Raw genomic sequence first — 71,328 nt, forward strand, 5'->3', positions numbered from 1 at the left:
CATGCTGATCATGAATTAATCCAACTCACTTCCATGAATGTCAATTCTCAAAATAACAATCACTTGGGGCAATTAATCCTATCTCACAATCACTACTATCAATCACACTGTAGTTACGTATGAAAAACATCTTCTGTTGCAAGCAAAAGCTTTTATATATTAAGAGAATATAAAACTTAAAATTACTAGCGAAAGGGATGGTCTACATGAGGGCCGACGTTTGACCAAGTTTAGTCATTATTAGGTATGATGATATGCATTTCCTTTTTTACTTTGAATATGCAATTTCTTCACTCATCATATCAGGCATGGAATCTTTACTTCTTTAGATTCTAATTAAAAAAGAAAGAATGTCAACGTACTATACCATCCTAGTGTGTAGGTTGCGAGAAGACTAACTTTGCTCAATTGCACGTATTAATTATGTTAATTAATAAGCAATATATTATTATTATTATTATTATTAACTTACAATATTATTTTGACCTAATTTATTTTGCCATAATTTAATATAAAAAAGAGTTATACATTAATAGTGTAAATTTTTTTATAATTTTATCCAATCATAACTAATAATATGTAATATATTTATTAATTTTTATGATAATTATTTAAAAGTAATATAAATAGTAAATTATAATTAAAAAATAATGTAAAAGTATTTTACACTTTATACTATTAGTCTATTTTCATTAAACTCTAATATTAATGGGTTAAGTTAAACCAAATGGATTTATATATACTCAAATTTATCAAACTTGTGAGTTGATATATACTCAAACTTATAATTTTTCATTTTTTTAAATTTAATTTAAATTTTAGTTTATTTATTTATGTTCAGGATCATACTAAGGAATAGAACTATTGTGTGATTTGAGTCGGCTTTAGCACGAACATGTACAGAACTTTTGCTCTATATGGGATGATACCAGTAAAGACTTAAACAATCGCAAATCAGTAAATGTAGAAGTATATTGAGTATAATGTATCATTGCGTATCTGATAGTAATTAACAAACAAGCTTATTTTAATTAAACTAGCTTATAAACTATTAGTCTTGGACTAACTTGTCAAACACAGAGCTAGCGTCAGTGATGACAATAATGAACATGCGTTAATTAATCAAATGAACCGTGCTGAAGAGGTATCAATGGTAGGCAGGCAAGTGATAAGCAACAAATTAGCTGGCTGCACAGTGACTGCCACTTACATTTGTCACCCAGCCGGTCATTTTGTTAATCGATTAACATATATAGCATTTCATAAGACAAAGTCGTTGATACCAATTAAGCTCAAGTCACTGCTCCACCCAGTTTTAGTGGGGATAATGAATCTTCCGAAAGGATGGCTCCTCGGATTGGGGAACTCGTAGTTTACCTATATATCTCGCAGACCGCATGCTCTGTTAATTAATTGGTTAGGGTTCAAGAAATTGTCAAAGAATATTATATTGTTTTTAAAAAGTACTATTTAAATCACATTAAGAATTCAATTTTTTTATCAATAAATATTAGTTGTTAATTTATTAATTTTTTCTAGTGATAGAAATTCAAACTCATGATCTATCTCTCCCTCATTTTTTCTTTATAACTTCAAGTTGATTATTTGATTTAAATAAGATTAGGTTACTTATATTGTTTTTCCATGCAATAAATACAAAGTCCCTTTATTTGTGCTTAAAAGAGTGATTTTAATTAAGAAGTTTAACTTAATTGATTAAATAATATTTATGAATTGTTATAAATTAATTGCATGACACATACTTGAGTTTTACTTTTAAACAAAAATTAATATTTTAACAAAACTAATATTTACCAATAAAAAAAACATCATGGACATTATTATGTTTGCATTAGAATTCCATGTTGGCATTTAATATTGGCATGTCATTTATTAATTTGTCACATCATCAATTAATTAATGATAATAAGTGTTGTTGAACTAATTAACAGTTGGATAAATTGAGTGAAAGTAGAAAATTAAAATGGTAAAATGTGAGAGAGAAAAGTCAATGACAAAATTTGTGAAATGATGAAATGTTAAATGATAAAATATATAATTAAGCTTAAAAAAAATGTTAGTCCAATGAACTGAAGCACCTATATGCCTTGCGGCAAAGCTTACTCAACGGGTCAAAACAAAATGAGTGAATTAAATAGTGAATTAAATATCCCAACCTAACTTAAGTAATAAAGTTTTTAAATAGACTTGTCCAAAAATGAACATCTTTAGATTTTGCTATTTACACCTCCTACTTTATTAAGTATAAAATTAAATAACAAAAATCCTATTTTTAGTGTATCTTTATTATTTTTTAAACTTTATTATTGCACTCTCCATCTTATTTTATTATTTTTTACCCTAATTTTATTCTCTATCTTCGTTATTCTTCAAATCCTAATTTTACACCACATTTATGGTATTCATAAAACCCTAATCATTTAATGAGTTAAAATAGAAAAATTAATAAAATAGTGTCTAACATTTTATTATCATAATATGGTTTATTTTATTGTTAATGAGTCAAAACTTTCTTATAAAAGAAACTATCATTTTTTAAAATTTTTTTTTTTTGAAAATCAACTAAACCAAACGTATGTACTAAATTAGACATTGGAAATTACTATTGCATTTGTCGGGTACATAATCCAAAACATTCATATATAATAAGCTGCGTGTGTCTGAAATCTAGAACCATGCTTCACAATCATAATCTCAAACTAATTAATCCACATACCCAGCAGAGATATTACGCACTACTGCCTTTTTTGTCTTGTATTTCCCTCCCTAGCTTTTCCTTGAATAAGAAGCGCATATACATATATATATATAGCGAAATTCCAACCTTAATTATCCAATAACTAAATTAATCTTGTAGCATTTATATTTAAATTTAGTTGTGAGCGGCATGTCCAACTCCGGGGCTGTGACCCGGTGCGGTGGGTCTAAAATTATCATTGTCACGACCTGGAACCGCCGCGGAGGGTGGCGTTGGTGGAGACACGTCAGCAACAAGCGCCGCTACATTTGTGGTTGAAATGCCACTATGCATTTGGTATTGATGTTTGATGATTTCATGATCAGACTTTAGATACCTGCCCTCAATGGAGTGCAACCCTTGGCAGAAAATGATCAATGCAAGCAAAATCAAACACAAGAGGAACTTGTGTTGAGCCATATTTGGGAGGCTAATAATTAAGAAGCTGAAACAGTGTTGAACTAGTAGTAATTTTCTAATTAGCAAGCAAGTGGAAAGTTGCTTTGACACAATCGAACCCAATGGAGGCCTTTTATAGAACTCGAGCTAAGGAATAGTGCGTGGAGGGTCTGTAGTGTCATTTCCTAAGTAGTGGGCAGCCTTTGGGCTTTTTTTAATTTTTTGAGTTAGACTCTGATGAAAAAAGAAAGAGGACATTTCTTTAATAAAGATTAGGGAAATGAGAGGCACCCTGTTTCTCTCTATAAAAAAATAAAAGGAGCTGAGATAGATTAGAGGTTGAATAGCAAATGGAAGGGTGCAGTTAACTCTACAGAGAAACACAGGATGTTAAATAGAAGAAAAAAATGTGGAAAAACATGATAGTTACTTAATAAAAATAAGGGTAAAAGTATTTAATAAAAAAAAAATGAAAACATTGTAATAGTTATAAGTTCATGTTTTTTGAACTAGATAATCAAGTCCAATCCATACAAATGATTGACCCTGACCTAAAATGTAATGCCAACCTAAAAGTTCATGACAAAAATTGGGCTGAAGTCATTATATATATATATATATATATATATATATATATATATATATATATATATATATATATATATATATATATAGGTGATCCCAGTTGCAAAGCGAATTAAATGTACCATGAAACAAGGGACTGTATCTCGATCAAGAGTAAATTGAGAGCATAATAATACTCTTAAACAAGTCAAAATTGTCTAACAAAGGCTTTGGACCTGCACAATCCACCTTAATTAGCTCCTATCATAATATCTTTATTATAAGGTCATTGTCAGCCATATTATGTACGCATTGTTACTCTACTAAAAATTTTATAGACTCTACTATTGTAGTCCACTAGTCCCTTTACAATTACACAAACCATTTACACGTGTGTTTGGACTTGCATCCACTTCTACCAAAATCATGTCCAAATTAGTTTTGACGTAGAAGCTTCCGTCAGTAGCTTCTAATATTCATGTTCAATATATGCAAGTTTATCCCACTGGAATATAGATCCAAATATGCTATATATCACTAGCATCTACTGAGAACCACTGCATAAAATATATTGTAGAATTGAACTCGATCGGAATCAATATCAGACATCATACTTAGACTAAAATATAGTATTTTTAATTATTTATCATATCAATAACTAAACTATATTCTCTATTTTCTTCTTCACAAAACTCCACTTAATTTCAAACATATTTTTATTCCATTAGACAAGTGCGCCTGTGGTCTATATTCTATTCGAATACATATATTCATAGAACTCGCCGCTTTGCCTGTCATATGCATGCATCGTGCTAATGAAATGGTGGTTATACACTTTTGCACCGTCTAATTTATGGGTCAACAGAAATTTACATCACATGACTGGAAAAGGCAATTCTTCTTGGGTAGAAGAAGCCATTTTGTGACGATTGTTCAAGATTGAGATCATTAATGTATAGGGGACAAAAGCTGGAACATTGTACTTCAAGCAATTATAAATTTATAATTCAATGTGCTCAGGTATGGATTTACGCTGTCAGCTTTGTTACCTATAATAAAGTAGTAATAAAATGGCAAGTTGGTATGCTAGTGCCTGGTTCACTTCGGTATTGCCGTAGTATGGGAGAGTGTGTATCCTTGGAAAGCTCCAGTAAAAGAAAAATAAACAAAAGTTTTTTAAATTATAAAAAAATTAGTTAACACACCTTAACCTTAGCTGCTTCGCAGCTTTTGTGTGTCTCTCTTGTATAGGAGCTTTTCAGTATTGGAGAAGATATACTCTCAACGTGCTTGGAGAAGATATCTGTATCAAAAATATCTGTATAAAACTTATTCCTTTTTTAATAGAGTTATTGTTTTATAAAAAGACAAAATGGAACGCAAATTAATGGCTTTATTATTCAATTTCACTCTTAGTCATGGGTTCAATATATAATAAAAGTGACTAAGTATATTCTTCCTGATTTAATTAATGAGTTTTTGTGACGGGGCAAATGACTTTTTATGACAAAAACTATAAAAGGGTATTTGGTTATGTCATAAGCAATGGTGTTGTGTCTTCCATTGTAACTTTGTGTTTTCAAATTTCTTTAGAGGTATCCTTTTATTCAAATATATGAAATTATCGTTGAAACTCGACTTTTTACTTTCATTATCGTTGCATTGGTAGGTGTTTCAGTTTTCTTATCATTTAAGCCCTTGTAATGACCCCCCCCCCCCCCCAATTATTGAAAAGGGTAAACTGACTTTAGAGGCACCTGAAAAGGCAATTGAACCTTACCTTATAATGCACTACTCATAATTTAAATACATTATTATATTACTACTTTCCAATTAAATACAGAATCCGGCCAATGAGATAACAAACTTTTAAAAAAAAATACTTCCTTTTACATAATTTTTTATTTAAATTTAAAAGAGGTTAGTGTTAATTTTGTATGTAAATTCATAACTAACTATGAAATTTACATCAATGTGTAATTTTTGTATCAATATATTTTGTATTTTGATTTAATTTTTTTTACCTGCATGAAGATTAATTTACCATTTCTCCCTTCCGAGGACAGTGGATCTCCGTTAGGATTTCACTAGAGTCAGCTTTCCAACTAGCTGGCAACTGAATATTAAGGTGAATATTTTCCAGTGTCATGGTTAAAAAGAATTTTGCTGTGGTTGGTTGCAACTTGCAAGTAGCCTTGGCTGTTGCTGTTAGTGCAACTTCTTTTTACTATCGGCACATGCAATACTAAAGTTGTGGAGGCTACTTCTTCGTGAGCACAAGAGACTGCTTTGGCCCATTAACCCAACCCAGCAAAAACTGTTTGAATTGGGTCTAAATGTCTAATCATGTTCATTCGAATTGGATCACAATTATGTCTTATATATACTTGTTTGAATCAGAAGGTTCCGAACCAACATTAGGGCATTTTCACATTTATGCCTTTATAAATGTCAAATCCTGTTCATTAGCAAGTGTCATTGGGTGTTTAATACAATGTGTCTTTAGATTTATTTATCTTAAAATAATTATTTATTAAACTTTGGCATTACCAAACATAGACATGGTTCCCGTCAATGTAGAACTTATCGGTCTCAAAGCTCGACACCGCCTGATCTATTGTTGTGTTTTGTCATTTCTTATTGCGAGTAAGTCTATATATAAGAAAATGTCATTAAATCAGTTAGGCATATTAGAGGTTGACTGAAATATTTTAGGTAATTAATTGGCAAGAATTTAGGCTTGATGTGACCAAATAATTCTTAGCTTATGGTTTGATTGATGTCTGAGATTAGGATTTAGCTTTGCTGTATTTAGGCTCGTGTTTTTGTCATTGTTGTTTTAATTTAAGCAATAAAGTTAACCAGTGATAGGAGAGTTTTTTTCTTCCTTTCTTTGTGTGATCAATTGTGTTGCAACAAATTTACTCGTTGTCTAAAAGCGCAACAGATCCATGTAACCGTGTCAATGAAAGAATGGTACCACGTCACCAAAGTCACTGATCAAGTAGCAAGCGTAGTCATTTTCAAATGCTGACATATGTTCGAATGTCATTACTCATTAGTGTCGCTGCCTAATGAACTTTAGACAATTAGATTTTCTGAACTTTTTCTAGTAAAAAATAGTATCACGTGACGTCAGTAAGTATATCGAACTATGACGATATTGTTAACACCAAAATTAATTAACTTTTATCAGCCAAGCATATAATGTTAAGAAATTATTCTACAAAAATGTTTCTCATCTAGCACAAACCCTGATTGCCATTGGTATTTGCTTGCTCACCCCATAGAGGAGCCACCAAGATCGATGCTGAACTGTCTTGGAGGCCCATCACAGTGTAAAAAAACAAATCATAAGTTAAAAAGTACTGGATGCCCGTGACTAAGAGAAGCTAAATGCCTAAAACAATTAATACTTTGCCAACTTGCCATTTCATATTTGCTCAAGTATTATCTATCTATTGGGTTAAAATTGAACAAACAAACAAATCATTGAACACCGGTTTGAACAAAACAATGCTCGTCTTTACTTAAATCAATTAGTGGCAAAGCCATATACATGTTCACTAAAGAAAGGTAAAAAAAAAAGAAGAAAAAACAAAAAAAAATACTACAAAGAAACAAGAAGCATTCATTTATCAACGGTGTTAATTGATCACGAGGTGGTGACAAAAAAAGGCATCAGAACACTGAGGTAATGTTCCAGAACCAAAACCAAAACTTTTGAACCCTGAGGCTTTCCTGAGGGGGCAAAAGATCAGCAAAGTTGGCATGGTATTTACACCTTTCTCCAGCAGTTAGAATAGAAGAGATAACGACTAATAGTCAGCTTCAAGAAAACTCTCATAAATGGTTCCTTTCAGTGTCTTGTTAACGTCATCCCAGTTCTGAATGTGGTCTGACAATGGTCCTCTATGTATCTTAACGTGACGGCTCGTTAACTCCATCTGTGGCAATCCTAAAAACTCTTGCACGTCTTTTAGCTTCTGCGTGAAACACACAGTGAATCCCATAATATAATGAAAAGTGATAACTAGGAAGAAATAAAAGTGAATGCAAGAAGACAGGGTTGGACTAGGTTAAAATGTCAGCATTAACTTCACTAAAGGGGGTGCGTATTAGAGAGTAAAAGGCAGTTATAAGCGGTGATTGAGACTAGATAAAATGTATGTGTATAACAAATTATGGAGTTGTTAAAATCTCAGCAACTGACATTTTTTAATCAACACTTATAACTATATTCTCTGAAGTGTTACCCTTCACTTTAGGAGAGCTAAATCCATTAATAAAATTGAAGTTTCTTCCTTTGTTATCATATTTCGGGACAAGTATTCAGCTAAACTCAAATTCAGTACCTGTGAATCATATAGAAGTTATTACTGGCAGATTGTGATGGTATTACATTCAAAAGGATTTTTCTTTTTTTGCAACTTTTGGTAGAAGATTTAGGTATTTATGATGAGGTCCTTACAGTGTGATTTCTCATAAGATCCTCATAGTACACAATTATATGCCGAGTGCTGTTGAAGTATTCTAAAGCCTTAGCAGATCTCATCTCCATATCTTTCAAGTCATCCAGCAATGATGTAGAATTTATGATAGGCTTGTACTTCGAAAGAATCTCAGCCTAAAAGAAACCAAATAGGCAAATGTGAGCTTCATTCCATGACTATAACAGGAATCAAAGGAAAGATGGATGAAGAGACCTCTTCTGCAGAGTGTACATGAGCCTTGTGCGTTCCATTCAATAGCTTGGCATAACGATCATATGAATTGGCTAGCATTGATACCATCCTGCGTAGCAAGTTTCTCCGGAAAAGAAATATAATTGAAACACGTCTATGATTGAAATATTCTGCTATTTCCTTATGGTGCTCCACCAATCCCTGCATAATCCAGATGTCTTGGTTCTTTTATTACTTCAAGTCAAATCAAACACCAACAGAAACTAGATGGAAGTAACAGAGTGGCTATTAAAACTTGTCACTGCTATCAGATGTAATACTTGCGCTGTGAGTTTAACAGCTCAGATTACATTCATGTGAAACTGTGTAGCTCGTTTCTATTCAATGCTCACAACTGGCAGTCAGCAAATAGGGGTTATCTTTAACTTAAATTCTCCACCGCAGAAATACATGGAAGGGTTACTGGGAGTAAAATTAGAATGCAACCTAAACCAGTAATATATAAAATGCAACTATGCCTACTAAAAGAAATGGCATAAGCCATGTTTTTCTTCTTGAAATTTCTATAACAAAACCATTAAGGTCAAGAGAACTTCAACATACTAAGAGTTCAATTTGCAACCAATGCGTCAGTAAACCATGACATATTTTATGATTAGCAAGTGATATTAGAGTATAGATTTGAGGTCAATTGGGAATTACTTTTGAAGGATATTATGAAAAATCTAGACAATCCTTCAGGCCAGTACACGTTCAACCACAGAAACTAACACAATACAGCAGTATAAACCACAATCCCGTGACAGATAATTAGGAAAAGTTTGATAGCAGTCTCTTTAGCAACAAAAAAATCACAACTTTCCTAAGCCATTGGACAAGCATTAATATTAATGAATGTGTTGGTTTGTTGACAACAGTACACTACTCAGAAAACTAACAAAAAGCATGTGTACCTGATTAAGCATCCACTTCAAACCAGTTGCAGCAGAGCACTCATTCTTGGAAGCACTATTGAACCAGTCCAAATTGTAAACTTTATCTAAAGTCAGCAAAATTGAAGAAACATTTTGCCTTCTCTCTCTAACAGAAAATATCTCCCCATAGGAGCTTACATTAACGTGGCTATTCAAAAGGGTCTCAAACCACCCACTACCAGATCTCTGATTGGACAATATGGCAAAGAATAATACAGGATTATGAGCGCACTCGTTCCTGGCGAAGAACAAGACAATTAATGAGCACCTAATTAAAGTCAACTGATGAAGTTGACAGAAACTTCCCATTACCTGCTAAAGGATGAAGGTTTGGGATAATGTAGTAGGTGAGTATTCATTAGCTTCAATATACTCTGAGAATGGTTGTCAATGACTTTGAAGTCCATAAATGTAGTCCTAGCTTGGGTGCTTATCTGCTTTAGACATACAGAGAAGATAAAAACGCCACAAACCATCGAAAATATTATGACTGCCGTCCTTAACAACATTGGTGATCTCTTTGGAGGCTTCATAACAAGAATTTCCTGCAACCACATACGAGCAGAAATTTACTAGAATGTGAATGATGGGATAACTTAAAAGACTGTGAAGGGTGTTGAATAGTTAAATTTATGGAGCCTCCCCCTTCCCCAAATCCCAGAAGAACATAAATGGTAAAAGAAGCCCAGGATATTATCAAATTGGTGCTTAATCTGATACCAACTATGTGGATTTTTCTCCAAAACGAAAGATATTATTCTCGGCTTTAATAGGATATTAGTAATTTAAAGAAAATGACTAAAAACACAACAAAAGCGAAAAAAATTAAAGGCATAAAGCATCAGTCTTGGTGAGGCATGTACAAAAAAATTCCAGCGAGGCAAGTCCTTAACACAACATATGCGCACATTTGATAATACACATCAATCAGCATATACGATATAGAATAATGAGCACCCGAATTCAGATAATAACCCAGAAACGTGCAAAGGAGCTTAAAGTGTTCCTCATTTTTCCTTGGGGGTGCTAAAGTGTTCCTCTTTAAACCCATATATCAGTGTCAATATCTCTTTTACCGAATTCAAACAATTTTTCATCGAACCCGCGCGACTATTTCTTCTTCCCCTTATTCACTCAGAGTTAAAGCACCAGAATTTGAGGATAAAGTACCAACAAACACTCAAAATTAAATTTTAAAAAGAGATAGAGAAACCCCCAAATATGGTAGAAAGTTAAAACGTTTCAGCAAAACAGTACACATAGAAGCAGTTTAGCATAATTGGCAAATAAGGGAAGCAAGAGAAGAAGCACATTGTCTAACAGAGCAAAAAGTACAATACAGCTGGGTTTAACAGTAGAAAGGAGCAATAAGGAGCTAGAAAGGAAATACCTTGTAGAGGAAACACATGTCTTCTACCATTGTAGTTCTAGAGAGAGAAAGTGAAGAATGGAACAAGGTATGTGAGTTAGAAGTGAGAGAAAGGGGTCAGCTTTGGAGCTTGATTGCCTGAGAGCAAAACCCCAGATGGCATTCAAAGCCCTAAAGCCAACCCAATCCAGACGAACAACAACAACAACAACAAAAACAAAGGTTCCTTCAGCTCTTCACAGTTCCCTATGCTTATTGTCCCTGTTTCTTCTTCCTCTCTCTTTCTCCCAGAATACTACACTTTTTTTTATTAATCTTCTTCTTTCTTTCTTTTCTTTTCTTTTCTTTTACTATTCCGATTATGATAACGACGACGATGATTATCACTATTAACAAGTTTAAAAATAAAACAAATTTGCCGTGTGTATCGGTGGTTTGGTAAGTGAGGCCCACATGCAAGAGCTGAGGCGTGTGATACTGTGATGGAGGGAGAAAAGAAAAAAAGCTACTTGGACCAGACCTTTTGACTTTTGCTTGGTGACAATGATTTCTGTGCGAAACTTAGTTTTTTTATTTATTTTGGTTTTAGTATTAATTTAGTATTGGATTCTAATTTTGATTAGGATTTTGATCGAAACACTATAGTCTATTAAAAAAGTAATGGTTTTTATTGAGTAAATTTTGACAAGGTCTTAAATGTGATGATTTTCATGTTATTCTTTATAGGGTGTTACGTGGATAAGTGTTATTCTTAATTTAAAAGAGAAAATATTATAAATATTGGCATGTTCTACTTTAATATGAATTTTTTTTTTTCACATAGAGTTTGTAAAAAGTCTTGTATGAAATAAAATCATTCGTACCAGACACAACACTAGTGATCATAAATCAAGTTAGATGAAAAATCGTTATTATATTTTTTTTATACATGACGTGAATGTTTTATTGGATAATTTTTTTGCATTTTCTCTCACACGATGAAATCATATTTCCCTACAAAAGATAATTTTAGAGAAAAATTAAAACACACGAGAGTAGTTTAAATAATAAATCTAATGGTGTTAGTAATTGTTGCCTTTGAGATTTTTTAGTCGTACCTAATTATGGTCCGATTTGTTGACCATGGTCCGATATGGGATTAGCCTCAAACAAATATACAAATTGGGTTTTTATCTGGCTTCCCACTAACCCAAGTCAAATTTGCTTGATAAAATGTAATTGGGCATGAAATAATTTGTATCGTTTTTATCATATTCTTCCACATTTTAACATCTTTTAATTAGTAAAGCTTAACCTCTCCTCATCCCAAATATAGCTCTAAAAAAAAGTTCATTTCCCTCTTTTTTTTATGATAGTTCATTTCCTTACAAATACACCTATAAAACAATAATATGAATCAAGAAAATTCATACTATGTTTAAATCATGTAGCAAAATAGGCTTGAGACTATAAAAGACGTACTTCAGATTTTAGAGTACTAGGGAATCAATTTTATTTTTTATTGGATTTCCTTAGTTTAGACCGTTTTGGCTGTTATTCAATTTAGACGTCAAGTTAATATTAGAAGAAGAAGAAGAAAAATCAAAGATGCAATGTGATTTTGTTTTATGTTTAACGAGGAATTGGGAATGTTTTGATTAACGGATACATGATGTGTTTGGGATAGATGAAAAAATTAAATTATTTCAATAATTGATTATAATAAATAAAAAATGTTTGAATAAGTTTGCTAAAAAATGATTTTAAGATAATCAACTTTTACACGGCAGAAGAGTATGAAAACGGTTTAAAAAAAGAAAAAAAAATTATTGACAAATAAACATAAGTTACAAATTTTTAGATTAAAAAAAACAGCTTATTTTTTAAGAAATTTTGTTTTTCTAAATTTAAACTGTTTCCAAACATCTAAATTATTTTGTAAACATCTTTTTTTATCATGAAAATAGGCAAAATGAGATATTATAATATTTCCTAAACATGTTTAGACTTACAAAGTTGGCATTAGATTTCAAGATAATTGTTGGATTGAAGACGTGTCGCATCAGGCTTTGGCTGTCTTATACTCTGATGTACAAGCTTTAGACTGACCATCTGAAGATGAATTTAAATATTTAATAGAAATAATTTATTAATTAATACCTTTCTAACTTTCCTTAAAAATACAAGAATAACTGTCAACAAAAAGAAAGTATCATGACCTTTTATAAATTAGTCGAGTGGCTAGATGACCAATACAAACAACAAATGTAAGGAGTTAAAGATACCATCTGTCAAATTCAAGAGAAGAAATATGAATACTTAAAGAAATAAATCACCAACAAAATTTATATTGGTGGTGTAGTTTTAAAAAAGAATTATATCATCCATAGTTCCATACAATAATTAACTTCTCTTTTATTCTCTATCTTTCTTTATAGTATTATTTTTTATATCTCATATTTTCTCTTTTTTTGTTTCATATAATACTAAATATGTAAAAATTTATCTAAAATCATGTTAATGTGATTTAAAAAATTCATCGTAACTTCTTTGATTTCATTTTCTGTGGCTCCCACCTATCATACCTATCTCGCCCAATTTGTGACATCAAAATTAATCATCATTTTTCTATGCCACAAAATAAGTAGCTCAACGTTATGACCCAAGAGGATGAAGCCCAAGTTAGTAGGTCCAAAAGAACCAGTTTTAAGCCTAATAAGTGTTCTGATTATGTTTATTACAAATAGAGAATTATAGTGATGATTTGTTAGTTTGATATGAGATTCTGTTAGAAATTGCTATGCTGAAATTCTGTTGGTGGTATTCGGTTGGACACTAGGCACATGGCTCATGAGACTACTATGTAGCTTTGTATTTGCTGCATGAATGAGTATGCTGAATTAAGTCCAATTCATTCCTTCTCTGTTATTTCTTTGGGGGTTTCTCTGTCCTCAAGCTCAGAAAATTTATCTTCACATCACTCTAAGATCCAAGGCATAAAAATTAAGAAAAACACCATATTGAAATTTCATAAAGTTACAAACCAAACGTGACTCATAGCCAAAAGCTAGACAATATTGCGTAAAGCAAATGTTCCATTCCCCAGAGCAGTCGTTTCTTGTTCCCACAAGCTGAAAATTTAAAGAGAATGCATGGCGCCGTGTATAGACATTTTGAAGCTTAAAGGCAAAAATGTTAAAGGATTTTTTTTATAAGAATTTTAAAGAGACTTAGTATATTATATAAAATATTAATTTTTATATTAATCTTCTAGCTTTTTTAGCTGCAAAATCATTTATCAGAATTTTATAATCAAACAATTCTAACACTTCACTTTCAATAGATAAAATAGCTAATTCATTCAATCTATCTTGTAACATTGTTAATTTTATATATGATTTAAGCAATTTTAATTTTGAAAAACTTCTTTCAGCAGTAGCAACTGCTACAGGAATTGTCAATAAAATTCTATATGCAATGTAAACATTTGAAAAAAAAAATTAAAGTTTTAATATAACTCAATACTTCTATTGGTGTGCTAATTTCTTCTCTTAACACTTCTCTTAGTACTTTCAATTCTGAAAATAAATCAAGACCATCAATATCAGAGTATTCATTAAACCTTAAAAACTTTTCAAGATTAATACAATATTTTTTTCAATTCATCCTCATCTAAAGCTTTAATTTTTTTGGAATCAAATAAAAAATAAAAAATAGTCTCATATTGTAAAAATTGTTCAAATCGTGTCTCAATAGAATTAATTGATTGATCTAATATGTATAAAAAATACTCAATACGAAAAGATTCTTCATGTAAATGTGTGATCTCATTACTAATATTTTCATCAAAATGAGGTTTTCTATGAATTTTACATTTTTCACGAAATTTTGACTCTATATCCATTTTGATAGTCATTTTTTCTGTGGATTCTAAAGCCAATGCAAACCCGTTTTCTCTATAATTTTTTAAATAAGTGATAAGATCTTTTAAATGATCTATAGCAACATTTATATGCATATCATTTTATTGTGGAATCTTGCTAACATAATTGACAACAAACAAAATATCATACCAAATATTCATTCCTAATAAAAATTCAAAATCTTCAAGTTCATGAGTTGCTAAAGACATAGCACCACATTGAAATTCAATTAGTTTTTCAACTTTTCATTTTTTCTTCAATTTTTCATAACCCGATTCATACTTTCTATTTGACATTTTCTTTTGTAAATAATCAAAATAAAAAAAATTAACTAAATATTAAAGAAATCTAAATAAACTAAACTCTAAAATAAATATAGAAAATGATGATCGATGAACAAAACGATAGAACCTGAAATTGGAAACAGACTGAGATTTTGTTGTTTAGATGTTGTGTCAGGCGCAAGGGTGTTACGTGATATGTGTTGTATTGCACTATTGCTGCGTACCCAGAGTTATATCCGTTAAATGAATCGTTCCACCAATCCACCAGGGAATGAGAAGAATAGATTTTTTTTATGAACAGAAGATGAGGAGATAAAAAAACATGAAAAATGGAGTTTGAGAGATTGTGATAGGTTAGTTAGGGAATTGGGATGGGTTAAAGGAAAGTTAATAGGAATTTATTTTTTTGGGATAAATAAAATACTTTAAATGACATTAATTGTGATATTGGTTAATTTTTAAAAAAATGATATTGATTAACTAATTTTTAGGAAAGAGAGAGATTCTAAATTATTTTATTTTGATCAGTTAAAATTTATTAGTAGTTAGTAATAAAAAAAATTTAGAGACCTAAAAAATATTTTTTTTTTTTAGGGCCTTAGACTAATACCTAATTTGCCTAACATTATACACGGTCATGAGAGAATGAAGGGAATACCAGTATCCAACATATATAAATGTGATTGGCACAGCAGTAAGTTCAAATTTTCACAAACTTGAAATCAGAGTTATGGAACTTTTTTTTCTTCCTAAAAGTAAGTTAAAATAATTTTAAAACTGATTTAAAAAACATTTCATCCTCATTTTATTTAAGCGAGCTTTATTTTCAAATTTAACTTCAAACGGATCTTAGTTATATTACTTATTACTTGCTACCGAAGTTATGGTTAATTTCTCTTGCCGTGCAACATTACTTTTCTTGTACAATTCATTAAAAAAAAAAAAAACTTTTCTTGTACATGATAAACGGATTTGAAACAGTTACTACGTTTTTGGTGTGGTTCTATTGTCGTCTATTTAACAATCCTCGTAATTAAATTGCTAAAAAACTTGGAATGGTTCCTTCAATCAGGACAATACATTAGAGGGGGATTTAACGTCTGTGGATGTAGCTACTGAAGAGAATTTGCATAATCTTTATGAACCAGTTCCCAACAAAGGCACCAATAAGGAAACACTCAAAAGGTTCATTTTATTTTTGTTTATTTAATTTATTTTGTAGCAGTGACCAAGACAAAAAAAAAAAAAAGACTCATATACTCCTTAGTTGAAAATTGATTGATGCTCGCTGGTTCGCAGAATCACTCTCGGATGTAAGAAAGGGGAAAAGGTCTAAGTCACAAAGTAATGATGGCCATAATGAATGCATGACAACCCATGGTTGAAGGTCTTCATAGATTTGCTTAATAATTCCTTTACGGTTATAATGCAAGTGTAAAATTTTCTGCCATCTTAAATGTGCAGAAAATAAATAATTGTTGTCTACAAACTTAAAAATAAAAGCAAAATTACCAATAAGTTCTGCATAGTTTTTTTTTTTTAAAGGAACATAAGGTTATGATATTTCATTCATAAGTAAAACACAAATACAAGTGGGAATGGTATCAAAGAACGACTGTGATTGCTGCACTTCAGCATAGTTAGATAGTAGATAATTAAGTTCTTTAAGTATGTTGTCAGGATTTAATAAGGAATTTTTTTTTATTGAAAAAAGCAAAATTCATTTGAGTGAGATACATAGAATCTAATTATCATTTATGCACTGACATTTAATATGTCAATTGATACTTAACCAGATAGATAAAAGTGAAAAAACTATAAATATTATGATTTGACATAAAGAAGATAAAAAGAAAAAAAAATGTATGTTAAATATCTAAAAAATATTAATATTTATGTATCATCACTCGTTAGTCAATCAACTTATTCACTAAACCGTTGAGTTCAATAAAGTTTGAAATGCTACTCAGTAATTAAGTTGGATGTCATTAATAACTTGAGAGGAAGCATTAAAGAAAATAATCATACCAAATAATTCGTTGATTGTTAATTGATAAAGTACTTATTTCTTTATGTCAATCTGAATTCTAAGCATGCATTATGTTAGGATCGTGTTCTATAATTAAATTTCTCTAAAAATGTGATTTGTGATAATAATAAAATGTACAACAATTCTTCCATATCTGATTTCTTGAGAAGAAGGGGCTAACCACCAATTAAGAAACAGCTAGCTGTGAAGAACCGTAGTGGATAGCGTGTAATATATACATAATATACGCAGAGACCCGGTCTATCTGGAAACTTGGGATGCTTATCGGTTTTTTCTGCATGGATAAACTTTTAAATCCCACATCAATGATTTCATTCATCATTAATCTGACGTTGATTGTAATTTGTAGAGTCTTGTTCTTTCATTATTGTCATGAGTAATTTAATGCTATATGCCAGTACAAACTTTACTATAACTTTTCTTAGCACTTTACAGAAGGATTTTAAATTAAAAAAAGTAATAAATACATCTAATACCTTGAAAATATTCAAAACTTTATCATACAAAGTAAGAGGATGTTATAATAATGTTTAGAGAAATTCTTTGATACTTTCGAAAATTTAAGAGCTTTAGTACTGTTATTGCAAGATACTCTCCTTCTAACTTGGTGTGTCTATACTTATTTCATTACTCCCAAAAAATAAGTGTGTCAAAAGTCTTATATTTATGTGGAGCAATGATATTTTTACACTTCAAAATTGAATGGGACGATGAATTGGAAAGTAAAGACAAAAGAGAAAAGGTAGAAAAAATAATAATAAGAAAATGGAAAGTAAAGAGAAAAGAGAAAAGTAGGAAAAATAATATAAATGTGATAAGTAATATAATAGAAAGAAAGAAAATAAAATAAGAGTGGAATAGAAGAAAAAAAATGAATGGATGATGATAAGCGTCTTCCTATTAATTAACGTGAATACCATAACATCTCTAAGAACTATTCTATTATCATTAGGCATGTCAGTCTTCTCTTATTCTTGTTTCACACATATAACTTGTATTACAAGAACAACCTCTGGTCCAATGACTAAATTTAAACTGAAAAAACAGAGTTGTAGAAAAGAAATTAAAAAATAAAATAAAACATAATTGCGAAGTTCCTTAATTGCCACGAACTATCTCATGGTTTGCGTGCAATATATATGTATGTAGTATGCATTGTCTTGCAAGGTGCCTCAAAACTCCCGGTGAGGATGCAAGGCTTGCAGATTATTTTGATGTAATTGCTGGGACAAGTACAGGGGGACAAACGTTGTTATTCCAACTTTTGACGTCAAGATACTTCAACCTACCATCTTTTCCTCGTATCAGGTAATTAGTTAGATCTTTTAATTACTTGTATATTGTTAACTTTTTTCTTGAAATTGTTGTGAATTTTGTAGATTTGAAACATGCATCTTGTGCAGATGGCAACGGAGCCAACGTTAGATGTACTGCCGTCAGATATTTGCATAGCCACTTCGGCCGCTCCAATATTTTTGCCGGCTCATTATTTTACAAAACAAGATGAACAAGGAAAAGTGATAAAAGAATTCAACCTTATTGATGGCAGTGTGGCTGCTAATAATCCGGTGAGATTCTCGACACAAAATATATAATAACTGTCAAGCATTTTTTCTAATGTGAAGATTTAATTAGCTTCTTCTTATATATATGTGCAGATTTTATGTGCAATTAGAGAAGTGACAAATAAGTAATAACCCTTTGGAGTATAATGGTTTTCTTGTTCTGTCAATAGGGACTGGATCAAACAAGAGCGAGCACAAATACAACGCTAAGATGGTGTCCAAATGGGGAATTCTAACTTGGTTATTCAACTCCCATTTTAGATTGTTTAGGCGAAGCAAGCTTTGATATGGTTGACTACCACAACTACCTCCGCATTCAAGTAAGTACCTTGTATTACTAACTATAGGTGAAGTTCTCTGATAATTTTGATTTTCTTTAAAATTCATGTCAGTATCTTAAAGTGGTTGCTTTGCTTCCATCAGAACAATACATTAAAGGGGGATTTAGCATCTGCGGATGTGGCTACTAAAGAGAATTTGGATAATCTGGTAAAAGTGGGCCAGCAGTTACTCGGTGAATCTAGATACGGGTCTGTATGAACCAGTTACAGATAAAGGCACCAATGAGGAAGCACTCAAAAGGCTCATTTTATTTATTGTCTATTTGATTATTTTTTTATTTTGTAGCAATAACCAAGACAAAATAAAAGCTTCAACATCTTTAATAAGAATTAATTGATGCTTGCAGGTTTGCAAAATCACTCTGGGAGGCAAGAAAAGGGAGAAAGTCCAATTCACAATGACAAGATGGGAAGTAAATGATCGCCAGAATGCATGACAATCCATGGTTGCCGATTTTCAAACTTAAAAATAAAGAATTTAATTAAAATGTATTGATAGTATAAAGATTATATATATTGTTACCTAATTCTAATTTGTCATATATGGTAATTAGTTTGTTATTTTTATAATATTAGTTAATAGTGTAACTTTTTTACATACATGACAGTTAAACTCTAAAGTAAAAGCAAAATTTATTATTTAATGTTAACCTAGTTGTACGACATGTGTAATTTGCCTTTACGGATTCTTTGGTTGTCTCTGATGGAAATTTCCAATGGAATATATCATTATAAATTATTGAGTAGAATAATAAATTTAATATAATACTTAAATCATAATTATTTTACTAGATGGACCAGTATTTAGTTTTGATTTACGTTAACTTAGTATGCTTAAATCAATAATGAGTAAATTCTCCAATGAAAACAATATTATGATTTAGTTAGTATTGATAGTAAATAATAATATAATATTAATCTTGTAAAAAAATATATAATATTTATCGTGTACATTTTATATTTTTAGCATAAATAGTTCCTACAATTAGTGCAGTGCTAATGGCCCCGCGTGAAATTCATGAACTGCACCTCAAGCAGAAAATTATTTTTTTCCGTCTCTCCAACATGCTCAAGCCACACCGTACTTATTTTCTCCCCCATAAGAATGAAAAAAAAATTATCAATTGGAGCACGGAAGAGAGCATAAACTATGTTCCAGATACGAACTGGAAGTAATTAAATCAGTTGCATTTAAATAATGAAGTTTCTCGATGTGGTTTTATCCATAAATAACAAGTGTTGCATCTTTCAGCATTGAGTCATAATCTCAGCCCCGTCAGGTGTTATCAGAATGGTGTGTTCAAACTGTGCTGAAAGGCTTCCATCTTCCGTTACAACTGTCCAGTCGTCATTCCACATCACAGGATTGATGCTGCCAATAGTCAGCATAGGTTCTGTAAAATTTACCGCGTAGTTACTGTTAGTGATATAACAAAACCTACCAAAGAGATTTACACTGAATTTAAAAGGCAGTTATTGTATCAGAGTCATAACCATGTCGTATGCGTACAATGTATTACCCTCTATTAAACCATTTGTTCCCACTGTACTGAACACTATCATATTTGCAGGTAGAATGGAAATGAAATTTTACAGTTCAATTATATATAGCACCTACTACGAAATTGACCTGAAAGTCAACTGTGAGCATTATTTGAAAAATGTTCTCTATGACAATCTTCTCTTATAAATCTTGTGATGAAACATAGCTTAACGGTGTCGGTTCCTGTGACGTGCTTTATCTTGAAACAAACAAACATGTTAAAAAGAAGGGGAAGATAAACAACATGCATGTCACCTCCTCACTTAAATAATATTCGCCGCTGACAAAGTTTCAAAAGGTTTAAGCAGGGTACACATTTTACAAAGGGTACGCTTGAAGCTTGGTTCAGCTGACGTAGTGGAAGAGGAATGAATGGAAAAATTTGGGAAAAAGATAACTTCGTATGTGCTTGCAACAGAAAGTGAAAATGATCCAGGGAGTAAAGTAAATTATTCAGTCATTTCCATTTTCCATTACCTCTACGAAGACCTAGGGAATCAAAACCAAAAGCTTACTATTTTGAAGTTTTTGAAACTCCATGTCATACCCATAATTTTTTAAAGATGTTGTAATCCATATCATAATTCAAAAGGGATACTACAACCCATTCCATGCAACATAATCAAGGGGCAAAGGTATACAGTTTCTAATTCCTCAAACAACAAATCATGAGTTCATAGCATTCTATATTGTACAAACTAAAATTACCAATTGTAAAGGTTTGATTTAGCACCATTCGTCCACTTTCATTGTTTCCTGCAGATAATGATAGTGATTGTTACAAACACCAGATTGGATATGCTGACAGAAATATTAAACATTTTAAATATAAAAACAAGGGTGGCAATAAAAAACCTTCAAAACACTAATAATCCAATGACCAAACAAGTAGCTCAAAACTGAACAGATAAATTAAGTAATATTTGCAGACAGTAATGGAACTTAAGTGAAAGTTAACAGGAACCTTATGTTTTCCGTTTCGGATATTGTTTTACAGATGGGAGCAACATGAACATAAAATGTTTTATTAGTTAAATTGTTTAGACTAATCTTTTTTGTAGAAAAAGAATAACTTCAGACTTACTCAATTCATTAATCAACAAAGAATATTATTTGATAAATCCTAAATTTAAACTTCTAAAGAATTAATGATGATCGATTTTAAAATTAGCAGACACACTGACTTCAATATTCCTTAAGCCATAATAATATTCACTAATCTAAACACAGGTTTGTTGCTAGTATAGAATTGATGTAGATCTAATAATGACAGAAGAATACAGTTAAAGATAATTACTATAGTGAAGAATAACAGGATCAGCATGAAAAACACTTCCAACTCCATGGCCAACAAACTGTCGGACAACACCATAACGATATTTATCTGCATGATCACTACAAAGAAAAGAGAAGACATTAATTATGAATCATTATATAATCAACAATAAAAATTTATTTGAATTACAGTCATCAACTACTAGATCATATTAATATGAATGAGGTAGTTGCTTAGTTTGCTCGACACCTTTTTTCTTTGAATTTCATCCTTATTATTTTAATATATTTCCTTTTTTACCCTTTTCAATCATTTTTATGATACCCACTCTAACTGGACTTCCTTACTATTCTTATTTTTCATCAAAAAAAATTATCTCTAAAAAAATAAAATTAATAAAAAAAATCTAAAACTAATTTACCTAAATTCATCATAGGAACTAAAAACCTTCAAGAGTGGGAAAAAGTGGTTCTTTGGGGACTACTGACAGGTTAAAATGTAAAAATTGAGTCTAAAGCAATGTAATTTTTTTACTACACCTCATATTATTGCCCAAGGGTTTCTGGCTTTCTGCAGTATAGGGAAAATGAGGAGACAGGAGAGAGAACAAATGAGGAGGGGGGACATCTTACTGAATTGTTTTGCCAATTTTCTTGAACTCCACTCCTGGTGCACATATTGATATTGCTTTATCTAGGCATTCTTTAGTTACCTGTATTAATATATAAACCCACTCCTATTAAGCACAAAATAAATGACGAGGACAATGTCTCAATTCTCAACAACAAAAAAAAACATTTCACAAAACCAAAGCCACATAAGAGAGTTCTAGAACAGTACTTCAACTAGAAGCATAAAAAAAATAAGTAGTAAAAGTATAAATAATATTCATGACAAAAGGTTAGATAATGAATTTTCTGGGGATATATCACTTGTAAGAATAAATAAGTGGCGCATCTTCATGTGACTGGACAGTACAAAGCCATAAATAAATAACAGGGATATTCTTCCTTATGCATCCTGAATACAACAACAACAACTAAATCCTTATCCTACTAGGTGAGTTGATGGAATATATTCTACTGGATAATATGCATCTAGCATAATATGCAAAATTTAATACCGTGGGGTATTCTACTGTATAGCTTTACATCTTGGTAGCTGTAGTTACTGCTCTGCTATAGTAATATATACAATGCCATCAAATCCAGTAAAGTAGCTTTATTTCTTTGCTAATATTATAAAGTTCTAAGAAAACATTATTTCACAAGTTATCTATGCCTAAGGAAATCAGACCACTTCATTGTCAGACCTTTCTTTTTAGAATGAATACCAAAGCAGAAAACCATAAACAATAAACATTCCAGGCCAAGCAGTTCAAAATCCGAAACCGATCCAATTGCCTACCTAACCAACAACACCAGAGCTTAAGCAAGCAAGCTTCAGCCTTTGATGCTTGTCACAAGTCACATGCCATTAATAGTAAATAGCAAATATAGTACCGTTAGTGTAGCTTTTTCACTCATGGTGGGAAAGAATACATAGATTTTACTCAAAAATTATAGGATGACAGAAACAATTGAAGTACACTATATCAAGAAACAGACTAAAGTAATGAAATACAGAATTATAAAGAGAGTGCAGCAGTACGAAGACACAAAAGCAACAAATCACAGCCATTGGTGGCATGAAGACAAATTGGTACCTGAACTAGTTTTTTAGCTTCATCATCAACATCTCCACAATAGAAAGTTGCTGATGTGTCCCCATGATAGCCCTGCAATCATAAATTTAAATTTCATTAACCAAATTAAAGCTTAAAATTTAGAAATACTAATAGATGTAATTGGAAACCAAATACAAATGGGGAAACAACTGATCTTTAATGCAGCATACTCAACTGATCAAATAATGAGATGCTCTACACAAATTAAAATTCAGACAAAAATTGATGCAGTACCAAGTTAAAGAAGAAAAAAAAACTGAATTATGTGTGTGTATGTATGATAAATAATTCCTAGCCTCTATCCCCTCAAACAATATACAAGAGGACTTTAACATCGTAAACAGGGATATTGATAATATTATCATGATGGCTTAATAAAAAAAATTGTAACGGGGATATGCCAGGTATATAGCAAATGAAATTTCATGGCTATTCAATTCCCACCACCACACAAAATCAAAATCAGCCACCATCATCCCCCGCCTCGGGAAAAAAAAACTTACATTTAGATAAACAGTAACATCAATGTTGATTATATCACCATCCTGCAAATAAAGAATGTGTCAACAAATTTTTTTTCACACAGGATGTTTAACTTCAAAAGAACTTGTATAGAAGAACCTCAAGGGCACGGGAATCTGGTATTCCATGGCAAATGCATTCATTTACAGATGTGCAGACACTCTTAGGAAAACTACCATAGCCGAGAGGAGATGGGTATGCACCATTATCAATTATCATTTGGTGAACTGCTTGGTCAATTTCATCTGTTGTTATGCCTGGCTGTCAACAGAAGTTAAAACTAACATAAAAAAACAACTTTTTCTTTTAAAATAAAAACATAAAATCAGTATAATTATACAAAATTATTAACACTTCATAAATTTATATGATACTAATCTTTCAAAAATTTATGGTTGTGATATCCTGTACTAGAAAACAATAACAACCTGCAATGTTTCCTTGCTTAGGTAATTTGGACTTACAACCATCATAATATGAGCAAAAGGCAAATCTAGGGGGTGGGAAGGACAATATCATCCTCAATGTAATGATAAATTGTATTTTTACATCATAAATTCATAGTAAGCAGCCAAGATTTTATGTAGGATACATACAATCAGATGAAAGGAACTCACCTTAACTAAGGTGCCAGCATATTGAAGAACCTGCGCTGCAAGCCTTCCAGAAGCTCTCATGCATTCTATCCCTTTCTTGTCATGCACTTCAGCTCCACTGGCAATCCCTGGAGGAATCATAGAATTCACATACGGAGGCCTCGGTATATTCTTCGGCACCTGTCGCCGCGGAGAAACTTTCCCAGGTCTCAGACGTTTACGCTTGCTGTTAGGCAATTCATCCAAATTTCTGCAAAGCCAGTCATCACGCAAAGCTTTTTAACCAAAATGCACGCATTGTGAGATGCACCAAAAGTCAAAACCCTCTTATTCAAGAGTTCAATCTCAATTGACTAGCATAAGCTTCTGAATGGTATTTTTTTTTAAAAAAAATTCTACAGTAAACAACAACAGCAATTGGAAAACAAAATAGCAGTGCCGTAAAGCTTTGAAATAACCACCACGATATCAGGGAATAAAATCCTTAGACAATATAAATTGCATATTACAGCGTAAACATCATTTTTTTTTGTAGAAGACGTGCACGCGCAGATACCTTCTATTAAAAAAGAGATTGGTCAAGCCAGAAAGTGTTCTAGATAACTGCATCGAAACATGCTTGGTTCCTGTCACAAAAATACAAAAAACGAAAAGCGTGAGCTGGAGAATGAAAAAAAAAAATTGGAAGAAGAAGAAGGTTGGGGAAAAGGAAGAACCAGGGTTGTAACGGAATAGTTGAGGAAGAGGTTGGTGCCTTGAAGTTGAACAGCGTAAGAGACGATCTCCGATGAAAGAGGACTTCAACCTCATTTGCAGTTGCGGTGAGGCGCCGCTCGCCATTTTCGTTCTTTCTTTCTTTCTGCTCCTGCTACTCTTACTCTACTGTTATCCGTTCGCGTTTCGTTTTCGTCCCTTGAATTTTTTTTTCATAATTTTCTTCCTTAAAAAAACTCTGGGCCAGACCCTTTTTTTCGTCTCCACCTCAGTTTAGGCCCAAACCGTTCCCAACCCTGTCTTAACCCAGACATTTGTTTCCAGCACTCCTCCTATTACATCCTGCACTTCTCATTGCAGGAGGCATTAGCCCAAAACCCAACTCCTTAAAGACTGGCCCATTTATGCAAACTGTAGAAGGAAAGCCTGTCGGGCTTATAGACTTCTTTTGATTTTAAAAAGGAAAATTTTCTACATAGCAAATAGTACTTCTGAATTTTTATTTTATTTTAAGGTAAATACTTCTGAAGTTAAAGAAAACAAAGATATCCACATTTTGAAGCAATAAAGAAGTTTTTTCATGCAAAAGGCTTGCATGTGCACGCCGATAAACAAAAAAAAACAACTCATCCCATTTTGAAGCAACAATTTTTTTTGTATAGAATATTTCACAGAATGCGTGGAAGTATCTCAACATTGTTTTCGTTTAGTTGTTTGCCGGCTATGTATTATTATATTATTAATGATAATCACCCTATAAGGGTCTCAGCCTCTAGGGTTCTACCTCGTAGAATCTTTGGATTACACTTCTCCTGCTTTATCAGTTTGAGGGTGCAAAAAATCTATTTCACAAATAAGTTTAACAAATTTATGATCAAATTATCTTTGAACAATATACTGTTTTATCTCATTCCAATTTTCCAAAATGCCATTACTAACTAGTAACTTGTAAATATAGTAAAATCACAGTTTTTCACACGCTGAGAAAAAACAAATTGAAATTTATAATATAAAAATTAATATATGAATTTAAAAAGAATACTATTATTTTCACCTTCATTACATTTTCTTTTCTTCACACGACTGCACATTTGTCTTCTATCCATATAATTGTTAAGGAAAGTGTCATGGGAATTAAAAAAAAAAAACAGTGAGAATAATAACAGTATTTATTGAAAAATATCTGGACAGAAAGGGAGAAATAATTGGAAAAAGTACCTAGCTCAAAAGCAGAAACGGATTAAAGTGCAGTTTTAACGGAGAGTGTGTGCGGAAGTCTGGAAGATCGCAAAGACGCCAAAAATGGCAAACATGGTTTGGCACGAAGACAAATTCACATAGAAAACGAAAGAGAGTATAATTCTGAGCATCAACTTCCACTCGTCAAATCAGCATTATTGCGCCGAGTGGCAATGGCAACGCTAAGCGACAAGGTTCCGAAGGTTAAATACTTGCTCCTTGGAACTGTGACTGTGACTTTGGTGTCTTGGTGACTCTCAAGGTCCCCCACCCATACAACGACGACAAGTCGTTTTCCCATTCCCTTCCTTTCCTCTTATGCCCACAAATTTTGGAATCCGATGCCCACTTTCATACTTTGCCTCACTTGCCCTTGCCCTATCCTGTGGGCCCCATCCACCCTTTCATTTCTATTTGCTTCCATCCTGTAACCTTTCTAATTTTGTTATCTGACCTTTTTATAAAATAAAAGGGTTGAATATTTTTTTTAATAAATATCTAATTTTTATTTTTCAGTCTCTAATAAAATAATAATTTTATTTTTAATTTTTTAGATAAAATATCAAAGATAAAAATAAAAAATTATATATTATATTAAGGATTCAATGAAAAAATAAAAAACTGATTGAAAGTAAAAAGAGTTGAGTATTTATAAGAAATTTAAATAAAAAATAAATAAAATAATATATCTCATTAATTTATTCAGAAAATGATGAAAAATAGTAGATGATGTCATTTTTTAGTTTTCTTTCCTAATGCAGCAGTGGAAGTGTCCCTACCACCTTGTAATGGCATAAGTTGCAGTTGCAGTCCTTATGGTAACAGTAACGTTGACACATCATCTGGTGACATTCACAAATCACAATCACCGATACTGTGATAAACAGTACTATCTAAAGAAAATATCATCCTAACGATTTAACAAATAATAATTGATTAAATTACATACTTATTCAATTATACTATAGATTCTTAGATTTTAAGATGTGCATCATAAATGAATAATAGTTTTTTTAATTTTCATGGAGAATATATATACTTACCTCTTTCATTTTTCTAAATATAAGGAAAGTATTAATTATTTTTAATTTACCTTTACTCTCATCTTATATATATTCATTGCTAAAGATAAATAAGAATCGGTTGAATCATTTGTTGATTTTCTGATGTTTTGGGAGTTCCTACTCCCGTTTGATTTCCTTGTAATTTTTGTTTTCTTGGTCTTAGGCCCCCCTTGTTAACCAAAAAAATATATAGTGAAAAAATAACATAATCATCAAGTGTTTTTATTTTCATAAAACTAAATATACGTAAAAATCACTTTTTACAAATTTTTATACGTAAACTCTTTTTCTTATATTAAACGTATTTTTTTAAAAAAATTAAAGGAATATATGTTTATATAATACAGTAATGGTATAAATACCATCTAATAATAAAATATCATATAATTCAAAATTATTTTCTTCTCCAATAATTGCTATTTCATGTCTATTGCATATTTTAATTAATTGATAGTGTAACTTTTTATATTTGTATATGTGTGTTTGAAATAACAATGAGAGAAATTTTACTACTTATGAAAATAAGAATAATAGGTTTAGTATGATATATTTAAATACTTATGAATTTTTTAAGTAATCATGTAATTTTAATAAAGATATTGTTGGAGGGCACCCAATACATAAAAGAGGAAGGGGTGCAATCCTTTATGGGGCTCACGATTAGACATAGTTGGTGGGAGAGTGGACGAAGTTCTTGAGCATAAAGATCCATTTATACTCTCCCATCATTATTCTTCGAGGTAAATAAATATATATGAGTCTTGTAAGTAATCATGCAATTGTTAACTTTTCAGTTTAAACTTTTTTTCTGAAATTTTTACTTTATTTTATATGTATTCACAGTTTAAATATTTGAATCATCAATCAATAAAAAATTAAGACAGTTCTAACTTCTAAAATAATTAGGATAATAATTAACAAATTTATTATACATAATAATAAATTGTGAGGCATAATACAATGCCTCTAAATTAAAATCTAACCTTTTAATCTTAATTATTTATATACTATATGATTATGACTTTATTTTATATTTATATTTCTTACATGTTTAAAATTAAAAAAATATTATCTCTTTATATCTATAGATTTAATTATCTCTCTACATGTAATAAGAATTCCTTTAGACGTCAGAAGTAAGAATTATAAATATGTATCATTACATTCAATCAAATGATTAAGATTAAAAAAAAACTATTTTTTTAAGTCATCATGTGATAACTGATTTTTAATTCTTTTTTTCTGTACCGCAACTAACTTTTAATCTTAATTATCTATATATAACCGTATGACACAAATTTATAGTCCTCGTTTCTTTCCACGAGAAGAATTCTTATCCTATATGTGCCACACAAATACGCACGTATAGATCTTGCAATTTTTTTACTTATTTGGATAACCTTCAGGGAGAAAAAAGCTACAGTAAAAAGTTTCTTCCATGATTTAAAATTAATTTATGTATTTTTTATTTTTAGAGAAGTTAAATAAAAGAGTTTTGATGAAAATTAAATGTATAACTTCATTTTAGTTTAGAAATAAAAAAAGCTCAATTCAAATTTCTTTATTAATTAATACTCAGAAGAAAAAAAGTTTATCCATTAAAATGTCATGCTGGGACCAAATCACATGAAAGAATCAGCAATAATGGCTGCTGCAGGTGTTGGATTGCGGGTGTTTACTACGACGCCCTTGCAACCTGCAATGAATGAGCTTTTGCTGCGAGTGCACAAAAATCCACGCACCCATTTTTCCACTATTCCTTGGTCATTATTAATGCAATTAGGACTATATATGCATGGATTGGATGGATAGAAATATAATTCAATTTAATCAAATTTAAATAGATTGATTTGGATGGAATTTTTATAAAAAAATTCAATCTAAATTAATTTATTTATAAATAATTTGGATTGAATTTAGTTAACAAATTAAAGCATTTAAAATTGTTGGTTATTCTTTTAAAATTTTAATATTTTTATAAAAAAAATTATTAAATGAATACTAAATATTTTTTTTTATTATTATATGTAATCAAATAATAGAAAAAATATATTAGTGAAAGAATCATATTATTATCAATAATATAATATAAACTAACATTCTATATTAAACATGATTTAAAAGTTAAAATATAATAAAAATTTCAAGCACTAGAAAGTCTAAAAAGTCAACCGTTAAAATTATTAAAGTATGGTTTGAAAATTTTAATATTTTAAAATTATTAAATGAATTGTGTAGTTGAAAGTTTAACTATATCTAAAATAGATTGAAATAAATTTAAAAAAAAAATGTTCTGCAACCAGTTATGAATTGAAATCCTAGTTTTATGAATGATTGAATGAAATGAAATCTTGAGAACTAAGAAAATGAGAGATAATTTCACTCTTAATTTTTAAGTATGATAATAATAATAATTAATTTTTTAAATTAAAAATCTATATTATATATAAAAACAAATAATAATAATAATAAGTTAATATAAATTAACAAGTTAATGGATCAACAAAATCCAAATATTAAAATTTGTGATCTAAGCAAAAATTTAATGGATTTGAATGAAATGAGTTAGAATTTGATATAAACATAAAAAGAAAAGATTTAACTTAAATTATTTAGGTTGATTTGAATTAATTTAAATTTACATATAAGTGATATCCATAAACACCTTTAACTACAATTTTATTTTTTTATCCATGATCAAGAAAATTTATAATAATTTATATATTTTATTATTCAATTAATTGAATTAGATGCTTTGTCCCTTAATCGGTGTAGTACAATTTGAGCCGTCGGTAACGTGACTTTTTTTGTTTTTTTGGATAAACGTATCGAACATGACTTGTATTATTTCATTCAATAATATTTTATATTTATATGAGATTAAATTTTGTCTTCTGTCTTCTATCAACGACTTTGTGCAAATTAAGAAAAACATGTACTTGTTTTGTTAGAAACTTAAGTACGAATTTGCAATTTTATTTTGTTTGTTGCAAAAGAGAACTTAAGAAACATGCACTTTTTTTATACGAATTTAATTTGAAGTTTAACATTAATTGAAATCAATTTATGCAAAGATAATATAAGAACATATATTTATATTAATGATCGAGTTAAGTTATTAAGATACTTACTATATTCACATTTTCACAATTTAATTCTTTTGTATTTTATTATTCATCTTAATTTAAATTTAATATAATTGAATGTCAATTGTTAAATAATAAATAAATACATACTGCATTTTAATTAAATAAAAAATTATTTTAAAATTTAAATATGTAAAAAAACACCTAAAAAACACAAAATAATATATTATCGAAATAGAGTTTTTACACAGGAGATGCACGTTTTTGTATGGAAAAAAGGAGAAGCAAGTTCATTTTTTTTTTTTTTGCATTCATTTAATTTGTGTTGCAACGTGGTGCAATCGTTTAATGCCTATATATATTATACTCCACAATTTTAGAGGATAATCGGTTACTTTTTTAAGCAATCCAAAATATAAATGGGATCCACAAGGTTGCTCTCCAATGGGAAGAGTAACTCTCATGGGTAATGGGTTGCTCAATAGGAAGAGAAAGTCCTATTGAAATTACTCGACTCTCCGTGAACACCCCCCAACACACACATATATGCACATTTAAATATAAATACTATAATTACGTTCAACTACTTAAAATTACTTTTACTAAATAAGGGAAGACTTAATTAAGGTGTTTGGAGGTGTTAAGTCCTTACGCTTAATTGGAGGGAATGGTAGCTAATATAATGGTCCTGAAGGGTTCAGCTATCCACCTTTTTAGATGTTCCGTCGTAGTGCCAGTTTGTTTCACTTATCAAGTCATAAGACTAAGACTGTTCTGGCTTTTCTCCAATGTTTCAGATCTTGGACCACAGCCCCTTGTAAAGTTCTTCGTGACTATGGAGCACTGCACTGCCATGTGCTAGCTAGCTATTCAACTTTGAAAGTCGACGTTAAAGGACATGGAAAGGTATAGTGTTGTATGCTATATATGACTGTAGATTCAAATCTTCCGTCCTTTTCTTTTCTTGTTAATCATCTCATAAAATAATAACAAGAGAAAAAAAAGGTCTAGTATTATAAAGCTCCCGTTATGCACATGATCAAATAAATGGTCGGAAATACGTAAAATAAAATTTATCGATCCAGATGAATATATATATATTATGAAATTAAACTGGTATAACTTAAACAACTATTACATCATTTAATAATTTCATATAAAATATGATTTTTATTATTTGAATCGTTGAATTATATTTACATAATATCAAAATTATCATAAAAAAAATTTTAACATTGAAGAACAATAAAAAAATAATCAAATAATCTATATTTTAGTATATTATGAAAAATTTATATTATGTCGATTTTAATCTATATAAATGAGATAGAAGATACTTTTGGATTAATATAAAATTTTATACATATAATATATGTGAAATAAAATTTTAATCCAACAATAGGTTTTAAAAAAATATCATTTAATTTAAAATTATTAAATAATGTAATATTTGATCAAAGTTATACCAATATAATTTGATTTATTGTTGTGTGAATATATAAAAAGAGAAGGAGAGAGATTACCATAATTCCTATTTATATAATGTTAAATTTCCTTCCATCTTAAATATTATGTCTGTCGAGTTAGGAATGACAATTAATTGTGAATGATAATTTTTATTATTTTTGATTGAATGATAATTAAATCTAAATTCATGTGTAGCGGTATAAATGAATTACAAGATTGACCAGAGTCTTTATTTATTAAATGATTTTGGTTTAAATTTTATTCATAAAGCTGGTGAGTATAAGTGTAGGTTTGCAGTGTAATTTTAATAATTATGACATTATCTTATAACTCTTGATTTGCTCAAAAAAACATGACAGACAAAATAACATTGGAAAAATAGTTGAGTCACAATATCATTTTTTGTATTATGCGCTGTTTGGTGATTGATGTCTAATACAAGTAATTTTGTATTGTATCATGTTTGATGTACCTTTGATGGTAGCTAAGGTGCTCACGTCGGTGACCAAGGCGGCCCTTGCTAGGAGTCAAAGTACGACATTTGAAAAAAGAGGTTTAGAGAATGAGATGCATATGAAAAAAGAAAAAAAGTGTGAGATGATGAGAAGTCAAAAAATAAGGATGATATTGTATTTTTATTCTTGTTAGACACTAGACAAAAAGTTATACAAATTTAGTGAGTTTCAAGTTTTTGGGTATTTATTTAGTCTATTATTCATGATTGTGTATTATTCCTCGGTCATTTTGTCATTTTTTAAATCAAACATTGAACAAATATTTTTATATTTTTCAGTCTCTTATTTTTAGCGAATCAAACACACCAGTTATATGATTTTTATTTATTCAACCAATGAATTATATTTATATATTACTAAGATCGTTTATGTTAAATTTTGTTAAAAATTAAACAACAATAATAATGTAATCAAATGATTCATATTTAATATATTTTAAAATATTTATACTACGTCGATTTTAATCTATATAAACAAGATAAAAAATAATTTTAGATTAATTTGAAATTTAATTTGCATGTGATTTGTGTGAAATAAAATTTTAATTCAAAGGTGAGTTTTAAAAAAATATTATTTAGTTGAAAGTTATAAAATGATATAATAGTTGTCAAAATTATACCAATGCAATTTGATCTTTTATATATATATATATAACTTTTACCAAGTGCTAAGAGTTTACTTAATGGTGAATTCTTTTGTTGAAAATGAAAGTCTTGAAAAGAATTTTTGATTAAGTGAATTTGTTGATAAGTTAATTCATTAAAGGATCAAGTTGTTGCATTTATTGATGATTTTGCATTTGGTAAATGAATATAAATTTGTTATTAGATTAATTCCAATTATATTATATTATACAAAAAATTCAATAAATGAATTATTTGATTTTATATTTAAAAAATTCAAATTTAATTCCAATTATATTATATTATACAAAAATAAAATAAAAAACATATTTAGTTAAATAAAATTATAAAGAAAAATAAAAGTAAGAAATCAAAATATATAAATGAATATGTTAGTAAAATATCCCAAAAAAGTATAATATATAAATTTAAAAAACTAGTGAGTTAGATCCTTGTCATAATCCTCATAAAAAAAAAATCACAGTTATGATCGTGATTATAAGATGATAGTTTCGGTGGTTTCTAGATACTGCTATAACTGCTGCAATTACATTTGATTTGTAACATCTTTGGTAGGCATTACCCCCTTTGCTTAATGGATTTTACTTGTGCAATGAGTTCTACAAATTTTGAGGATTAACCTAAACAAAAACTTGGGGCTAAGAGAAGCATGAGACTCTTGTCACTAATTAATGGCAGACTCGGTGGTGGTAATAGACATTAAAGCTACCAATATCACACACTCCTCTTTCTCTTCCTATTAGTCATGTCCATCCATATCTCAAATCACTCTCACTTTTCCTACAAGCTATAATTAAAAACTCAGTACGTATTTAGATTAAAGTTTATAAACTTAAATTTGAATTCTATTTAAGTTTACAAAATCAACAAGTCTTACTCCAATAAAATTGAGTTTTTCAGGTAAAATTTTCGTATACAAATATACTTTTAGAACTGGTCAAACATATCACTAAAATTTCCAAATTGAATTCAGAATTCTCAAAAAAAAAAAAAATCTAAACATAACCTTAAGGAAGTCTCAATCTTATTGGAGCCTACCTATGAATAGTATATAGTTATATACAACCTACGCTTAAACTATGCTTATTATCACCATTATATAAAATTAATTAGATAGTATCAATTAAGGTAAGTTAAATTTAAGTTTTTTTTTCTTCTAAATTACAAGTATCTTCCATCGAAGACAATCATATTCGAGTCGAATGAAATTACTAATAAAAATATTCTTTCAAATATTTTAATACAATGTTATATATTAAGGACTCGAAATCAAAATCATTTATTAAATGAAGATAATTATACTAATTAACTTATAAGTTTGATGTGGTTAAGTTAAATTTATACGTGTGATTTAAAGTAAATTTATCATATTAACACGGTTATTACACATATATATAGGTACAATTTTTTTTAATTTAATTTATAAATTTAAGCATGAAATTTATATTGGAGCAGCTTCAATTTTTTTTCGATAAACTTTTGTCAATAAATAACTTATTCTAATACTATAAACTATTTAATTTCAATTAAAAGCTCCACTTACAAACTTAACAAAGTAACTTTGTTTTTGAGAAATTTCTTAGAAAAGTTTATTAATTATTAGACTAAAAATAGCTTATTAAAGTGTAAGCTAGACTTGTACTGATGACTATATGTGTATAGCGGTAAGACTTTTTTCAAACTAAAAAAAAAAATATCGACAACTTGATTAGTGATTAATGTAACCTAAAAAAAGGATTAGTGATTAATGATTAATTGATTGCTATTGCTTCACTAAAATAGGTTCCAAATCACCAACAAGCTAATTGTCAATGATTATGATATATTAATTGAGCATTGTAAATGCCATTATTTACTGAAAGCTTTAGTTGTTAGAAATTAATTGAAATCATGTCAACAACCACTACTATAAAATATGGATTTAGGACAGCTATTACGTTAACATGAGTTAACATCGACTTTTTAAAAACCTATATATATATAATCCTTTTCGCCTTTTTCTTGCACCCACTCTTACATTCAGTCTCACTCTTACGCTCTCGCTCTTTGTGGCAGTGCTTCCTCTCCCTCTCACTCTTGCTGTGACTCTCTGCGGTGGTGCTCCCCCTCGCTCTTACTCTCCGCGGCGGTGCTTCCTCTCGTTCTCACTGTTGCTCTCGCTCACAACCATCTCTGCGACGGTGACGAGGTCAGTATATTCTCACCGTGTTGCGCTTGCTCCGTACCTGCAAATGGTCCCGTCTTCGCCTTCTCTATGTTATATTTTGAGTGCATTTCTCGCCTTGGAATAAACTACTGAAACCCCAATACTTTGCTTTGTGGATTGTGTGTATTGCTTTGTCAAAATACTCTGCCTAGATGAAAGGTCACGACGGGTGTCTTTCAATTTTATTTGGGGATTAAGGAAGTGTGACGAGTGTGGGTTGATGCGTGAGAGATGAGACATTACGAGTGTCGTAATGGAGAGACATTAGTCATTCTATTTCTTTGAGCTTTCGCCTTCATCAATGAATGAACAATTTCATCATTGAGTGAACTGAATCATTCCCAACAACTGGTGGTGATTATGCTCATTTGGTGATGACTGATGAATAAACTTTATTTGCCACTATAATCGTATGGAATATATGCTCATTTCACTCTCTGTATGTTGTGTGTTTATTTCATTATGTTGAAGTTTTCATTTTTGTTCCATCTTACTTTAATATTAATCATTGTTTACCCATACTATAATAAATCAATAATAAAAGTTACTTAGAAACTAAAATAGTTTTTAATTTTTCTCACCATCAATGAAATTTTTAAGTTTAAAACTGATTTTAAACCAATTTTTAACTAAAATTGTTTTTTTTAAAAGATTTTAAAACCAGTTTAAAATTAGCTTGAAATCGATTTCACCAAATCAAATTATTTTTTAAATTCATTCGTAAAATCCCACTTAATCGCATAGTTTAAAAATAATTCTAACTTAATTTTTCGAAATTCCAAACCATGTATACATTTCCAGCAGAGAACTGCCTGTAGAGATTTGCTCATATTACCTCTCTACCCACTGGACTAACTGCGTGACGGATTTCTAGGCTTCCTTTTTGTCAATTTCTTACTGCTTGCTATTAATTGATTCATTTATCTGGAATTTGTCATCTAATGCTCTGTAACTGATCCTTTCCTTGTATGCAAATCATGGTACTTTGTGCCTGTCTACACATGATAGAATGCATGGAATGGGGCCCTGGAACTGGAGCCATCCAAAAGATACAGCACACCACAAGGTCCAAGTTCAAGTTCAAAACAAATTAAAGAGAGGCGAAAAATTTAACAAGAAATATAAATCAAAAGAAAAGTTTTCAATAAAATAAATTAAGAATTGGAAAAAGAAAAAAGTTTGATTTGATTTTTGTGGAAAATGTGATGAGCTGATGGTAAAGGACACATTCCTTTTCATTCCCTTGGGTTTCCGGGCCTGGTTTCTAACTTTAACATCCGTTCCCCACTCACCCAACATGCACAGGTTTTCATAGGCTTTAATTTGAAACACTGCTAACAAAAATTTATTTCATGTACAAAAAAATAATTAATTATATGTAAATATATTTATTAAAATGAGTAAAGAGTGAGGTGTTGTTACTTAATTTATCTATGAAAATATGCTTAAATAATCAAAGTCAATTAAAGTTAAATGTAGTGATTGAATATCTTTGACAATCAAAAGCTTGAAATCACTAAAAAGTATTTATAGGAAGAATCTTGGTACCATAAGCATAGAAACTTTGTAAAAGAAAACGTAACTTTAATAATCGAGATCATCAATTTCGCTTAAACGTTTGATGATCATATCAAAAATCATGTCAAGTCATTTTAATTATACATTTCTTGGTTCATATATTTCATTTTATATTTCAATATTTATACTTTTATCTCAATAACGTCCATAAACCGATGTCTTTTTGTTAAAAGGAAGAGAAAAAGTTGTATGTAAACTTTGGGGTGAGCATTAAAAGTAATGTAGGTATGGATGATACGATGGAAGACATGTCTTCCTGGCAATTGATCTTCGTGACCCACGTGTATATAGTAGTTGCACATTGCAACATGCGTATCTCAATCATATTTGATCCTATTCTATACATTTAATAACTATACTTACCTCACATATAAAATCATCATGGTCCTAAATTAAATGACCGTGTGTCATGTCCCCCTTGCTTTTTTCTCCTACACTTAATTTGTTCTATGTCACATTTCAAAAATTTATTGTCATCAATTGAATGTGTAGCACTAGAAAGGAAATACAAGCGGTGTATAAGAAAATAAATCCCCCTCCCTCCCAACACAAGGAAACAAAAACTTTAACCCAGCTAGAAAATAATTTGAAGTATATATATATATACACACATACACGATCTCGATTTTATTAGCAAAATCTAGGTTAATTTTATGAGTTTACTCAATAGTTTGTCACATTTATTTTATCTGCAGCAAACTATTTTATCCTAGAAGAATTTATAATGACAAAAAGGACAAATACACAAAATGGTGGTTAGCTGATACAATAATAATAAAAATAACAAGACGCAGTGTATTAATCACGATGTCTAACTTCGTAAGTAGAAGCAAATAAAATGTTACTGTAAACTACAATATGTGGTTGATTTCTTAAATTAACTTTCATGTTTAATTTACTTGACAGTGTAAGAAATTAAAGTCAAATTTAATTACGTCTGAATTAAAATGTATTAATTTGAATTAGGCTGAATTAGAATTAGTACCACGCTGAATAAATGTTCTTACAACTTAATTACTGTTAAGGAAAACAGTAAATTAAGCACTTAGATGCATCATTTAAGAAATTTTTATTAATACATTAGTATGTATGGATACTTATTAATACATTAGTTTTTTTTTTTTACAGAAGGCATCTGTATATTAATAAATGTAAAAAATGGTTACATCCGGTAAAAAAAATTAAGTTTTGAACACATAAACATTAAACTCTTAATAAATATTGATTGAATCTTCTTTTTTTCAATAAAACAATCTTTACTTTCAGTATCAATTTTGAGAGTTATTATTTTTGTTTCGGTACATAATTGTTATAGTACAGTAGTGACTAGTGACCAGTGGTTCTTCGTGACTAAGCCAAGGGGAAAAAGAAATTGAAGGATAAATTAAAATGAGGTGTGCAAGTATATCTGAATTGTTAAGGGGGAGAAACAGAAACGTCAAATCCCCGGTGTACTTGACACACAAACAGGATAATGGTGGGGAGTACTAGTATTGAATGGCATTTTCGCGTTTCATTATTGATGTGAAGGATATATCCGTAATTGGGGTTTTGAACAAAATAATTTTGCTTGAGTTGAGACCGGTTCTCCAGCAAACGGAATTCTGCAACAAAACGCAAATATATGATGATTGTTTCATCAGAACCGCATGATTTTTGTTTTGTTGCGTAGTAATGACTAATCCCAGCTCAGCCATGATTTGTCCTAACCTTAATCCCCTTGGAATTCATCATGAGGTGTCAATCCTCCATTTGGTGACGCTTCGGCGCAGGCCATATAACGGCGCCGTCAGATTTCCCGTTTCTAGATTCCCGTCACTGTTAACAGGGACTGGGCCACCACCACGATGCAAAACACACACACACACTACCCTTGCCAGCACCACTAAGAAAAAGTAAATTACCCAATCCCAACCGTTAAACCCCCCTTTCGTCATTATCACAGTTTTCGTCTTCTCCGTACTACACGCGCGAACCAGCCTACGTTCACGCCACACCTCCCTTCCTTCCTTCCTTTCCAATCCGCCCCTAATTTCGCTCACTTTCATCAGCAAAAACCAAAACCTGAAAAAGGAAGAGTGTGTGGAAATTGGCATCGCTCGCAAGAGCAACAACTAGTAGTACCTAAAGAGACAGAGAGTGTGCACATCTATGTCATCTCAGGTCGGTGTCAGGACACGAGCCCGAGCCGCATTAGCCATGGAAGCTGCTACTGCCAGTTCAGCTCAACCCTCTTCGAAGAGAAAGAAGATCTACGACACTAACCATGTGGCAAAACTCTCCAAAACTCCGAGAACAAGTTCTTCCTCCTTCTTCATACCTGCGACGGTGACGGAGATTGTTCAGGAACGCTGCCTCAGCCCTACCTCCAGTGAAATTCCGGCTTCTTGCTGCTCCAGCAACGGATCCATTGGCCTCGATGAGGATAGGATCAAGCTCTTAGATCTGGAGGTAATCGATACTATTAAACACTCGCTTTGTTGCTACGATTTATTGCTGTGTTGTAGATTTTGTAATTGAACACTCGTTTTTAATTTGTTGCTGTCCTTGATTAATTTACCGCTTTAGTTTGTAGAGCCTTTCGCTCATTCATTTTTTCCTTCACCTAAATTAATGCACCGGATTCGACGTTCCTTTTATTTACAGGTGGAGAGCGCGCAAGTTGAAACGTCGACGTGCAATGGTGGTCAAGAAATTGAGAGGTTTTGAATGAAACTGATTTATTTAATTTAAATTTGAAATTGCTTCAAGTCACTTTTAATTTCCTGGTAGAATTCTATTTTCAAAATTTTGAATAATTCAGGTCCATTGAGTTCGAAACGCACGAGATACTCAACAGTCATAATTTCTTCCGTTCAAAACTCCAACTCAGTTTTTCTCGCGCGTGTGTGTGTATATATTCATTCGTGCCACTGCACATTCTGTCTACAATTCTGAACCATAATAATTTTTTGGTGTCGGCCGTTGCAGGAGAGAGATGAAAAGTTCCAGCGAGCTTCGAGAGAATTCACAGGAGCCGGAGCCAATGGAGATCAATTCTCACCGTGCCTTATCAAAGGCAAAAGCCATGCCTACCGAGTTGGAGCTCGAGGAATTCTTCGTTGCTGCGGAGAAGGACATTCAGAAACGATTTCAAGACAAGTAAGTTAAAATCAGTGGAATTAATTAATTTTCTTCTCTCTCTCTCTCTCTCTCCACTGTTTCTTCTTTTTCTTTTAAAATTTTTGACATCATAATTAGTATATCATATAGCTCCATCCATCATTCCTTTCAATTAAAAAATTATTTTGCAGGTACAATTATGATATTGTTAAGGACGTACCACTGGAAGGACGCTACGAGTGGGTTCAGTTGAAGCCATGAACGTGTGCGTCTCGCCACCGAAGAAGAAAAACTCCGATCAATTTGAACATGTCATTTTGGTCTATTTATATATTGTTAATTAAGTCTAGTCTAGGTCTTTGATTTCAATCTTAATTATCTTTTTAATTTTACACCAGCCAAGACTCTTTTATATTCTGGTTGCAGCTTTTTTTATATTTCGGTGTGATTATAGGTTAAGGGTAAACAGGAATTCAGCTTCGTTTGTTCTCTGTACGGAGAAGCAGCTTAAAGCTAGCTTGTGCAGAAAAATACTGTAAATTTCCCTTGGTGAAGAAGAACAAACGCTTCCATTTTACAGACTTCAACCTCTATCGTTTTTTGCTCTAAACGCTCCCCTAAAATCCGTGCCCGTTTCCTTGTTTTAACTTCGCTTTTAAGGAGAAGAGAGTACACCAAAGTCAGTGAATGTATGATTATGTCTTCTCTTTCTTTTCGTTTTCCCCCCCTTATATATTTTATATTTATTATTTGAAGGAAAAAAAAGAAAACAAACAAAAAAACGCAGGGAAGAAGATTAACCAACTTATAGCGAAAATGGAGAAGTGAAATGGGTGGGACGTATAGCTAGTAGGAAGAGGGGGGAGGCCAGTGTTTTGTTTAGTTGTTAGGCGTGGGAGGGGGCAAGAACACGCACCATGCCGTGTAAGTTACGGGCACGTGTTTGAGAGGGTGAGAAAGCTGATCTTATTATCCATCCCCCCCACCCCCCATGTGGGAAGAGTCTTCTAATCTTGGAACAAAATCCACTCCACTTTCACAAGTACAACAAATATAGGTACCGGAGTAAAAATTCGAATATTATTATTGTTATTCTTGTTTCCACATGCACCACTAATAAAACGGAAAGTATTTGGTCTTGATCAAAATTTGAAATGCATAATTTTTTTTTTTCATTAAAGAGAGACGCGCATTATTAATTAATAGCTCGGTTTTTGTTTTGTTTAATTTTAATGAGTGTCATTTATGGCAAAGATGCATTTAAAAGAGATAGAAATTAAATAGAGAGGTATGAATGGGGGGTGATGAAGATGAAGAGTGGTATATACTTGTGTTATGGAGTTGAGGTCCAGCTCCTGCATAGCCAGATTTGGGACGTAGAGAACGAAGCTAGTGTGAGCGTGACCTTATTCGGCCGTCGTTTTGGGTTTGCAATTTTGAATTATTTTTTTGCCATGTAGCGAGGGAGGAACGTGTTGTCACGTCGTACAGCAAGCTAGGCGGCTTATTAAGGCACTGAGATAGCCCAGCAGCAGTACATGGTTGTGATTGTGAGGATTGAGATTCCCTGCACCTCGTGGATTTTGTGTTTGTGCTGCATGCTTTCCGTTATGCTATATAATCATTGCGCTGCGAATCAAAAGAGTATATATATGATTCGGATGAGATATCAGAATATATATAATTTGATATCCTTCCCCAGGAGGATCTTGATTCTTAGAAACTAACTTTTTCAATTTCGAAGGACCTTTACCTTTACCTTTACTTTTACTTTTACCCCTAGTAACATAACATGTGTGCACATGTAGATATTATGTAAGGTTTTTTTCTCCTCCCAAATAAAGAAAGGAAACACACACATTCAACTCATATTTAATTAGAAGGCATTGTAGATTAAAAGCACATGTCGAAGTTTCAGTGGGATAATATGGTATGAAATTTGATGTTCGTCGCACTTTTTTATTTATCATTTTGTTGGGTCATAAGTTGTGTCCGTGCGTGTCTTTCAGAGCTTAATTTTTGAATAGGGAAATCATTGTTACTAACCGGGCATGGGTAAGTCAAGAAAACAAGAAACCCAATTCAAATTAATGAAAGATATAATAAGTTCCTAATTATCAAGTAGGTCCACCCCCCCCCCCCCCCCCCCCCGGATATTCTTTTATATAACACACATGTCACGACAAGTTGATGATGCAAAATGTAATTCACAGATGAAATAGTATCCTACTATTGTTTATCCACAACTCATATTTGTCCTTCAACCTGCAGACTGCAGTCCGTGTTAAACCAATAATTAACAACACAATTCGCAACCTTAGGTACGATGTACGTAAAACTGGTCAAGGTTCACATCCACAAATTAATTAGTTCATGATTTTCTTTTTGAACAATTTCATGGCTCCTAATTATTTTCTTTTGTCCCGGTGTCTTTATTGTTGCCGAGAGAAGGCACTGTATGATAATTAATAATCTTGACAACATGCCTCGTGGGTTGAAATAACATTTGGTGCCATTCGCAGATGTGGGCATAAAAACATAGGTGTCAGCAGTAGTAGGCGAGACTGAGATACTATTGATATTGATATTATTAATGAAAAGGGTGATCGGTTAATTACATTACATAGGATCCTATTATATATAGGAGACATGCCATATGGGTTAACATTATGTTTGAGTTGAATTAATGGATCGAAATACGTCCTTTTAATAAAAACCAAAGAGATATAAATACAATACATATGTTATCAGAAGGGAATAGCAGGAGGAAGTACGATCTAAAGATGCAAAGTGTGATTAAAATGGTATAACCATAGCTAAAACGAAGATTGAAGGTACAATGGGATGTGGGCACTTGAAATAGCGATAAAGAAAGGAGAGATGAGTTAGGCTTGCGGGGCCTATCATTCATTCAATTGTACGCTGATATGAAACACCAACGGTTGATAGCAAAAGGTTCTAAAATGGTGCAATGCGTGTCAGGGACTAAGTTAGGATAGAGAGAACAGGAGCAGTGTTTGTTTCGGGTTGTGGGCGGCCATAGGCTCAAACTAATAATAAGGAGAAGAAGAAGGTGATGATGATTGATGAAGAAGATAAAAAAAATAGAAGCATATATTAGTATTATTATTGTTGTGGCAGTTGAATAAATGATGACAGTGGGAGCTACAACACTAGGACAATGGTGTATTAAAGAAGGAACTGGCAGTGTACACAAACATTTGTACTACATTGGGTACGGTACTATTCTTCTTGGATCTTGTGCCCTATTCCTTCTTCACTTCACTTCTCACTTCTTTTTATGCTTCTTTGGGTCACTCCTTACCCACGTGGAACATTGACTTACCTGCAAAATATTCCTCATCACCATCAACCTTGTACATCTGTAGTCTTTTAGTTATTTTTAGCTACTCTATTTCACACACTCACTTTCCACTTAGTTTTTGTTGGTTGGGTGTTTCCATCGGAGGACTGATTGTAATATCTGCAGAAATATTTGGATTAACTGTCACTAACTAATTACCTTCCCAGGAGTATGAGGAAAATTGTGATTAGTTATTAGCTGCATTGACTAGATAGTTAATTGTTAACCACGATATGAGCCATTTAAATAGAAGTATACTAAAATTAACTTTAATTTGGTGAGGATTTATATAGATTATAACTCTCGCATTTTTTAAATTTAGAGGTTTTTAAACTAACAAGAAATGTTTGAAATTTATAATGTGCACATTTTTTTTGGTTAGTTTGAACTTCACTGAACTAGAAAAATGTTTTTTTGGTTCGATCAGTGAACCATTTTCTCAAATTTGAACCAAATTGTGCTTTAAACCAAACTGAATTATTTTTGTGCATTGTTCGCAAAAGAAAGATTTAAAGTTGGAGGATTTTTATCTCTTTATAAAAATGGTTCCTTTTTTATGCTTCAGTTTATTTAAATTCTCAAAGAGTTATATTCAATTTTTTTATATAACAGTTGAATTCGGTTCAATTTTCTTTAACACCCCTACCTTTTAGTTTAGTTTCACTCGATATTTCCTATGAAAAATATTACAAAAACTATTAGCATTCAAATGCAAGGATTCTTGTTTAACACTCTCCAAGATACGTACAAGTGTACAACATCTTTAAGGTTTTCTCCCCATTACAACATTTGAGCAATCCTTGTGGATTATCCAAGTAGTTTCAAACTTAATTTTGCTTTGATAATGGAAGATTATCATTAAAGTCTTTTATTAGCACCCAAAGAATAAAGATTTTCCTCTATAGTGGCAATAATAATTCAAAAAAGTAGTATGCATGCAAAAAAGAAAATGAGTTCAGTAAAAAAAGAGTTTGCATACGTCATCAAGACATTCACTCAATGACATTGACAAATACCCTTCTATAATAGTAACAATAATCAGCTTAATAAGTGTCAAGAGTATTAACTTTGTAAAGCAATGTTTTCTTTAAAAAATTGTTATGGGAAATTTACGGACAAGTTCTTTGACATGTTGATTTGAAAAAAACTTACTCCAATACCCTTAACTATCATCTTCACTTTACATATATATATATATATATATATATATATATATATATAACTCTAAATTTTGTATCAATTTTCTTATTGGACTTCTAGAGTGTTTGCAAGATTTGTCAATAAATCTAAGTTGATTTGAGAAATAAATACTTGCATGGTTATCTTCATACCTATTTGTACAGCTTAAGGTATATGATTAATCTTCTCCTTTTGCATGAATTGCTCTATATTGACGTCGATATATTGTGTGGATCCCTGCCAAACAAAATTTTATTTTTTTGGAGTTACTCTTTTCATGTTTTCCCATAGCATTCTAGTTTAATTGGTTACACACACGATTCCTCTGCTTCTCTGGGTCCTATTATCATTCTTTGAGACTTATTTGTGTGCTTCTCATTAAATTATCCTTTGAAGAATAGTTAGATAATGTAGTTATGGGCGGGGTTAATTTTTAGACATTTCTTATGCTTCATTTGGTCGTTTTATTCCTTATTAAGAATATTAAATTTGTTTGCTTTGCTTAATTTGTTTGTTTCCATTTTTCACGAAGATATCAATGATACCTTTTGGCCTATTTTTACGTTATACTACAAGCCAATCACATTATATTTTCAATCTTTGAAATCATCAAAATATGATTGTTTGCCAAAAGAACAAAAAAAAAAATGTTTGTTTGCTTTCCTTGTAGTATAACTTATGCACCATTCTCCACATTTTCGTGTTCTTCATGAAGTTTGACTTTATTGAACATTCACAAAACAATAACAACCACACTTAAAGCAAATAACATGGATACATACGTAATTCACCTTGTATTAGTGACCATTCAACTAACTTTTCTCTTAGAACATGATGATCCAAGTCTACCTCATCAAAAACCAAGCAACAAATTTCTCCTTCAACACCTTTAGAGAATAAGTATCAACATTGAAAGGTTTTTAAATTGTGGAACCAATAGCCAAAAACCCTAATCTTAGTGGATAATTTTAATTCAAATCAGTGTTAAATTCGATCTCCTCAGTAGAACGACAAACATAATTTTGAGACCAAATGCGTTTTCTGTCACCAATCAGAAGAAAATGTTCCGCACTTGTTCTTTAGCTGTAGCTACTCCTCAAGAAACTGGGCAAAATGCTATGAGTGGCTAGGGGTACAATAGGCTATTCCAAAACATGTCGAAGCACACTTCTGGCAGCATGGAGGCTTAGTGCAAGGGAAGAAACAAAAGGGGATGTGATGGGCCACTTGGTTTGCCATTATATGGTCCATTTGGCTACTTAGAAATGATATCATATTCAACAATGCACAATTTGACATCGAGAAGGTGGCGGACTTAATTAAAATAAGATTTTGGCAGTGTTGTAGAACAAGAATGGAATTGTCACCAACTTCATTTTATGATTGGTCCTTGTTGCTAAATGTGATTATGAAATTGGTTTAGATCAAGTACTGATAGGATGCTAGATACTGGCTTTATAAACCAGTGGGATTGGTGTGACAAGCACCATAAATGAAACAGCTTATACAAATGTCACTTATTCTCTCATGGGCTGAGGTTTGATGGAAGCTAGGCAATGGTTATACTATTTTTGTCAGCTAATTATAGTCCTTGTAACAGATAACTGGATCACTCCATTATGTCAGGTGGCTTTTTGGCTTTCTTTCTTGTTCTTTTCCTTGTATTTGGGGTGGGCACCCCTTGTGCCATCTTAACATATGAGGTTATATTTGGCTGATAAAAAAAATTGAGACCAAATATTGTTATTGCAAGGTAGTGATCATGAATTAACCAAGGACAACCTCATTTTTATCTAAAACCAAGTTAAAGTGTTAAACTTTATAACATTTAAAGAAACCAATAGCAACAAGACCCATAATTTGAGAACCTATTATAAGCTTCCATGCTCTCTTAAGTCTATCCTTTATAGCATGAACGCCTATTTATCTTCTTTTTTAGTTTGACAACCAAAACATCAAACCAATGCATGTACAAACTCATGAAACATTTTGTCATCCACAAACACTTTTACCATAAGTTTGTTAACTTATTGATATTTTACTTGAATCAAAATTGATATAAGATGATTTGATATTGCTCTTGCTAGTAGAGTCTGTTTGAATTGAAGTACATTATGGTTGGAGGATATTGTTGAGTCTTATAGTTTTGGATTTTTTTCTAGCTCCACCCCTATGTGATATATTTATGGAGGAATAAATTTTGGTCTCTTCGCTAATAACAAACAAACAATACCATTTATCATTCAAATGAATTTACATTGATGTTATATTTTTTTATATAAATAAAATAATTCATTTATAATATAATTGCTTGAATTGAGTACAAGTTGCGTGCAACTCAAGAATCTAGTACACTGGTAACACACTTTAAAAAATAATAGGTAGTTACATACCACTTTTTAATGAAAAAACAAAACAAAATCCACTTTAAAAGAGCCCATGAACCCCTGACATTAAATCACCTCCATGTAGCATTATATTCCTGTTTAGAATGTTAGTTTAAATAAACATCATATGTACTAAATTAATGAATTTCAATGGAATCTTTGAACTATAAATCTAAAAAATGTAATTATACTGTTTATAAATTTTAATAAAAACAGGGAATAAAATAAAATGTACTTTTTCTTAAACTAGTGGGCCAATTTTTCTTGGTCCATTATCAATAAGCCTTATTCTCCACTGGACCAAAAACATAGAGCCCTATTCTCCCGTTATAGTAGAAACCCCGACAGTAATTTTAGCAAAGTTTGCTAATAAATCGTAATGGGCTTATGCTCAAGTAGCCGCCCAAACTTTGCCAGTTAGCCCATATTTTTGTTTCGATGTCTAGCCCCATATTCCACAAGGAGCTGCTATTGGCCCCAACCTCCCCGCGGAAAAGTTTATTTTACCCCTCCTTCTTCCTCTTCTCCCATCTTCTCACCTTCTTCCTCTTCTCTCATCTTCTCACCTTCTCCTTGCGCCACCTTCCTATCCCATCTCTTCCATGCCGCACATTGTCACCTATCCCCACCATCACTATCATGCATCATTGCGTAGAGCTCTTGCCCCTCCACCTTCAAGGCTCGACAAGCACAACTCCTCTCCATCATTATTGTGCCATTGCATGCATCCACCATTGCGAACTCCTTTTCCATAACAAAATTACATTTCCGCATGGATATTTGGGCACACAAAATCATTTTTTTGTTGGATTAAGTGGGGCGAAAAAAATATATACAACAAAAATGCGATGCCTTGAAAAATACACAATATAATTATGTTTTCGTTGTGATTTTTTTTTTGCACCCCCACTAATATAGCGAAAATACAATTCTACAATACAATGTGGGAAAGGGTATTTTTGGAAATTGAAAATATTGGTGGGGCAAATAGCAATGAGGTTGGGTCCAAAAGTAATTCCCAAGCTAGTAGCCCCATGTAACCTTTTTTTGCCGTGATATGGTTTGTTATTGGGATGTTGCTTCCCTGTACTCCCACTATTACTTCTGTTCCATTACTGAAAAGTCCATTCTTAAATGCAATATTTTATATTAGACTTTTTGGAATATAATTGGATACAATAGTGAGAGTGCAGCAAGTTTTATCTTTGTTACGGAAGGGATAGCCCAATGGGAGCTGTGCGCCAGATATAAAATCTCGAGAGCTTTTCCTTTTTCTTTATATAAATTTGTCAAAAACAAAAAAGAGTTAATGATAAGCTGACATTTGGTGGAGGCAATTATGAATGAGAGGAGAAGAAAAAACTGGTGGAGATGGTAAACTTTTGGTGGAGGCAATTAGCTGCAATACCATCACTGGAGCACAAACATAAATTGCATTTTACGCTTATGCTTTGGACATATATTTTATGTAAATTGCCTCTTTTTTATTTGAATGAAAAGGTAAAGCTCAAAACCAAACACTAAATACAAAAAGCATGTTATATATGGGTGTGACAGTGAGACTATGTTTTTCCAGAGCATCTATAACTTAATTAGCTTCCTTCGGGACATATATCCACATAACGTCACCACCTCCTCTATGGATTTCAAATCATTTTTTAGAATCAATGTTATTGTCATTCAAGCATATGTTTGGATTATTGTTAGGTAGTACTTACATTTTTACCTCAAATTCACGTCAAATTGGAAAAAAAAAAAATAGACGCCGTAGTGTTGACTGTTTCTATGTTATGCATGTCTCTTGCAGTCAAACGGACCAAATGCTAGAAATTATCTAAACACACAATAAAGTCTTGCACCAATAATTTTTTTTATATCTTTATGTGCCAAATTCTGGAGAATGAAAAGCAAATGTGCGAACAAAAAGAATTATTCCGAAGTGATTAAAAAGGGGAGGGGGAAAACACTCTTATGTGCGAGAAATATGCAAGAGTAAATTAAACAGACAGTTTTCTCTTTCTTTCTTTTTTCTTCCATGTATCACTTAATTAAGCATGCTATAAATAATTAAACACATAGCAAACTACATTCAAACTAAGTTTGAATCACCCATATCTTGTCACTTAAGTAATGACATTATTATCAACAGGGAATCACCATGAAGAGCAAGAAATGAGAGAACCATAAAATTAATAAAATTTGGTGATCAACTAATGTCTTAGTAAAAATTTGCTGTCATAATAAAATTCGTCACAGTTGATTAGTGTTAATTTATAGATGGAGCTGTTTTTATTCTCCAAAAGTATGTATTTTTAAAAACGTGCAGTTTTTCCCCTATGCCGATAGGTAAATATAAAGTGGAAAGTGTGCCATATCAAACGAAACAAGAAAAGAAAAGAAAAAAGCAATATGAAACACAAAGGCAATAATGACTTTGAACCTGAGAATTGTAGTCTCAGTAATCATATTGGAGTTATATTGTTCTTGTTCTTAATACTTTTCTACACATTTTTTTATAATACTATTTTCTTATCTCTCCTTTCCATTTTTTTTTACCGGATCTCTCTATCCCGTTATTCATCTTATCATACACTTTTTTTCTCTCTCTTTTTGCCTTCAATCCCTCTCCGCTTTTGTATAAAATGAACTACAAATTTATTACAGCACAGAGCTAGCATTTCTCATTATATTGTGGCTATCACTGGCTGCTCACATTTGATTCAAGCATTCAAGATAAGAGACATTGTTATTTATCAGCGAAGTTAATCCCACATATTTAACGAGAGAGAACATCGAATAAATACATAGGCTGTAAAAACAAAAAATGATCTAATAATAACAATAATGATAATAATAATAATAAAACAGAACATGCCACCACCTTCTAGCTACTACTAACACACCACGCAATGATAAAATTATACAAAAGTTCTTTCGTAATGATAAAACATTATTTTCTTTCAAGAAAAAGACAAGTGGTTAGGGAAATCCATTAATGTTGATAGTGGAGCCTAGCAAAATCGATAAATATTTTTCTTTTGACGACAAGAGTCAAACACGGAAATGCAAGAAAGCAAATAATTTGTACAACATATAGCCAAATCCTACATTCTACGGAATCAAGAGAAATTAGAACTTAGAAGAGAGAAGATAAGAAGAATCGACATTGACAAGCAAATTCCTAACACAAATTAACTTAACTCATCCCACCCCAATGAAGAAGAGAAAAACAAAAAAGAGCATGACCTTTTTTCCCCTCCACCTTGTCATCGGCAAGGCAAGAAAAACAAAAAGAAAGAAAGGAGAAAAAAAAGAGTCCATTCCTCTACAAATACTCAACACTACCACCAACCATAGCTTATATGCCAATCTCCAAATCTCTGCAACTTGAGCCTCCTTCATTCAACACCTCCTGGAATATTACACCAAAAAAGCAAAAAGAGCTCATTATCAGACATGCACCCAGCTAGTGATCAGATCAAAGAAAAACCACAACAACAACAAAGCCTTGTTCCACAAGTGAAGGTCCACTATATGAATCATACTTTAAAAACTAAATCTCTAGAGATAGAAAATCCAAATAAATAAAATTGAAAAAAGGAGATATAAGATTGGTATAATGGTTTGAAAAAGGTGAAGAAGGAGAGATCCCGAGTTCAAATCTTCCAATTGTCATTTTTAATAAAACTAACAAAATAATATTTTCCCCATAAAAAGAAATGAAACCAAAGAAAGATAAATTTATAACCTGAGAAGAAGTGATACTAGTTGGAGGTGAATCATTGACCAATGCAGACCTTGTTGCATCTGAAGAACCACCTTCAGTACTTTTGTGAGGCTTCTTAGAGCCAATGTGGGTCTTTCTAAGACCCAAAAGTCCCTTCCACCTCGTTGAGGAGGGCTTGGGAGGCCTGAGAGAAAAATCATGATCATGATCATCGTCATTTATAAGGAGCTCTTCCTTGAGAGTGGTGGTGGTGGTGGTGGTGGCCCTCTGCTGCTGCATCATCATCATGTGGTTGTTTTTGTTGTTGTTGTTGCAATTGTCCTTGTTATACGTGGACATCAACCTGCCCTTGAAGAAAAGTTCATCAGCACTCATCATGGAGTAGTTTGCCACTGAAAACTCGAAATCTGAAGATACTGGCGCGTCTGATCTGGATGAGCCTCTTTGTTCTTGCTTCATGGCTTGTTTCACATCCACGAAATCATTTGAGAAAGAGATTCTTGGGCTCATTGGAGGAGCGCATTGATGATGATGTTGATGATCACCCTTGTTGTGCTCTGAGTTGTACATTTCTAAGCATGCCATCAGATTTCATAACACCACATCTAAAATAAAAAGAAAACAAAATGGATGCATGAGAGAGGTAGAAACAAATTCCACTTGGGACCCCTCACACTGACCCCACTCACAGCAGATGTTTGTATTTATATAAGAAAATGTTTGAAAGATATTTAATGTACTATTCAGAAGAATAAAATAAAATTTATGATAGCATAAAACTATTTAAAATAAAATGATAATTTGTATATCATTGTCATTGCTCATTTATATATATCAATGAAGGATCGTCCTTTGGATTTTTCTTCCCATCTTTGCAAATAAATAAATACTAATATTTACATGCATGGCATGCCGTGACATGATGTTTTGTCATGACATGCTAATTTGGCATTCAATGACGGTCAATCTTCAAGATTTGTACTGTCTCCAGTTTACACTGCTCTCCTCTCCTTGGGCACATGTGAATTGTGAACACCGTGGAACTGCTAGCAGCAAATTAAATATCTTTAACTTTTTTATTTATTCTCTTTCTTACCTATTAGCCCATGGCTATTGGCCAGCATAGTAACTGATGCAAAAGCTCTTCTTTTGAGGCCAATCTCTTGTGTTTCCTGTTGTAATGTAAACAAAGTTTTGGGAAGATTCGAAGAACTTGCACTTTTAACCTTCTCATCTCAACATCCAATGCATTAATAGTAATAACAAAACATATACTTCTTCCGTATATATTTATAAGATATAATTGACCAAATTATTAATCAATTTAAATATTATTATTAAATTTATCCTTAGCAGAAACTTATTTATGTTCTCTAATCTTCATGAGAGAAAGTGATAATTTATAGTAATATTTAATTATAAATTAAAATAAATAAAGATATTTTTAGTAAAGAATAATTAATACACATTAAAAATAAAATAAACCTTATAACAAAAGACAAAAAAAATTATTGACTATTTATCATAACGAAGAAATGTCTTATAAATAAAGGGCCAGGGAGTACCATGGTGCATTATCCAACCATCAATAATAAACAAAAAAAGTTTTGCTTTTGCATGTTTTTTTGTTTTCTTGAGGTGATGACAGAAGCAAGCAAAGGGTGTTAGAATTATTACTAGAGAGGTTATGGTCCTTATGGAGAAGGACGTTGATAACAGATACCATTTGTGGTACAGAAAACAACAGAAGTGAGTAGTGACATTTAAATAAACTGGTTGGAATATTAATTTTTGAATTAATAAAAGTTTGAAGGCTCCCACCAAAGTGGCACAGTGGCAGAGTTACAGCTTACAGAGAGGACCGGAATGCATGCATAGCACAGCACAGCACAGCTCTGATAAATTGACCGAACTTTGACTCCAAATTGCACAAGCCATGAATATGGAATGAGCTGGCGACACCGACGGATCAAAGTGATCACGTGACCGCGGATTGTCTTTCAATTAGATAATAATGAATTTCAATTTAAAGACAAAAACTTATTAATTCAAATTAAAATTTTATATATCAGTACATTTACCATTGCCCCTTAATTTACACACAAACACCACCTCCACATAGACGTGGTTGAGTGTTAGTAAGTGCATCTAAACACTCACAATATATATTGGCTCACAAAAATGGCAATAGTTGGATTCAATTGACTCATTTTTTCCCAATATAATAAGTAGAGTTGACTCACTTTAACACCTTCAAATTTAATTATTGTGATCCATAGCCCACAAGGGGGTGGTTTAAGTTCAAGGTGTATATATATATTTCATGCCAAGTTTTAATTAATTAACTTAGTAATGTCATATTCAAATCTTGTATCTATCACTTTCTTTTCTTGTAAATGTTCATAATGGGTTGCTTGAATAGTTGCATTGATTGGCTATGATGAGGCATTTGAATTTGCTCCGCCGGCCCTCTTCATAGTTGGACAACTCTGGTCTTCACCAATCACCAATTCATATAATTATTTGAATCTTTTTATGATGATTCCTGGTAGCTAGGCACCAAATGGTTTTGCATCCCAATTGCAACTTCCGTTTTACCAATCATAGGGGAGGAAACAGACACAGCTAGCGTCCATAAATCAACAAATATATTATTATTATTTGTTTTGCAAAGCTGAGAGAGAGAGAGGAAAAAAAAAGGGAGAGGGGTCATGGTCTTGAACTCTTGGACCAGTGTTTAGAAGTGGAATTACTCAGTCTTCGGGACCAGGAAAGCCTGCTGGTAACATGCAGGAAAGGACACTAAGGTATAAAAAAAAAAAAAATTAACTTGCAGTAAAGAACATAGTTGTCACTCACGTGGTTCAACCCTTTTCAAGTGATTGTCCTAATGGGGTTATGACATGTGGCTGATTCCCACAAATGAAAGCATTCGAACATGGACCACTCAAACACAATCGGCAATTTCTTGGAGAGTAATTAAAAGGCTGTTGAATTTAACCTGATCCCGGTTTTGGTCTCCCATCTTGTTAGCTACTACTTGCTTCTTATTGGCTCTAAACCTAAGTTAATTTCACATGAGCTCTTAGTATTTAATGTCTATGGTCCTTTCCCTATGTAAGATCAGAACAAACAAATACGAATTGAACTAGCTACCTGGTTCTCTAATGTTTATCGTTTGGCTACCCGTGTCAATTTAACGTAATTTTAGAAAGGTAGAACACAATTTTTTGAACATTTAGCATTAACTAATCTTCCAACTCATTATAAACTAAGGTTTTCAATAGAATATTTTTATTGAATATTAGGAAGATTATTTCATCTCAAAACTCATTCGTACGTACCACGTCTCTTTTTTAATGTGTTTAAGAGATGGTTTATTAACTCCCACCCTTGTGGTGCAATAGTTTACCAATTACTGGGGTACGGAAATGCACATCCGTAGTGAAACTAATTCCGTTTAATGGAAATCAAATCAATTTAAATTTAATGCAAATTAATTGACCTTGAGGTTGTAAATTGTAATATATAGAGTATGTTTGAATACGCGGTGAAACCATGTTGAAAGGCCAAAATAAAAAACAACTGAGTTGTTTCAAAGCTACCGTGGTTTTAACCACGATTATGATCCGCACCGTCAACTGAAACACTCACATATACTGTTTCATTATTTCATATACGCATAATTGAAATTCAATACTGTTGAGAATTGTTGGAGGTAAGATATATATAAAACAAATGTGTGAAGAAGAGTAATGATCCTTCTGAGAAGTTCTTTTGGAGACAGAGATGGACCTACATTTTAAATAACACCTTCCAAAAGTCCTCATGCTGCGAAGAGCCTTTCTTTCAGCCAGTACTTGCACTGTGATATAAGTTAAATAAAATAGCCCAAGTCACGCTTGCTGAATCTGGTCATTGATTATTGTGACTTTTTTTCACTTGGTTCGGTTGGGGTAACTCATCTCAAAATTTCACATGGTGGAAATTCACTAATTTGGCTATAAGTTGATAATGCTATTGTCGAATTTACAGAGAAAGACAATAACCACATTATCGATCCACTAATTTATATTTTTTTACTAAGTTGGCAATAATATGTTCGACCTATATGTATATAATTTTTATTTTTTTTTTAGAAAACTTGACAATAATATTGTCAATCTACCTCTATTTTTTTTTATTCTTTTGAATGTTAGAAGTAGCCAATTAATGTTATTGAATTTAATAATTTTTTTAAAAAATAGAAGTGGACATGACATTATAAACTTTGCTATATTTTTCTAAAGAAATTTGGAAGTGCACGAATTCACTCTATTGCGCAAACGGTTGGGTTTTGTAGATGACACCATTTTCTTCATGAATGTTTGGAAATGTGTGGCAAAATGATGTAAGTGAGTTTCTTTTACAAACTATTTATGTCAAGAGGTTTGTTTTCAAAGAATTTTCGTGGAGGGTTTATTTTTTTAGGATTCTGCCATCATCACCACTGGCGAGACACCTCAAAGGGTTACACCATCACTATGCATGTGGGTTACGCCAACAACATTGGCGAGAAATACCCATGCATGCATCCACCCTATGCACCCCACCCCATGCACACATGGCCACCACCAACATGCACGCCATAGCATGGGTTACGCCAATATGGTTGGCAGAATACCCATGCATGTGGTTAGCCAGTCCCTCTGACGAAATATCCCTTTTATATATATATATATATATATGAGAAAGTTAGAGAGGAAAACGCAAACAGTTTTGTGTGTTTCTATATCTGGGTTAGGTAAAAAAATTTCTTGAGATTGCTCTACCTTTTTTCAACTTTTGTTATTTTTATGTATGTTTTGTGCTATTTTTATTTTTAAATTTCTCACATTTTGTCATTTTAATATACATGCTATCTTTATTTGTAAATTTCTAAGATCATTTATAATTTTTTTAGAATTAAGATTTAATATTAAGTATTTTTTAGATTTAGATTATTTAATTTTTAAGGGATTAAAATTGATACCAGTTAATGTTTTGTTAATTTTCGGTATGTCTCACATTTTAAAATTTGTTGTATATGTTAGTTTTAAATCCTCATATGATTTACAAATTATTTTTTAGAATTAAGTTTTCTATGGTAGTATTTTGTAGATTTAGAATATTTAATTTTTAAGTTATTAAAATTGCTCCGAGATGAAGTTTTATTATTTTTGGATATGTCTGTTATTTTAATATTGGTGGTATCTTTCATTTTAAAATGATGACATCATTTATAATTTTTTTTAGAATGAACTTTTAATCTCTAGTATTTATTAGATTTAGATTATTTAATTGAAGATTTGTTATTTTTTGGTATGTCTCCCATTTTAATATAGGTGGTAATTTTTTTTTTAAATCCTCACATCATTTATATTTTTTTTTTTTAGGATTAACTTATAATCTGTAGTGTGTTATTTTTTAGATTTAGAGTATTTAATTTTGAAGTTATTAAAATTGCTTCGGAGTTGAATTTTTGTTAGTATGATTAATTATTTATAAAAAAAATTTGTAGGTAAATTTGGGTATAAGATGAATTTTGTTATAGCAGTCTTATATTTCAATGGAATGGTATATGAAGAGAATGACGGTATAATATTTGAAGGCAGTAAAAAAGTAATTCAAATTAATCGTGGAATGAGTTATAATGCTTTGAAAAAAAATAGGAGAAAAGGTAAGGTTAGCAAATAATGAAATTATTTCTTGTATAAGTTGCAGATTTTAGTTTCAGGAAAATATATTGCATTACAAATTTGTGATGACCAAGATGTTGAAACTATGATCGAAAGTTTTCGGCAACAAGAACAAATGTCAGTTTTAGAATTATACATAAAAAAGGATATTGTTGGCGGTTATGCATTTAATTCTCCAAATTTTGTTAGATCATGTGGAAATAATTTATCTAATAATGAGTCGGAATCGCCAAGAAATGTAAGCAATTTACATGAGGATGAAGATGAAGATGATGATGATTATCTTGTGTCTAATTTATACGTTGAAGACTCTTTAGATGAAGATGATAGTGTTGATGGTATATCTGATATAGATGGTGAAGTCGCCGACATGGTTCAACCAGTTACAATTATTCAACCAAGAGAAGGTATATTTAATTAAATTTTAAAAAGAGTTGAATACATTAATCATTTTATAACATTTGTATTTAATAATAAATAAAATTTTTGCTGAAATTGACATGAATTTTATTTTGTTACATATTTGGTGTAGATGGAATTCAAAATCCATTTTGGAATGATGCTTTCCATTATAACAATATCAATTGGAGTCATCCTAATGAGGAGGACATCTGCGGTTTGGAGATGCCATCTACTTTTAATGTTGAGATGAAATTATATGTTGGTATGAATTTTGGTAGTAAAGATGCTTTAAAAAATGCACTCAAACAATATGTTATAAAGGTGCATCAAAGTTTTAAAGTTCTTGAAACTAAATCACACAAATATATCGTTTATTGCCCAAATAAAAGCGCAGAGTGTCCTTGCCCATTTTATATGAGGGCAATTTTATCTAAAAAAATTGATTCATGAAAAGTGACACAATGGGGTGGACCACACGTATGTATGAATATGAGTATGACACAAGATCATGAGAAGCTTGATTCAGATTTCATTGCCACTTGTGTAGTAGGTACGTGTTTTATGTTCGTATTATCCTAATTTTGCGTTTTTTGGTTATTTAAATTTTCTTATTTTATTAACAAGCATGATTAGAAAAGATCCATCAATAAAAGTTTCTTTGATTCAAGAAAAGATAAACAATGCATTTTCCTATAAGGTTTTATACAAAAAAGCATGGATGGCGAAACAAAAAGCGATTGCAATTGAATATGGCGATTGGGAAGAGTCATATGCGAAACTTTCGTCGTGGCTAAAACACATGCAAAATCACTCTCCTGGATCCTATATTCAAATACTGCATGACGATTTTATTGTTGGCAACAGGGTGAGTCGTGAACACCGTCAGTTTGATAGAGTATTTTGGACTTTCGGTCAATGTAAAAAGACTTTTAATTATTGTAAGCCAATCATACAAGTTGACGACACATTTATATGGGAAATACCGTGGGACCCTGTTGATGGCCACATCACAAGATGGAAATGGTGGTGTTCTTCCTCTAGCATTTGCCATAGTCGAAGGTGAAACGTTAACAGCGTGGTCATGATTTTTGGCACACTTGTGTGAACACGTGAAAAATAAAAATGATATTTGTCTCATATTTGATCGTCACGCGAGTATAAAGTATGTTGTTGCTAGCGAACATCTTGGTTGGCAACCTCCCCATGCTTATCATGTTTACTGCATCCGACACATAGCAAGCAATTTCAATCGTAAATTCAGCAATGCCAAACAAAAAGAAATGTTGAAGAAATTGGGTAAGATTTAATTTATAATATGATGTTAATTGATGTATCATATATACTTCAAATTGTTGTTGCTAACAAAACCTTCTGATGCAGCCTACACTCCTTGCAAACATACATTTGATCATAATTTAGAAAAGTTTCGTCAGTTGAGTCCAGCCATATCTACATGGATTGATCGCATTTCAAAGGAAAAATGGAGCATGACTTATGATAAAGAAGAACGTTGATATGGTCACATGATGACCAACCTCTCGGAATGTGTAAATAAGGTATTGAAGGATTGTCGCAACCTACCGATAACAGCTTTGGTAAAATCAACATATAGTAGGTGTCGAAAGTACTTTGTTGATCGTAGTCGCCAAGTCCAAAGACAATTAAATGAAGGGCAAGTATATTGTTCTAAGGTATTTAAAGAACTTCAAAAAAATCAAGAACAAGCTTGTTCGCACATCGTCCGCGTCTATGATATCCACTCGACCAGGTTTGAAGTAGAGGAGACCTTCAATCCTATAACGCAACGTGACAGACAAAAGTGGACAGTTAACTTGAATGACCATTATTGTCAATGCAGAAAGTATTCTGCTTTTCACTATCCATGTTCACACATTATTGCTACTTGTGGTTACGTGAGCATGAATTACTTCCAATATGTAGATATTGTTTACACAAATAAGCACATCCTAAAAACTTATTCTCTGCGATGGTGGTCTCTTGGGAATAAAGCGGCTCCTTCTAATGAGCCATGGATACTTATCCCTGATCCAAGTACAATTCGTGCGAAAGGTCGGCCAAAAGCAACAAGGATGAGGAATGAGATGGATTGATTGGAACCATCTGAGCACCGACAAAAATGTAGTAAATGTGAAAGAGAAGGACACAACAAACGTCGATTGTCCAATGTAGTAGATGTTGTAGAGAAGGACACAACAAACGGATTTTATAATAAAACATCTAAACATAAATTATATCACTTGAAAATCAATTTTAACTAAAATCAATTCTATTCAAAATTAATTTTAGTAACGTTCATCGAAACACACATTAAAGCCCACGGTAAAGACATGAAAAATCGCATTAAATGTACTACCAAACACAACCAAACATGTTTAATTATTGTTTTGATCCTTATTATGAGTCAATCTTTTTGTCTAAATTAAAATTTTATCTTTTAGTCCCAATTTGAATAATTCTTTTTTATTATGGTATTTGTTGTCGGATTTTTGACAATGTAAAACAGCTTACAAAATAAAGACATAAGAACTAAAATATATAAAAAGAAAATGTTAGTATAGGAATTAAAATATAAATTTTTAGATATATGAACTAAAATGAAAAGTTGACACAACTATATGAACTAAGATGAATTAAATCATATTAAAAAAATATCAAAAGAAAAAAATATATGATGATATAAATATTTCTAATAAAAATATATAAAAGTAAAAGTATTTTAAGTTTTTTTTTCTGTACCAAAAAATATATAAATTTTTAAGTCTTTTTTTTTCTATACAAAAAAGTATTTTAAGTATACTAAGATCACATTCTTCTGAAGTTTTTTTTTTCTTTTTTTTTTTTCATTCTTCCCTCTTACATTGGTACCAAACGACACGTACAGAAGGATTGAAACCCATGCATTTTTCCATAAGTTAATTCTTAGTTCTATGCCATGCTTGGGCAATTGGGAAGACTTGTGAAGAAACCGAATAGGCATGAAGAAAAGCAATCAAAGACAATTAGTTAAGAAGCGAATAGAAAACCTCAAACCTCGTTTAGCAAAATAAAAGTGACCATAGCTAATTACAATATTATCTAGTAGTATAACTCAATCCAAGAAATTCAGAAAAATATTACAGAGAAAATATATCAACATTTAAATTAGCTATGGAAGCTTCAATTGGCGCGGAGCTAATAAACCAAAAAAAAAGATGAAATATACGATCGCCAAAATGCAGAATCTGCGTGCGGTTCTTTCCTCTCTATTTCCGTATACACGATTTGTACATTGATAGAATAAAGCGCCACAACAAGCGATTTATTCTCAGATTTCAAAACTCACACGGGCAGCTGTAAACAGATAACTTTGTTTAATTAAGTTCAGAACAACAATGCAGCATTTATATTCTGTTATTATCATATTTCGTTTTTTGCTCTGCCACGATATAGATTTACATAAAATAGTAGTAGTTTCATATGTTCTTTCAAGCTGAGTATTGTTTATACTTTTTTTCGCCTTCGGTATGGTTGCTTTTGAGAAATTTCTTAGTCGCATCAAGGGTGACCATGAGGCATGAGTTGTACGTACGCAATTCCAACACCATTGTTTTGGTTGATTCTATGCCTCAAAAACTGTAACGAAAACACGATGCATCCTTTAGAGAGGACAAAGGCAAATGTGCATCTCAGAATATCAAGGTCGCACGAACGTCTATCCTAATAAATTACCTTTGAATAAGTGTTGATACGAACTCAATAAAAGAGAGAACTTAGTGATCAATTTAATGCTGCTTAATAAATTGTTGTGGTTATATAATAAAATCTATTGTATGAAATTTCCTATAGAGGATGCATCCATCTCATAAAAAATTCTTTAGACTATAAGAGAGTAGTGTTATTAAGAATTCAAGATTACTTTTCCTCTATTACATGCAGTAAAAATAAAAAAGAGTTGTTCCTTGTTCAATACTTTTTATAACATTATATTTTCTCTCCTCTCTTCTTATCTTTCTCATGATGGTAAAAGAAAATTGTACAAATATGATTTCTCAAATAAAAATATGAAGAAATTACTACTTCATTCAAGTCAAATTTGAAGATGGTTCTTTTTTTTGTGTGTGAATAAATTTGAAGATGGTTCTAGTTGCAATAGATGCTTGGATTGATTGGCACTCGCGCTGGCTCCTTATTAGGACTATATATCATGAATCGCCAAATGCCAATCATCTCTACAATATCCTTTCTTCTATTTAACTTTAGTACTTATTGGAATTGCTCAACGCTAATTCATGTGATGCATGAAATATGTCAAGCAAAGTCGTTGGAACAAAGCTTAGAGAGCCTTTACTACAATATGGTATCAACTCTTTACAGTCCAGTCAACCCACAAGAAAAGGAGAGTGAAGAGAAAGCAAAAGAAAACAGAAACGTATCAATTTCAGTGTTCAGAGTGATCTCATCACGTTTGAAACTTTTGCCATAATTATGTCAACAGAATAAGGGTTGACATAAATTAGAGGGTAAATAAATTATTGGATGGCTCGGGATCACATGTCCTAGTTCGAGTCAATCTCCACATGACATGCAGACCAGTTTTTTCGTTTAATAGATTACATGTAAGGTAGAAATTAACTAAGACTATGAACACGAATTAGTCAAGAACCATAAAATAATTTCTCCTAGTAGATTACTCCTTCAGTAGAAAGAACAGCAAACTATTAGACAAAGCGTAAGAATGATTTGTTGATTACTTGATTCTGTGCTTTAGGAGTTTCTTTCTAATTGACTAATTGTAACGAAAGTTAAACAGCTACCTTAATTTTTCTGTCATGGCCACATAATTTTGCAGTGTTATAACTTAAATCTCAAGGTCTGTTCTCTGATTTCATTTTCTTCAAATCATAATTACGTCTAGAGTGAGAAAACAACAGGGCAGAGAATCAAAGACAAAACATTTGCCCTATATAATTTATATCAGAACATTGCACCCGATTACTAACAAAGCAGGACAGTCAGTTAATCACCATACATTTAACCAAACTATCTATAACCAATCTACTTCACAAAAAAAGAAGAGAAACTAAATATTATAAGACACAAACTTAAGAAACACTAAACAAGGTCGGTCCTTTATATTCCAAAGTCCTAATACTTAGCCTAGTTTCTTCCCACTCATCATCATCCTCGTAAACTCATTCAAGTCAATAAAACCATCTCCATTCCCATCCACTCCTTTGACCATTTTTTTACAGGCACTAAGGCTGCAACTCTCTCCTAACCTTTTGAGAACTTGGGACAACTCCTCAGCACTAATCTTCCCATCACCGTTCAAATCAAACACTTGAAAAGCATTCTTGATCTCAGTTTCTTTTATCCTACCCTCTTCATTGAACATCTTCATGAACTCTTTGAAGTCAATGAAGCCGTCTTCATCAGTGTCCATGACCCTAAACGCTTTCACTGCTTCAGCTTCCCCAATGGCCCTATCCAAGGCCCTTGCAGCAGCCTTGTACTCTTCAAGAGAAACCTTGCCATCTTTGTTGGTGTCAAATTTCTGGAACACCCATTTCATTTCCTCTTCTTTTGGAAGGAAACTTTGTCCTTCATTCGATGTCTGTCTTGATATGAAGCTGTTCTTCTTGACTACATTTTTGCGTGAAGCGGAGGGCTTCCATGAGAAGCTATAATTGAACTTTAGGAAACTCAAACTCGACATGTATATGGTTTGTTTTTGGGTACAAATATTTGGCTTGGCTTTAGTATATATGATTATGAATACTACTGGATCATGGCTTCTTTATATAGATAACCCTCCTCCTTTGGATTCCCTGGAGGCTCAAGATATGGTTTCTAAAGTGAAAGTAGTAGAATATGAATAAAGACTCATTCTAATGCTAGTAGCTCCTCACTCAAGCTGTTTATTAATAAACACTAGTTTAGTGAAATTAGAATAACTTCTGTGGACGAGATTGGTCAGAGTTCACTTAATTGGCATGGCGAGTTAGGTTGAGATACGAATCTATGTTAAACGATTCCTTTCGATCTTTTTGTAAAACCGTGTATTCACCACCACGCCCACTCACAGAGTCGAACGAATCCTATTCTTTTGTCACTTGATATTTTGTTATGATTTAATGATGTATATATGCCGCGCATGCACCATTCTTTCTTCTTTTATTTGTTTGGTCTTGATGATAGGAGAAAGATTCATTCCTAAGTCATAACTCTAAGAAATACCACTGAGAAAGTGAATGGAACGATGAATCACTTTATTCAATTACTCGATTTTCATTTGTAAAGGCTTAAATGTAGGTTAAATTATTCATAATCTCTAAATTATCTTCATTTAAAATTTTAGTCTTTATACCAGAAATCCGTAAATTTGAATCTGTGCAATTTTTTGTAGTGATTTATTGTCTTTAAAGGAAAATTGTAGCGATTTCCATAAAAAATAGGTTTTTTGGTGTTAACTTTTATCACTAACAAAGACCAAAAATTCAACTTTTATGTATATTTGACCTCTAAAAGTTAAATTTTTTTACTTATATAGAAACTAAAACTTAAAACGAAAACAATTACAAGGACCAAATAGATAACTTAACCTTAAATATATTTTATTATCATCTTTACCCTTGAAGAGAAGAAAATGTAGAAATGGAAATTGAAAAAAAAAATGAAAATCCTAGCTTGTAAGTGCTAAGTACTATTTATCTTTTAGTACAAGTTGTGTAGAACACTATGGGCCGGTTATTGATTCTTAACTTCATTCCTTTGATTGGAAATGAAAAATTATACCGCTTTTTTTTAGATGGAATATTTTAGGTAACATTTTAAAAAATCGGATTACCTAGGTGAGAGTAGGAAATAACAGATTCTCGATTCGAACAGCCACTTGATTTGTCTATAGATCAAAAACATATTTTAGGTATATCTGGCTTTCATTGCGTCACTTATCGCAGGTAGAGTAAATTTTACTCAAAACTATTTTTTATTTCACTCATATCAAGTTCACACTAGATGACACTAACGTGGTTTGGAGCTCACCCAGATATTCTCCTTACCACTAAACCACATGCAATTGAAAATTTTCTTCAGTATATGAAAGGCCTATTTATTGAGCCAGCAAGTTGTGTACCTACAAATATGATCAAAGGTAAAGCATGACAATGACAAATAACAGCAAAGCGGCAGAGCAAGATCAGGTGCATTCAAGAACGTCTTCCTAAGCCTAATCCAAAATTACAACAATATGATAGTGTCAGCTATAAGGCGCAAACAAGTAGGGACAGACTTGATAGGCTGAGAAAATGAGTGAAAGAAAATAATAAGACCGTCGAGGGACTGATATCTGTCCAGTTGTTAAGCTAATCCTTGATAATTCTTAATCTAATAATAAGGTCTTTTTCCTTTTTACTATGAGTATGGGGGCGTTTATTTATAATTTCTTTAGACTTATATTATGACAAACAATGTATAAATATTTGAGAAATTTTATGAAAACAAATTATAATGTTTTTTATGAGTAAATTATAATATATTTGTAAGCTATTTTCAATTTACTTCAGTAAATTCTCCAAAATAATTTATAAAAGCACCTTACAACTTATATGAAAACAATTTAGCTTTAATTTACATGATAAATACTTATTTAATGAAAGGATTACTAACATAAACCCACATAAAAATTAGACGGTGTATGTTTACCCAATAGCAAACCCTTTAATGAACACTTAAATGACTTAATTAAGTTGTTTATCTAATAAACTCATATGGTAGTTGCCACACAACATCACATGCTACTTGGGTAGCCCATCTAAAAGGCCCAACAAAACCACAGAACGACTGGGCAGTCCCACACTATCAAGAGACAAAGTTTAAGTTGGCAGGCATAGTTGGCCTGGTACTCAGACACCATAGAACGATTAGTTTCATTAAAATCTTGCATAATAGGAACAAATTGGCACCATCTTTAGTGGTAGATTCTAAATTAGGATCTTATATCATTTTTTGTAGATTCCATAATGTCACGTGGGATTGAAGATCTCTCAAAATTTCTATTATTTTATTCTTTGGTGTAGATCTCATTTTGGAATCTTGGATAATTTTTAGTAAGTCTCACATAAATCTCACTTTTAAATATTAAAATATATTTTTTTACCAATTTCTTCTTTATCATTTCATTTCCTCTTCTATTGGTCTCTCCTCCGTTTTGCTGTTAGGGATAGAGTAAAAAAAAAAAAATAGTGTGCAAAGATTTTCAAAGTTCTTGTACAAATACTCATTCTTGGACTTGGAGATTTCTACAACTCCTTTATTGAAAAATCCACAGAAAATCAAATCTTGAACTTGAGATTTGACACTAAAGATGCTTTTACAAATCACAAAAATACTATTGGGTAATCCCACACTAGCAAGAGACAAAGTTTAAGTTGTCACACAAAGTTGACTTGGTACTACTCAGACACCACAGAACGATTAGTGTTATTAAAATCTTGCATAATAGGAACAAATTGGCAGCTTCATCTAGTAACACGATTAAATTAGAAGTTTGTTGGGGAAAAGGCTTAGAGTATCTTTAATGGTAGATTCTAAATTAAGATCTTAGATAATTTTTTATAAACCCACAGTGTCACAGAATTAAAGATCTCTCAAAATTTTCATCATTTTTTCCTTTAGTGTAAATTTCATTTTGGAATCTTAGATAATTTTTAGTAAATCTTACTTAAATCCCACTTTTTAATATTTAAATATATTTTTTACTGGTTTCTTCTTTGTCATCATTTCATTTCCTCTTCTGTTCCTAAGCTCAAAATAAAGATGCTCTTACAAACAAGTACATATGCGTTTTAGGGTGAAGTGAAAAGAAATGAAAAAGTTGCACAAACCATACAGGTGTTGAATATTGATATTGATTGGGACTCAACTCGTGATAATTATGTACTCCAATAATGAAAATATAAGTAGATTGGACTGGTAAAATTTGATTTTATTAGTAGAAAATTTTGGTAAAATAACTTGTTTTAGTAGTTTGCTGTAATTACATTTTACGCAGTTCCATTTCTGACGGTGAGAATATCATTTATAAAATAAAATATTGAAATAAAAAAAAATCATCATCTGTTTCTCTGTTTTGACATTCAATTCAGCAAAAAAAAATGCAATTACATCCGGTTCCATTTCTGACGGTGAGAATATCATTTATAAAATAAAATAAAATATTGAAATTAAAAAAGTCCTCATCTGTTTCTCTGTTTTGACATTCAATTCAGCAAAAAAAAATGTTTTGCCGTTCACTTTCCTTTCTATTTTGGGCCATTTGATTCCTGCATTTCTACTATAGCATCTTGTACCTCCCATTGTATTCCGGAAAGCCCATTCCAAAATTCCATAATGGTAATTTGCATTCCGGAATAAAATGGGAGAAGCAAGATGCAATAGTGAGAGTGCAGGATGCAGTAGCCCTATTTTGGCTTACATGGGGTCCAAAGGACCCAAGAGCCCAGACTAAAAAACGCACATGCTAGCCACAAGCAAGTAGCCCACAGCAAGAATTTTCATGCAGTCAGCACGAGATTGTCTAAATTCATGGAAGCCTCATTGAAAATCACACAGAAGTTGCCATCCAGAAGTTGTATCTTCCCGCACACGATTCACTATTGACTCATAGTAAACCTAACGTAAATACACAACATTTTTTTTCGACTGCCAAACAACCCCTCCCATGCAAGAGCTAGGGTAGTAGCTCATAGAAAGGGTGATCTCAACGAAAACTTTATTCAGTGTTCACTGCACTTGTTAAATCAGCTTCAGCACTTCCATTGCTTCAGTGTTTCTCCCAGGCAATGGTCAGGCAAAAACATAAGGCCCCAGATTTCAGGCCCCTTAATGCTATTTTTTGGCAAAACATGCCAACTAAGAAATGTCACTGTCAGATTTCAGCCTTTCAGGACATTTTAACCAGTAAATTTTGCCTTGACAAAGTTTACATGTCAATGTTAGTTGATACATGAGAAGTTTCCTTTTAAATTTCACCATATGCTTGGCATTCCAATTCACTTTTAAATTTCTCCTTAAAAACATAATTACAAAAGTTGTTCCCATTAATCTTTTCTTAGAGATAGAGAGAGAGAAATTCGGAATACCCTCTTTCAATGTTGAACAATATATGACTCACTTTCAAAAGAAAGAGAAGACCAATAAGTTTGTCTTTTCTAGCAAATTTCTGTATTCTAGTTTGAAACAACCAATAAAAGATGTAATCCAGCAAAAAAATCTACACGTCCAAAATAGTAATAAAAAGCTTAGCAGTTTATTTTCTTTGTAGCAGTGACTACTCACAGAATATTCAAAGGAGTGAGAGAGCTTCAAGTGTTCAGCCATTCACAAATGCAAGCAGTGATATTGTCTTCATAAAATGTCAAGAATCTGCAATGTGTTTAACATATTTATTTATAAGACTAATTAAAGAACCACAGAAGACGTTTATACAACTGTACTAACTGAAAAGTAGGCGGACCAATATTAATAAAAAGAAACAAAAAATAAAAGAGTGCTTCATCCAATAATATATAAGGCCAACTTTCTTGCTCTGAAAAGAAACTTAAATATATGAATAAACTTCAACCATCAGAATGAGATGTATGCCATGTGATCCTGACATAGGCAAACTCAAGTAACAAGAGTAAGCAAGCAAACTTACTTGCATAGGCATTTCTTGCATGACAATATTGCTGCTTTCTTCTATACTTTTTAGAGTTACGACTTCCCCACCAACAACCATATTAATAACAATTCCATCTGCACAATAGCAAGGAATCTTAGCAACAACGCAAACTAACACTTACTTGGACAAAACTTAGATACAGTTCCTAAGGTATTCTTTGTGGTGTTCTCCAATCAGAATTGGAATTTTGTCTTGGTAGTCTGTGCAATGAAAGTTTGCATTAAAGGATTACACAAATTACTGTTAGGAACCAAGAATCGGAATGGGAAAGAAAAGATAGATTTTATTGAATAATAAGAAAAGAACAAAGCATAGGAGAAAAACTCTCCTCCAAGGATTTCTCCTTCACAAAGGATTTCTCCTTTCACAAAGAGCTAATGCTCAATTACAAATGATCCAAATCTGAATTTCCACTATCCTTCTTCCCCTATTTATATCTAATAAACTCCTCTAACTAACTTATTAATAGTGTAACTATGTTAACTAACTTTCCCTTCTCCTTCTATCCTAATAATTAGTGTGGTAAAACTCTAATTATGATTGTTAAACAGCACAAACAGCACCTAAGGAACTGTATTTAAGTTTTGTCTCACTTAAAAAACTAGAACTAGGTAATAAAGAAAGGACCAGCTGTTAAACAAGTTGCCAAACGCCTTCCATATGTCTCCTGCAGGAAACACAAAAAAGATAAGTAAAGTAGGAAGAGACATTACGGAGACCAATTCCACAGCACATAAACCAGTATTATTCATGTAGTAAACATAACACATATAAGAATGCAGACAGTGATGGTGAAATTAAGTTTAAAAAGGAAAAGAGAAAAGAGGAAGACCTTCTTTGCTGGTAACTCATAGTTAATGAGAAGATGAGCGTTCAAAGGAAATTCTCCAGAAGCAAGGAGAGGAAGACAAGCGTCTGTTACAATGATCATGTGAGATCTCTCATCTTTCCCAATCTCATCCTCATTCGGTGCTCCACCGTGATTCGTCTGGTTCCACCGTGCCGTCACCTGTCGGAATTTCTCTAAAATAAAAGAGCGTTCATCTTCGCCAAGGTCACTGTACTGACACGAGGAAAACAAGAACGAATTAGGGAAATAGTGTAGCGCGTGGAATTAGGAGGAAGAAAATGAGTTGAGAGAGACCAGAGCAGAAGAGGAAAGGAAGGGGAGAGTGGAGAGAGAGGAGCAGAGAGAGTCGAGGTCGTCGCGCGTGCTGCAGCAGACCACGATGGGCAAGCATGGACGTCGAGCCACCAGATCCACGAGTTCAATCACCGTTTGCTGCGATCGTTTTGGATAATCAAAATAGTAAAGGAACAGATTGAGATAGAGAAATGAAAATGTGTGAAAGAAGAATACCATTTTGAAGTGGAGCCTGTCGACTGCAAGGTAGAAATGGCGCGAGTGGCTGAAAATGAAGGAGAGGACATGTATAAATATAAAATTGGTGGTTAAAGAAGAAGAAGAAGAAGAGTACCCACCCGGATGGTCCGCTCTGAAACGGTGGAGACGAAGTATAAACGCTGTCGATGGCCATCCTGGAGGAGGAGAGGCGAGGAGATGCTTCACTGGCCTCAAGGGGGTCAAACTCGTGCCTAATTCCCTCTGCGGCATAATTTTTTTCTTAAAAAGATAAAGTTTAGGGCCTTTTATTTGGATTTTCATTTCTTGTGTTTTTATTATTTTTTATTATAAAACTCTTATATTATTTTTAATATATTTCCTGTTTTTTAAAACATTTATATTTTATACAGTAATATTAAAAACAATTCAAATTAAAAAATAAAAACATTTATATCATTTTTTTTGTTTAATTTATTTTTTTATATTTTGTGATAGATTTATGTTTCTTTTTATTCAATCCATAATTTTGATCAATTATTTATTTAAATTCAAAACTCTACACACCCCATAAGGTACACAACACATGAGAAATTTGTTTTAAATTGCCAAAACCAATTTTCATCCCTTAAAAATCCTTATTTGAAGCTATGAGCTGAACTTATAACCTATATTAAAAAATTTTCAGTCTCGCTAAAATCATAAACATTATAAATTAGGAATTTTGTTTAACCTTTTATTCTTATTTTTTTTATGCTCGGATTCATAAGAAAGTGTTTTGCTTGCTTCTCCCAATAACATTGGAAGAGATTGAATTTATTCCTTATAGTTGTGAGAAGCTAGTTTACCTAGTATAAATTTTTATATATGATTATTTCATTCAAGGGGGAGCAACATTTTTTAAATTATAACTTTTAGCAATTTAAAATATTATGTTCATGAGAAAAATTTAGTTATAATTTCTATAAATAATTAGAAATGAATGTTTTTGTAAATTATTTATTTCTCATGTAATTAAAAACCATGTTCTTCATGATTTTTTTTTATTATTGTCATTGCTGTGGTTGTTATTACTGCTTAATAATGATATGATTTGTGTTAAGATGTGAATCGGTAAACTTTACAAGTCAATACTTATTGATCTTGATGAGAAATAATTCCTCAGAAATTGATGAGTTTTGAATTATTAAAAAAAATACTTCAAGACTCCTCCTTGGTTTTAGTTAACATGGTTTATTTTTAAAAAGTTATATCATTATTCATCATGAGTTCCTTGAAGGAGTACCATTTAGTGTAACAAAGAGATAATGACTAATAAGCTAAAAGTTCATAATATTTTCATGTATATTACGGTTCGTTCATCGTTGTAACTAAGACATGATACGACCTATGGCACTATGATTCGAAAATGTTAAGCTAACGTGGTGCGCATATAATCATAGTCACTATTATAAATCCCTTCGGGCTCGAAATGTAATCAAGGGAGAGAGTCTCGTTACCACGGATCGTGAAGCTCCACTATATCATCAGACCAAACTACAGAATGCAGCCATTTAACCATTACATGCGTTTTTCGAAAGAAAAAAAAAAAATCATTAAAATGCATTGACATAAAAAGTCATAATTGACTATTAAAACCTGTTTAATTTCCTAATCAATATTCATAGAGGCATTGACCTACGTACATTACAAATTACACAACCTCAACATGTGTAGAAAGCATAGGCTAGTGCATTTGGTCTTTTACCCAAAATAATTATCGCTTAGCCTTTTCTTTTTTCACTAATCATTATCCTATTCCTTCTTTAATTGCTTAAAAGATTACGTGGCGAGGTGAGAGCCTCATTCAGTTGCAAACCCTGTTGCTCTTCATCATGATATTTACAGCTCCAAAGTCAACAACGGGCTTTGACTCCTTGAGGCGAGGCCCACCGAAGCCCATTTGGTCTTCGCGGCCTCTTTTGTGGTTGTTTCTTTTGTCTGTTAGCGTATCCCCTTTTAACCAAACACCAAACAGTTTCAAACAGTCTCCTCCACCGCCTTCACCTACCACGTTTTCAGATCCGCAACTTCCTTGCCGCATGATGCGATCGATCTGATCGGGACCCACCATCAGACGGTCCCTGAGGAAAGCCACGAGCTCATCGCACTGCTTCCTCGCACGTGCCAGCTCGCAACTCAGCGTTTCGTTATCCTTCTTCAGTTTCTCGTTCTCGCTCGATAACTGGTGAGAAGGCGTTGTGTTTGTTTCCACCGATCCCTGGTTCTTGGAACCGGAGGACGAGGACGAGGTTGAGGTGGAGCCCGCGTCGTCGCTG

The 71,328-nt window shown here is 31.9% G+C and overlaps 8 protein-coding genes and 1 long non-coding RNA gene across 12 annotated transcripts in view; 2 read left to right on the forward strand and 7 right to left on the reverse strand.

Annotated features, from left to right (window-relative positions):
- Positions 1–2,893: 2,893 nt before the first annotated feature.
- On the reverse strand, positions 2,894–3,178 carry LOC102663577 (precursor of CEP5). Its single transcript, XM_006574233.1, has one exon. The coding sequence runs from the start codon at positions 3,176–3,178 to the stop codon at positions 2,894–2,896; it is 285 nt and encodes a 94-aa protein (XP_006574296.1).
- A 4,046-nt stretch (positions 3,179–7,224) lies between these two features.
- Positions 7,225–11,143, reverse strand: LOC100789437 (uncharacterized). Of its 2 annotated transcripts, none has more exons than XM_006573573.4 (6): positions 10,771–11,143; positions 9,693–9,925; positions 9,360–9,618; positions 8,428–8,607; positions 8,193–8,348; positions 7,225–7,704 (listed from the first exon to the last, which is right to left on the reverse strand). In XM_006573573.4, exons 1-6 carry the CDS (start codon positions 10,798–10,800, stop codon positions 7,540–7,542), a joined length of 1,023 nt encoding a protein of 340 aa, XP_006573636.1. In that variant the 5' UTR covers positions 10,801–11,143; the 3' UTR covers positions 7,225–7,539. The 2 variants fall into 2 exon arrangements, with proteins under 2 accessions (XP_006573636.1, XP_003517291.1); XM_003517243.5 differs by having other exon boundaries at positions 7,225–7,707; positions 10,771–11,142.
- A 6,443-nt stretch (positions 11,144–17,586) lies between these two features.
- On the forward strand, positions 17,587–19,409 carry LOC106794513 (uncharacterized). The gene is made up of 4 exons (XR_003262868.2): positions 17,587–18,293; positions 18,389–18,553; positions 18,721–18,870; positions 18,974–19,409. It is a non-coding gene; the product is annotated as an uncharacterized lncRNA (long non-coding RNA).
- A 649-nt stretch (positions 19,410–20,058) lies between these two features.
- LOC100789968 (methionine aminopeptidase 1D, chloroplastic/mitochondrial) lies at positions 20,059–26,751 on the reverse strand. Of its 3 annotated transcripts, none has more exons than XM_003517244.5 (11): positions 26,487–26,751; positions 25,271–25,610; positions 25,111–25,180; positions 24,576–24,804; positions 24,058–24,219; positions 23,940–23,981; positions 23,416–23,487; positions 22,343–22,422; positions 21,732–21,829; positions 21,143–21,190; positions 20,059–20,285 (listed from the first exon to the last, which is right to left on the reverse strand). In XM_003517244.5, the coding sequence occupies exons 2-11, from the start codon at positions 25,392–25,394 to the stop codon at positions 20,140–20,142; spliced, it is 1,071 nt and encodes a 356-aa protein (XP_003517292.1). In that variant the 5' UTR covers positions 25,395–25,610; positions 26,487–26,751; the 3' UTR covers positions 20,059–20,139. The 3 variants fall into 3 exon arrangements, with proteins under 3 accessions (XP_003517292.1, XP_040872441.1, XP_040872445.1); XM_041016507.1 differs by having other exon boundaries at positions 25,271–25,679; positions 26,487–26,642; XM_041016511.1 differs by lacking the exons at positions 20,059–20,285; positions 26,487–26,751 and adding an exon at positions 20,527–20,633 and having other exon boundaries at positions 25,271–25,608.
- A 12,356-nt stretch (positions 26,752–39,107) lies between these two features.
- On the forward strand, positions 39,108–40,755 carry LOC548057 (cyclin-dependent kinase inhibitor 1-2). The gene is made up of 4 exons (NM_001251210.2): positions 39,108–39,518; positions 39,714–39,769; positions 40,038–40,208; positions 40,361–40,755. The coding sequence occupies exons 1-4, from the start codon at positions 39,219–39,221 to the stop codon at positions 40,428–40,430; spliced, it is 597 nt and encodes a 198-aa protein (NP_001238139.2). The 5' UTR covers positions 39,108–39,218; the 3' UTR covers positions 40,431–40,755.
- A 9,597-nt stretch (positions 40,756–50,352) lies between these two features.
- LOC100527584 (uncharacterized) lies at positions 50,353–51,406 on the reverse strand. Its single transcript, NM_001251337.2, has 2 exons — positions 50,848–51,406; positions 50,353–50,511 (listed from the first exon to the last, which is right to left on the reverse strand). The coding sequence occupies exons 1-2, from the start codon at positions 51,394–51,396 to the stop codon at positions 50,458–50,460; spliced, it is 603 nt and encodes a 200-aa protein (NP_001238266.1). The 5' UTR covers positions 51,397–51,406; the 3' UTR covers positions 50,353–50,457.
- A 10,476-nt stretch (positions 51,407–61,882) lies between these two features.
- On the reverse strand, positions 61,883–62,718 carry LOC100790495 (calcium-binding EF-hand family protein). Its single transcript, NM_001254533.2, has one exon. The coding sequence runs from the start codon at positions 62,659–62,661 to the stop codon at positions 62,098–62,100; it is 564 nt and encodes a 187-aa protein (NP_001241462.1). The 5' UTR covers positions 62,662–62,718; the 3' UTR covers positions 61,883–62,097.
- A 4,373-nt stretch (positions 62,719–67,091) lies between these two features.
- Positions 67,092–69,306, reverse strand: LOC100791017 (ATP-dependent RNA helicase eIF4A). Its single transcript, XM_003517246.5, has 7 exons — positions 69,151–69,306; positions 69,029–69,077; positions 68,813–68,950; positions 68,501–68,731; positions 68,296–68,335; positions 67,645–67,742; positions 67,092–67,370 (listed from the first exon to the last, which is right to left on the reverse strand). The coding sequence occupies exons 1-7, from the start codon at positions 69,204–69,206 to the stop codon at positions 67,353–67,355; spliced, it is 630 nt and encodes a 209-aa protein (XP_003517294.1). The 5' UTR covers positions 69,207–69,306; the 3' UTR covers positions 67,092–67,352.
- A 1,199-nt stretch (positions 69,307–70,505) lies between these two features.
- HSF-01 (heat stress transcription factor 1) overlaps positions 70,506–71,328 on the reverse strand; it is a 2,086-nt gene continuing 1,263 nt past the window's right edge. The window contains exon 2 of the mRNA NM_001254668.2: positions 70,506–71,328. This exon is cut by the window's right edge and continues 173 nt beyond it. Within this exon, the coding sequence (NP_001241597.1) occupies positions 70,857–71,328 (472 nt within the window). The 3' untranslated portion in view covers positions 70,506–70,856.

Source organism: Glycine max, chromosome 1 (genome assembly GCF_000004515.6).
Source record: "Glycine max cultivar Williams 82 chromosome 1, Glycine_max_v4.0, whole genome shotgun sequence".
Taxonomy (NCBI): Eukaryota; Viridiplantae; Streptophyta; class Magnoliopsida; order Fabales; family Fabaceae; genus Glycine; species Glycine max.

Excerpts from the sequence above, each read along its gene's own strand:
- LOC100790495 (NM_001254533.2), bottom strand. The coding sequence starts at position 62,661 with ATGTCGAGTTTGAGTTTCCTAAAGTTCAATTATAGCTTCTCATGGAAG.
- LOC100791017 (XM_003517246.5), bottom strand. The coding sequence starts at position 69,206 with ATGGCCATCGACAGCGTTTATACTTCGTCTCCACCGTTTCAGAGCGGA. Across the intron at positions 68,951-69,028 it reads ACAGGCTCCACTTCAAAATG|CAAACGGTGATTGAACTCGT; the intron begins GTATTCTTCTTT and ends AAACGATCGCAG. Across the intron at positions 68,732-68,812 it reads TCCTTTCCTCTTCTGCTCTG|TACAGTGACCTTGGCGAAGA; the intron begins GTCTCTCTCAAC and ends TCCTCGTGTCAG.
- LOC102663577 (XM_006574233.1), bottom strand. The coding sequence starts at position 3,178 with ATGGCTCAACACAAGTTCCTCTTGTGTTTGATTTTGCTTGCATTGATC.
- LOC100789968 (XM_003517244.5), bottom strand. The coding sequence starts at position 25,394 with ATGGCGAGCGGCGCCTCACCGCAACTGCAAATGAGGTTGAAGTCCTCT. Across the intron at positions 23,488-23,939 it reads ATGTTACTGTTTATCTAAAT|GGCTATCATGGGGACACATC; the intron begins GTAAGTTTTTTT and ends TTATGATTGCAG. Across the intron at positions 21,191-21,731 it reads TCCTGTTATTCTTCACTATA|GAAACAATGAAAGTGGACGA; the intron begins GTAATTATCTTT and ends CATTATCTGCAG.
- LOC548057 (NM_001251210.2), top strand. The coding sequence starts at position 39,219 with ATGTCATCTCAGGTCGGTGTCAGGACACGAGCCCGAGCCGCATTAGCC. Across the intron at positions 39,519-39,713 it reads TCAAGCTCTTAGATCTGGAG|GTGGAGAGCGCGCAAGTTGA; the intron begins GTAATCGATACT and ends TTTTATTTACAG. Across the intron at positions 40,209-40,360 it reads CAGAAACGATTTCAAGACAA|GTACAATTATGATATTGTTA; the intron begins GTAAGTTAAAAT and ends ATTATTTTGCAG.
- LOC100789437 (XM_003517243.5), bottom strand. The coding sequence starts at position 10,800 with ATGGTAGAAGACATGTGTTTCCTCTACAAG. Across the intron at positions 9,926-10,770 it reads ACATGTGTTTCCTCTACAAG|GAAATTCTTGTTATGAAGCC; the intron begins GTATTTCCTTTC and ends ATGTGGTTGCAG. Across the intron at positions 8,349-8,427 it reads ATGTACACTCTGCAGAAGAG|GCTGAGATTCTTTCGAAGTA; the intron begins GTCTCTTCATCC and ends GGTTTCTTTTAG.
- LOC100527584 (NM_001251337.2), bottom strand. The coding sequence starts at position 51,396 with ATGTACAACTCAGAGCACAACAAGGGTGATCATCAACATCATCATCAA. Across the intron at positions 50,512-50,847 it reads CTAGTATCACTTCTTCTCAG|GAGGTGTTGAATGAAGGAGG; the intron begins GTTATAAATTTA and ends GTAATATTCCAG.